At 46.0% G+C, this 72,089-nt stretch overlaps 3 non-coding genes across 3 annotated transcripts; 1 reads left to right on the top strand and 2 right to left on the bottom strand.

Annotated features, from left to right (window-relative positions):
• Positions 1-24,899: 24,899 nt before the first annotated feature.
• Positions 24,900-24,972, bottom strand: Trnav-aac (transfer RNA valine (anticodon AAC)). The gene has a single exon. It is a non-coding gene; the product is annotated as a tRNA-Val (tRNA).
• A 7,845-nt stretch (positions 24,973-32,817) lies between these two features.
• On the bottom strand, positions 32,818-32,890 carry Trnav-aac (transfer RNA valine (anticodon AAC)). Its single transcript has one exon. It is a non-coding gene; the product is annotated as a tRNA-Val (tRNA).
• Positions 32,891-51,300: 18,410 nt separating this feature from the next.
• Positions 51,301-51,373, top strand: Trnav-aac (transfer RNA valine (anticodon AAC)). The gene has a single exon. It is a non-coding gene; the product is annotated as a tRNA-Val (tRNA).
• The last annotated feature ends 20,716 nt before the right edge of the window (positions 51,374-72,089 follow it).

Below are 72,089 nucleotides of genomic sequence, written 5' to 3' on the forward strand. Positions count from 1 at the left end.
CGTATGCATACTAAAACTAAAGATAAATGTGCATGGCCACCTATGTCGTGTTTCTTTATCCTTGCAATGGTAAATATTTCCTACACAGAGACAAGACTTATATTCGGGCAACTATGACGTGGAGTAGTAAAAGGATAACCGCTATCACTATACAGGTACAGGGACCGGACGTGATTGTACTAGCAAGAGTAAGTTGTATTTCTTGTGAATATTTTATGCCATTATAGCGAGGGAATGTATCAGCAAGACATTTTATTGAAACAAAAGAGCGATGGTCTAAAAGGGAGAAAAAAAGGCAGGCAAGGGTTAAACCAGTGGGTCAATGAAACAGTTCTTGTATTTTATTAACTGCGCCATTTCTAGTCAACGCTGATCAGGGTTCAGTTTTGTTCAGCCCCACTCTTGACATGAGTTCATCGTAACCGGTGGCACAGGCCCGTAGGAAGGACAAGCGTAGTTCCCGCTCAAGCAACTCGTGCCAGACCACTCGTGAGAGAACAAAATCCGCTTTGATGGAGTAATCTGTGTCAAGTTGATGCAAGTCAAGGTGCAGTTGTGTTGCCGTGAATGTTGGGCGTTTGGCAAAAGTTGGACATGACCACACCAAATGATTGAGGCCTGCTGGGGTACCCTGGTGGCAATCGACCTGATTTCGGGGAATCCCTAAGGTGGAGTAAGTTTCTGCGAAGGAAAGTTTGACATCTATCTCAGCGCAGCCATACGGCTAGCGAGGAAAGGTGTACAGCTTTCTGAGAATCTTCCAAATTGAAGAAAAATATGTCCTAGCCCAGGATTCGAACCCGGGAGCACCGCTTAACCGCAGCAGTCGCTCTACCAACTGAGCTAACCAGGAGTCTAGAAGTTTCTAGAGCGAAAGTGAATTGATCAACAACTCGACCGGTCGATTAACGCTTGCCCTTCACTTCGAGGCTCACTTCACTTCACCTCGGAGCTCAAACAACACGTTATGGAAGCAACAGCGTTTGCAGTCTTCCTAGTCTGCAGATATTAAAACAAACCTTCTGCTTGTGTGTGAAGGAAACTGTGGTTTAGTTCGCACTAAGCTTGAGCTCCCACGAAAGAAAACAAGCTGACCGACAGCTGTGAACATCTCCTTAATATGACTTAGCTCAACATCACATGTGTCCATACATTGTGCACATTTCCGTAACTGCGAAGTAACACACTTTCAGCCGTAGTCTCATCACGACGTTCCGTTGTATGCGGCTTCAATCGTAGCGCTACTCCTCGTTGTGGCGCGGCAAAGCTCTGCTGTAAGACACTTTGCAAAGTGAAAGAAAACTGTCGGACCATGGCGTTTCCCCTAACGCACGTTCATCCGTAACGGGACGGTCCATCATAAGACAAATCGCATAGTTCAACCGTTCTTCCCGATACTTTCAATTTAACTAAAAAAACGACTAATGGTCCTGCCAGTAGACACCCATATAGTTCCGCTGTTATTTTCCCCAATACTTCTGCTTACGCACGAGAACATGTGATGCGCTTGTTTTTAGACAAAATTCCCAGTTAGCCTGTCAACACTTTAAAGCTGAATAATGAGCCTGAATAAGGACATTGACCCATCATATTATGGTTCAGCGTCATGTGTAAGTATATATGATTGTGCATATCCTCACTTTAGCATTTACTCATCTTTTATTCCACTTCTTCTGTTTAAGTAGAATTAACAAGAGGGTGTAGCGCCTGGTTTCTTCAGTGGTGCCTCCGAAGCCGCATTCTCAGCAACCTTTACAAAACGGTGGGCTCAACAGCGCCATTCTCACTAACATGAAAAATTGAAAAAATAAAAAAGCAATCATGTGCCCGCCAGGGATCGAACCTCGGACCTTCTGCGTGTTAGGCGGATGTGATAACCGCCACGACTGCAATAAAGCAACGATTGGTCTTCGTAGCGCGGATTTACATTTACAAGTGCTTGCGCACCCGTTGCCGCACGCTTTGTTCTCTGCTTCAAATATGGCCGGCTCCGTCCGAATGTAGCTGGCCCCTTCTGAAGACAAATATAAAAATGAGGTCTACTTAGCGGCGCTGGAACTTTATGGTAACTACTACCCAGAGAAGGGCTTGGAAATTACCAGTCTCTTCCTTTTGCATTTAGTCTCGCTGGCCTTCACTTATGGCTGACTTGCATTGCACAACGGGAAAGCGTTTGTGAGGCAAAACCAAACAAGTACGTGGAAATCATTAAAACGTACAATGTAACCGTAAGAAACCAAATTAAGAAAAATTAGAAACAGAGAAATTTGCTTGTTACCAACGCCAAGACTCAACTTTTCAGGGAATCTACTATGATAAAAAATGATGAGCTCTTTTGAAGGCCTTCGGTTGTTTTATGTTTGTGTGCGTCAGCATTACGGCATCAGCTACAGAAAATGTTTAAATTAGGAAATGTGAGGGTAGAATCCAGCCGAAGGATTCAATGCCAAAGGACAGGCGGATAATTTTTTGTATGGACCACTTGTCAGAGTAAAAACTGCGAACATGTAAGAGCAGGAGGAAAGAAGGCTTAAGAAACAGACAGGACCTCGAGATAGTAACAACTCGCCTATTTTTCTGCTTTAAGTGGCCCAATTTATACCTAAAGAAACCCAGTGAAAGGAAGAAAACGTGAAAGGGGGTGGAGCTCAAATAACACAAAAAAACTAGAAAGCGACGGGGCAAAGTACGCGAGAAGGAATATTCCAGGCGTAAAAAGCTACCCGTGCATGGTGTAGCTGAATGTTTTGATAAAACTTGCAGCAATTTTTTTCGGAACAGCCTGACATCATTGCTAACTCATTTGTCATTCAAAGTAACTCTTCTGGGTAATTCGATAGTCTCAGAGTCCCCGGAATGTATGCCTATTTTTATGAACGTTCCAGTTTTCCTACAAACTGCGTGTAATAAAATCGGGTACATATGGTGCGTTCACAATAATTACCAAAGTCGGTGCGGGGATAATTTTTATACAACGTTTTTTTTTGTTCATCTCTTCGGTTTGTCTGATCTGGCTTACTAGTTCCAACAGTTTCTAGGGAACGGAGAACCCTACGTGGGCATTGTCGCGTAGTCCCATGTTCTTCATATTTCGCAAAATCCCATAGCGGGTGAGGTAAATGACGCACTTCAATTTTCCTTTTTTTCCTTTCCGCTTGGAACAACGCCTGCCTTTTCTTTAAGCTGCTTACAAAATGTATCAATGGCAGACACAAGAAGGAATGTGATGCAACAAGCAGCTTTCTTCTGCGTTTGAAATCCGTAGTCCACGGCATGCAAACAAGATTTTGTCACAGCATTGCTGAAAAGCATTGCCTGGTGATCCTTGTTTCCTTATCTTCGAGGGCGGCGACCGCAAGGGCAAAATCAGCTTCTGGCTACCCAGATCATATATCCAACAAACATCCCAGACTAAGGAAGAAAGCCTGAGTATCCATTGAGCGTTCACTCTTGGTCTCATGTGCCAACACAAAGGCGCGAGAATTCTGGAAATATAACAAGAGGCTCCCTACTGTTCACGCGAAACTATCTGAGCTGCAATCAAAAAGAACAAAAAATTCACCGACATACCGGAACATACGTTGTCCTGTGATAGAAAGCTCGGTTTTCCGGATGTTTTCCTCTGTCTTCCTTTCTTGTCGGTTGTGTCAGTCCCGCAAGGTACCTTTTCTGTTCAGTCGGGCAACATTTATTTTCCTACACTCTCGCACAGACCTTCTCTTCTTAGGTACCTCGCCGATACCAAATAAACGTCGGTGATTTTAACGTTTAAAGTTTACCTTCTAAATTTTTCTTGGCAGTCATGTTTGACAATTACTCTCGAAAACACGAATACTCTGCCATTCACCATTGAGATCCCGGTGGCGTGGCCTTATAACGCGTCCCACGGGCCATTACGGTCCTGTAAATAAATAAATAAATAAATAAATAAATAAATAAATAAATAAATAAATAAATAAATAAATAAATAAATAAAGAGGGCCGTCACTTGGACAACTGTCGCTGCCCGTGCGCGTGCCGGCCAAAATAAACAGGTAAAGATTACCATCTATCCCGCAGCCACACAAGGACGAGTTCCCAAAATGAGACGGAGGTCCCGCACGCAACTATCCTTTCAGTCTCACTGTGACCATGCAATCACCGTCTGAATGAAGTGCTGCGTGTGCATGCACAGCTAGCGCTGCACGGGGGAACAGTTGATATTTTTATTATCTCCCGGTAGCGCTTCAGGTTTTTAACCTCATTTTGATAAGAAAACTAGACAGAAATAATAAAATTCCACTCTATACGGCAGGCGCCAGCCGGGGCAATGCCGGCGAGAAAGGAGTTGGTAGCGCGTGGTTGTTTCTTATACGCGACTAGATAGTAAAAGCCGTACTGTGGGCTTTTGGGAAGGGTTAGGAGAAATAGAACAGGACGTTCAAGCTGAAAAGTACCCCGGGTACTTCCTGACCTGCTCGTAGAGCTCGGCACTCCCATTTCAGGAAAGTTCACACCCCCGAATGCACATCAAGGCAGTAGTCTAGGACAACGCTCCGGTTTCCAAAAAAAAATATTAGCTGTGGCTTAGCTCGGCTATGCCTGGATATAGGTAGCGTGACCTAAGGTTGAGCTGGTTATTCTTAGGTTTCCTGGTTGTCCAGGATTCGCTGATTATCATGCTTACTGCTGTAAAACGATTTCCGATCTAATCCATTTCAATCCAATCGAGTTCAGCGGCGGCGGCTCCGGCGCGCCAGCAGTGCACCATGAGGCGTCACTGCTCCTCGCGCATGCGCAGGACGGCTCTCCAGGAGCCATGCGAAATTGCTCAACCTCGGCCAATGTAGTTCACGCTACAAAACTGCGTAGACTGAAGGCGTCTCCATCACTTTCTTCTCGAACACCAGCAAAAGGCAGTGTGCGTTGCAGCGTACAGCTCGCTCGCATAGTACGACGGGCTCCATACCATTTTTAGGTACGGCGGCTCCGTTCTGCCACTGAACCATTTTTACGAAGTAGATAAACAGCGGAGGTGCAACGCGGCAAATGGAGAGTAAAGTATTTTAAATTTTGTTCCCGTTAGATTTCCTGTTCATCGGCTAAAATCCATTAACCTGAGATCCCTTTATAGCTGGAACGGCTTACCTTACTGCGTAAGAGCGACACTGAAAAGCTAAATGAGTATTGGCGCTTAGATTAGCAGGATGACATAATCAAGCAGCCGAGTCTAGAGTTACCTAAGCGGCAGTAAACCACAGTTGTGACGAAATTCACTCATTCGCTTTATCGCTTTAGTACGAAGTTTTTCACGGCCCAAACTGCGCTGCAAGGAAAAAAGTCACCCCTGCTTTTAATGAAGTACCGCTTGTAACGAAGTCAGTTCCTGGCCCAAGGGCTTTGTTATAACTGGGGTTGTTTGCTTTCTGACAAAACCCCATTTTACCCGATTCATACACCCCGAACATGTTTTTCGGAAGATTCGGGTTAATCCCGATTCCTCACCGAATGGACCTTTTCAATGGAGCGATCTGCACAATTGTGGTCTGACGTTCCGCCGTTCTCAAGCAGTACTTGCTGGAAACGAGCGCAGAAACGCCCTTTCCGAACTCACTAAGTATTAGAATGATTCTACCACCCGCAACCTAAGGCTGAAAAATGCTACCCTGACATTTTTGTGCATAGCTAAGGGGAGCTGTGTTGTCGAGAGAAGCTTCTCCCAGTTGAGATCAGCGATCAGACAGGCCTCGAATAGAGACCGAGAAGTTGCGGAAGCAGATCACTATAATGTATGTTAACAAGGGTGAGGGAACAATCCATGACCCGCTTTTTGTGAATAAAATGCGAAATTTTCTAGAAGGTATCAATGCTATTTACTGTCACTATTTATTCATTATCAAACAAATGCCGAAATTCGGAAAGCGTTTTAAAGAGAACCCTGAAGTCCCCCCGATTACCAGCTTCAGATATACGCCAATTTTAACGCGTTAGAGTTAAAATTATTGGGATACTCTCTAAGATAAACTGAGTGTATTAAAATAAACTTACTACACCCGGAGATTTAACTTGAAAGAAACAGCATTCGGGAATGGTTTCCCAAAAACACCCGATTTCTCCCGAATATTAGTTCGAAAAATAGCACCCGATTTTTAACCATGACTTTTACCCCCCAATTTCGAAAAAAATATAAAACCCAAAAGCGAACAGCCCTAGTTAAAACTAAGGTCTGCTGTTTATAAAATACCACAATTTCTACCTGCTCGCCTACACGACGCCAATCATTTTAACGCAATATTTTTTAGCGCAGTATTCTTTCACGAAGCATTCGTTCCTGGTTGTACTCCTACAGAGTACACTTCATACCAGCTGACTGTTTAAAAAACAAAATATAATGCCAGCAACCCAAGTTTGCTATCTCAATTTATTATATTACATCAGTGGCAGCAAATTATACGTTAGCGACACTTGTGCCCTAAGTCCGCATTATACTTTCCGTAAACCGCAAGTAAAGAGACCCCTCCTTAGAACTAACTATGGCAAGCAACGCGTAAACTACCAAGTTCCTACCCTTCTAAATAAAGTGGGCCACCTCATCGACCTTAGTAATATCATATCAAAGTAGAAATATAAAACACTTATTATAAAAAATGACACAATTGACGTAATGTTTCAGATTGTGTATGTAAATAGCATTCTCGAATTTCGGTTTTTTTTTTCAGCTGCTTCACTTTCGGCCATTTTTTGTTTGCCTACAAGTACCATGCTAACATGGTATGTTTTGATTTACTACGGGATGTATGCTTTTTCAGGGACTTTGTTTTTCGTACATGCGTCCAATTCTGAAATAGTGTTTTGGTGTATATCAAAGATGAGTGCTGTCTAACTTTTCTTATGATGTTCTTCATGTAAACGCATAGCCCGGCAAGACTGCTGCCGGGGCAAAAGCTCTGTCAGGCATCTAGCCTTTTGCTTTTCCCCCGGTCTTTCCGTCATTTCGCCCAGTATGCAAAAAGAAAAAAAAAACTTCAACTTCAACTTCAACTTCAACTTATTTTAAACAGTATTGGAAATCGGGCTCCATGTGGTATCTTTTAAGACACCAAAACCTGGTAGAGCCGATTTCAAAAAGCGCGCTCCGATTTCGAGACACGTAATATAGGAAAACCGCACAAGCGCCGCTCCTCGGCAGCGCTTCGAACTTTTTGCTTTCTTTCCGCCAAAGTAGTTCACTAGATGGCGATACGGGTATCAGGCGAAGAACAAGCAGAGCGCTTACAGGATACAGCTCCATTCTCCTGAGCGGTGGGTGTTTTGAAAGCACAACTGCGGAAGTAACTGCTAGAAAAGAAAACAATGAGGGTGGCTACCACAATTTTTGAGATGCATGGTGCATGAAGCGCTGGTATTGTCAAACAATGTGACTACAGTGGTCGCGTGGGTCTTCTTCCTGTACGACAGGAGGAGTCTCACGCAAGGGATAGGTGGACTTGACCCCAGTCCCCGTGATTTATAACTCCAATAACAATTTTAAATATCATTTATGACCATATGATTTCCGCCTTTCCCCGGTTCTAGAAGGGGAGTTTTTAAAACGTCGGCCTTCGCAGGAGCCGACTGTAGCTGACCCATTAGTTGTCCTGAACGTCACTTTTATTCATAACCGCGTTAGCCAGGACTGGTTCTAAACCAGTGTGTCAAACCGGAACCCACAACGAACTAGCGATCGAAAAAAAAAAACCGCTGTTCTTGTCGGAACAAAACACGAGCAAATATTTCTTCACTGCGCCAAAACAAAGACAATGAACGAAAAAAAAAAAATTGACTGCTTTGTATACTGGTCACGTGAGGCCACTAACGTCGGTAACGCGCTCTTCATTCGGCTTATTCCTTTCCTAGTTTGCGTAGTTTTACACATCGGAAGGCGAAACTAATGAACGAAGCTTAACTGCTCAAAACATCGTAATTTACGATCGAAAACACATTTCCCTGTATCTTGTTGCCATCTTCGCTCTGTAAGAGTAGGAATGTTCAATTATTCAAGGGCCAGTTCACACTCCAAGCGAGAGGAAACCACTTGGGATTGCTTTTTGCTAAATGAACGGCTGTAAAATGCCCTCACCTGTCATTATGTTGGACCTAAAGAGGGCGGGGGGGAACAATAATGATGCCACAATCTGCGTCGCAGGCTACAACCACCGCACCACTTCCACCACAATTGGGGCCAGTCTCGTAAACGCAGGAAGTGCTCTACGTTATGGTTGCCACCTTTCCCTGCAAAGAAAACTGAAAGTGGAGGGGGCAGCTACTTTTGAGCTGGCAGTGTGGAAATTAAAAAACGAAATGAAAAATGGTGGGGAAGCCTAACAAGTGATGGCGAAACAACGACTATTGTTGAGTTGATTTTCGTTTGCGCGAACGCCTTCCGGCAAGGGTTGCCACTTTTCTGCAAGCAGAAAACCTGCATGCGGCGGGAAGGGAAGAAAATGAGTAAATGTCGACACCCTATAGGAGAGGCCAGCGGTACAGGGCGTGCGGTTTAGACATGAGACGTGCCGAACTTGCGCCTTATGCTGTTTCTTTTGTTCTTGTACTAGCGTATGTAGGGTTTTCTACAAGCCATAGGGAGTGCCAATAGAAGGCGACCACCAAGAGCTGGCAAAGAAAAATACAAACAGAAAAATTTCTAAAAATCGCAAATGTGAACTGCCCGAATAAAAAAATATGAATCTTACACACTTCCCCAAACAAACGAAGACGAAAATAAAAAATTGCCTTCAATCCACGCTGTCAAGGTGGTTGGAAAGCAAAGCTGTGAACGACCGCCACAAGAATTCCACATGCGACGTCACTAGAATTCACACACGTGGCTCTACAAAGAGTGAAACCAGAGATTCTGCTAGCCTGCCTAGACTCTGCCAGATTCTAACTGGATTCACGGGGGCGCCATCCCGATCGCAGCAGCGTCGGCCACGGCCGGGCGGCGGACCCCGCCGCTGTATCCCGGCCGTACGTCGGAAGAAAGAAAACAGAGAGGAGCGTGTTTCGGAGGGTGAGACAGCGGAACCTAGCTCGGGATACATCACCGCGCGACACAAGCGCAGACATCGAGACAACTCGGCATGTGAGCTTAGTGATTCCCAGTTTGAGAATTGCGAGAAAGCTGACGGAACTTTTATAATATCTATTTATAAAAACAAGTTGCTCCATTCGTCTTTTGTAATATCTGTTAAAACACAACCCAATAGACCCTATGCAAAATGCGCCCCGCCATCTCACGTCGACTCCGGTAACGAGGTCCGCCATTTTAGTACGTCGTTTGAAACCGAAACCAATTAGCAAAACATAGCAGGCGGGCATTGACGGCTGTTGGTGATGGACTACAATGCCGGAGCATTTATTCATGCCGCAGTGCACGAAATGCGGAAATACCGGTCCAAATGGAGAAAAGGTACGTGAAATTCTACGCTTTTGAACGAACTTTCTGACGCGAACTATGCCGGCGCGAGCAACCTTTGTGACACGCTGGGTGCGGTGCGCTGGGAGCGAATATTTGTCGTTGGTTCGGATTCCCTAGTCGCTGTCCGGATGAAAAATACAGCTGCGTTGGAGTTCTGTGGTCCGGCCTTTGTATTATAAATGAAGCCTGAGCGTGTGCCAACTATTCATGCGACTGACAGCGGCGCTCGACCGGAAAAACAGTACCACACGTTGCCAAAATTAGGCTGTTTCTTTACTCGTCCCTGTGGCTCTGCGCCCGCTTCATTTCATTGTTAAATGGTACCGCTTAGCACCTACACGAGCCTCTATCTTACCTAGGGCTGTAAACAAACTTTTCTTGCCGCACTACGCCGTTACGGGGGGTTTGAAAATTTCCTCTGTGGCGGGCGCGCACGGTATGGGAGCGTGTTGTTGGTTTCTTTTACGTTGCATTTAGCCGCGTGTCGTTGCAGAAGTGGCGTGCACTGTTTTATGATGATCTAACGTTGAAACATTTGAGCTTTTGCACTTGGTTCCCGATTTGCCGGGCTGAAAGGTTTGTTGTTACGTCAAGTTAACTAGGTGCCCATTGTCATTTTAGCCATGATGTATTTACTGTCGAATATTTTGCGACTAATATACACACTCACTCCTCTAGTTTGTCACATGCTGCATGCATGCCTCCGACGTAATGATAGTGGCCATTAATGTAGGTTGCTGAGACAATTTTCAAGCTTTATTCAAAAAAAAAAGAAAAAAGAAAACGGCCAGAGTTGCATCAGGCCGCCGCGCATCAGCTTGATTGCTTTTGCATTTTTTGTATCCACAGTGAAAATCCCAGTAAATTAAACTACTTCGCTGATATATAGCGCGTGCAGTATAGCAAACTGTGGATATAAATGGAACAAAGGGAAGAATTCGCGCATCCCTGGATGCCGCGGTCTAGTAAACACGACGTTGCCCAGCCTCTGCGTGCACGCGAGATGACCACGGTGAAATGTCGCATGAACGCTTGCTGGTAGCTCATAGGTGATCCTTCAGGTGCCATGTCAGTTCTTGTTTTTGTCACTGTGGGGGGTGAGGCCAGCACAAGCGGGGCAAAAAACCCATTCCCAAGGCTCCTAAATTTTCTCCCAAGCACCTACACGGAACTTTGTTGCTGCTCGCATTGCTCCTGTACTCGGCGTGCATCGAACAGACGCATTGGCAAGGGAAGGGAGGGGCCATTTCCTCGCGGGCTTCTCCAGTCAATGTCTTGGACACTCGCTGGCTTGATGCCCTGCTGTCTCGGACGTCCCCACTGTTGTGGCAGCTCAGTGCACGCAAGCTCCGGTGGCGCCTCTTAAAACCTTCGGCTTGCAAGAGGGCGAGTGGGTGCACCGCAGCCAGGATGTGACTCCATGCTCCACTGCAACCCGCCGGGCACTCGCACGTTGCCTCCACAATCGCCCCACTGTCCGTCTCAAAGGTGAGGCACACAACATAGGGCCGGCCACTTGTCTTCTGGGAGCGAAAGCAGCTGCTGAGCACATGGATGAGGCCCAACCTGCAAGAACAGATAAAGTAACAGTAAATAGCACTCAGGGAAGAACAGGACTAGTCCGCTACAGTTTATGGTAAAGGGACAGAGCAGAAAGAAGTGGCCGCAAGGAACAGACTCAAAATGACCAGATTTTGTGTCTTGCTTAACACTGTTGCAAGGGCAATAACCTACACCCCAAACAGCAATGATGTCAAAATTGTTTGTCAAGTTCGAGCATGCAAGTATCTGTGCATGCTTTTTTAATGCATTTTCAAGAGAAGGAAGTTTAACATTTAAAAACCTCACCGTAGGTAAATGATACCAGTACCCGCCTAATCGTGGTCGTCATAACTTAAGCAAGCAATAATATGATTATCTGGAACTCACTTCCAGAACCTTTCGAGATAAATAGGTAAACATTCGGGCTATACCGATGACCCATCTAATTTAAAAAAATCTTTAGTTCAGTGAGTTCGAGCTAACGAGGTTTTACTGTGTTATCTATACGTGCACACCAAAAACATGCGCTTTAGAAACAAACACAACCACCCCACAGCCAAAAAACGAAAAGAAAGACACACAAACAGATTTTTGCGGCAGAACATGAGCAATAAATAATGAAAACACACAAAAAAAGAAAATTCAAGGCGTATGTGCGCTTTTGTAGTTGCCTTCGCCGCAAAGCGCGATTGCTTTGCGGCAAACGCGCGGGCGGACGACCGTCACGGAAAACGGCCGCAACCTTTCCGTAAACATCTTCGCCAAAAATCATCCCGTAAATTCGATGTACAGCATTTGAAAATACCTAATCCACCCACTAGCGGTACGGCCTGGCGATTGTCGCTTTCCCCTTTCAGGGTTACTGCAACAGGGTCGCCGCTACGGATATGCATGGTAAACAACGGTGAACAAAGTGCTATACAAATGCACATACCGGTTAACTCGCGTCAAGTAAAAAACAAAGAAGGATTTACTTACTGTCAGTCGCACGTGATTGTCCGCACCGATGAAGGCGAGGAATGCGCCTCGGTGGCTCGGCGGCATGCCCTGCTCCGCTGCCGCTCGGATGGGTCTTTGGCGCGGCACCCCGAGTGGTATGAGTCTTCAGACACAGTCAGCAGCGCAGACAAGTCCTTCATCCACAATCCGCGGTCGGGAGCCGGAAAACGCCGTCCAGTTCAGTGAGCCACACCGCGTTACCGTCACCTACTCTTCCACAGTAAACAATACGAGACTTCCCGATCGGCGCCCGTACCAATACGGCCGACGGTCTCGTTTACATCAGTGTTGCTAGATCACCAAGCAATTTCGCATAAGGTCTATTGGTATTCAGCAATTTAGAAAGCGCATGCCCTTCGTGACAAGCAGTGCACAAAAGGTGGCGTTTCTCTAGCGGCCAGATGTCTGTAAGTGGCCTCTACATTTTGTTTTCCCGCCCTGCAAACCAATTCTTAAGGTATGTTTGCCGTACGACCACTTAATTCCGTCGGGCCGGGGTTGCCCAGGAGGTGCTGCCAAACATCGTAACCAAGCCGCGCGAAGTAAGCGCGCAATTGACGTGAAGCTGCGCCAAAACAAGCCCACCACTGTCGCTAAAGCAGACAACCTTACGGAAGGGTCCCGCGGACGCGCTTTCGGCGGATCAAGCAGGGAAAGCAGGACCCAGACGTCCGGTTCTCGTGGTGGTCACGGAACACTCGAGCTTGAGCATGCGAGTGCGGCGATCTTCTGCTTTCATTGATCGTGCCACGCCCCTGCCTTCGCGTGTGTCACCCTCCCATTCCATCTTTATTTTCTATAGCGCTCACCGGGGTGAGCACTGGGAACGCTGGGTAATAGCGCCCTATCGCCGCGCCATCTACACTGTGGTTCGTGAGTGAAAAGCGCCCTCCAGGGCACAATGGCTGTGAAGTCACTAACTGGCCTTTTTACTGCGCTGTCCATCATCTGTGATGCTCAGTCAATATTTCATGTGGTTTTATGTTAATGTGTCGATTGTGAGTATACATGTATACTAGTCATTGCACCGCCACGGAAGAGACCGTGCAGAAGTGTTTTAAGAATGTTATGTTAAAACTTAACCTTGCGATAGTATACTTGAGGACGATGATGATGATGATAATGGATATGGTTTATAGTAGCTTATTTTCTGCTCCCCCAGTGAAAAAATAGCTACGATTCCACGGCCTCAAATGGTTTCTGAACAGGTTCCACCTGCCTCAGAGTGGGCCCTGAAGTGGTCCCACTTGTCTCAAAATGGGAGCTGAGGTGGTCCCATTTGCTGCAAGTAGTCCGCGAACAGGTTCCACTTGCTTCAAAGTGGCGCCTGAAAAGGTCCCATCTGCGGTGTAATATTGACGAAGTACTCACTTGTACACCACTTGGTCTTGCGTCATAACCTCCTTGCCATACTACCTGCTATAGTATCCCGAAGTGGCCAATGTGAATGTCGATCAAATTGGTAGTACTGGACGCCTGAACTTGATATTTATATAACAATTTCCGATTGTCTTGTCTGATAATGTGGAAGAAATAATTTTTGAAAATCTTCGCAGCAAGATTTATAGTTTTTAGCTCGTTTTTTCTCCAAGTTCCCTACAGGAAATCTCGTCGTGCAATTCACTCAAGGACATCAAATTTCTTATCTAGCGTGACAGAGAAAATTTAGATGACCACAACGTTGCCCACGGGGTGATGCAGTAAGTTGATTAAAATGAACCGGGAAGAACGAGTTGCAAACGCCGGCACACTCGCGATTGCGCCTTTAGTCTCATTCCACGCTGATCGGCAGCAGTTCACGACTTTGTGTTTGCACACGTACTTGAGGTATGAGCGATTGAATAGTGCTATAGCGGGCGGCTTCTCCTAAATTATGTGGCTATAAAATCTACTCCCGCTGAGCCAGCGCCTCTCATTTGCACAAAAAAAACAAGCGAGAGGGATTTGTGTCGTGGTTGTTAGGGTTGGCGTCGTTTTCGATTGTGTGAAAGAGTTGCAGCTGTAAAGCTTGAAATGAGAACGAAAAACATTAAACCGACTTCAACAATTGGTCTTTTTTTTCTTGCAAATGATATACTATATAAAACATCTTATTAGCGTTTTTCACACGATTGGTGAACCTTGGCGGCACTTTTGTACACATGCAAACACGTCACAGCATATGGTATGTCGGGGTTGAGCGCGGTTAGCACGGTCGTCCGATTTAGTTGTATTAGCGGGCAACCGCCGTGTTTTGTTACCTAGCAATGTATGCCGCGCACCGTGTTTATTAGCAAGTGCCATCACCTGTGGTAAACGCGAGGACTTCTGCGCCGGCACATGTTCAAAGCTTTCATATTGTCACGTTGCCAAAGACGACGCAGTTGTCTTCAAGAAAAAATCCCCCGCATTTTCCTGAGGGGGAGAATGTGAAAGTGCGAATGCACGGTTGTCGGCCCGCTTGCGGCGCTTGCGCTCGGCCCCCGCAGCCCACCGCCTCGCCGCCTTCTCTTCCATCTCTTCCATCGGGTTTGTAGTATCACGTGTACACCACGCAGTTATCAAGCCGCTATAACGCCGCTGAGTCGCCAGCGCACGCCGCTGACGACGTAGTTTGAATGCGTTAAAGATATAAGGCGCGTCACTAACACTGATATCAGCGTCACGTCCGTGGCTGCCATATGACGTTTTCGTTCTCCTAGGATTGTTTAGCTTGTGGAAGTGCCGTATGACTGATCGGCATGCGGAACCCCCTAGGCCGACCAAGTGCATTTTTCGGGAACAGGCGGCGTTGGTGCGGAGCGTTTATGCTGCGCAGAGTGATCCACCAGAGTGCCTGCCTCTTTTGGATGCGTGCGTTTGCTTGCCTGAGTTTTGATCTTTGTTCGACTGTCTGTTAGTGCTTAAATTGTGTGTTAAGTGTCTCGTCTTTTGAAGTTTTCTAACATTTCCATGCATTAAAGAAAAAAAAAAAAGTCGCGTCCGTGGCTTGGTCGGTAGAGCGTCGCGCTGCGGCCGCAAAGTCCTCGGATCGAAACCTGGCGCCGGATGCTGTTTCTTTTTTAAATATAGAGGAGCACTGCGGACGCCGCCGCCGCCGCCGCCGCCGGCGGTGGATGGTTTGGGGTCGCTTATAAAGTGCATTCGCACTTAGAACAAGTTTATTGGAGCGAACTTGTGCTCCCCTAACAACTCAAATAATGCACGGGCGGCGAAGCAGCAGTCAGCAAAGTGACGTACGCAAGCGAGCGTCGGAGATCGAATGCCGCGGCGTCTGCTCTGCAGGCTTTTATCTTTCGGCACAAGTGATTCTGGAACCGTCGATTCGCATCCAGAACATTGTAGATCACAGAAGATGATTCTGGGCTAGTGACGTTAGGGCGAAACAGTCTGCGTATCTGAATGTGATAGCCTGTGCGGCATAAAAGTAAAGAATGGAAGACGCGCTTCGTTTGGAACGTAGATAACACAGCCGGGCGTGACCCGGCAGTAAAAACAAACAATAAATAAACACACCCTTACATCGTTCACGGCAATATCTTCACAGAAGACGAAGTGATAAGCGTGCGGGTTATACTGGTCGTATTGGGAGGTAGGTACCTTTATTTTCTCCTTGAAACTGCGACGCCTGGTGCCTGATGCCTCTTGGTGATTTTTGACATTGTAGGCTTTAAAAAAGGAGATCTCCCGCTTGGTGGTTTTACATTGTAGGGTTTAAAAACGTGATCAATGTGCTGCGCTTTTATTAGTGAAGCCACATTTGAACAAACTTGAAGTGAAGCATATGCATGCGGGCGCTGTTGGCTTTGGGTTGCTTGTTGCATTTGTATTGCTACTAATTGTTAATGATTTAAGCTTCTTGAACTAGCGCCATACTGAGCAATGTATATCATTACTGGGTCTCGCAATTGGGAAGGTAAGGAGTATGCGAGAAATTTGATAGCCCCGTGGGATGTTTTTGTTCTTTTCTATAAAACCGTTCAACGAGCATTCACGCCTCTGCGGTTTTGAGTGACCGTGTCACCACGTTGTCTCGGAAACTCACCGGCCGATTGTAATGTGGCCCAATGAATGCGATAGGCCAACACTCGTTGCGTCCTAGAAATGATGTAATTCCACCTAGATATTGGAATGATTCCAGGTAGTCAATGTCCAGCTGAAAATGACTATGGAAAGGGGAATTTACTAGCATGAAATAAAGAATTCCTGCTGGTAATGATTATTCTCCTGCAGAGAAAGACCATTTTCGTACATAGACATGCAGCTAGAAATTTCAGGAATACAGCTTGAGTTGCAAATTGTTCTATCTAGAAATAACTACTACCTCAGCCAGAAGCTTGTAGTTGGAAATGCTTCTAGCCCAATAAACTTTCTGGTTCTATATTCAAGCTAAAAATAGTATTATTTTGAACTGGGTGCAAACACATTGATGCAGTATTTACACCGGTGAGGCCTTAAACGCACTTGCTTTTAACATGCTACCTTTAGCAAAACTAGAAAGCAGCTCGGCCCCAAAAGAGTAGATGCAAGCATTGGTAAGCAGCCGCCTTTTTTTTCTGTGCAAACATGCGCGTAATGATGCGTTTCTATTCTTTTTTGGAGAACAGTTACCCGCTGAGCAGCAGGAGTCAGAGTGTTCGTGAAGTACACCATGGACACACTCTCTAAAGTATTGGAAGGAAATGCTTTGACAGCGGGACGAACTGCAATGTCTGCTGTGCCATTTCGTTCTGTTGGTCCTGTTAGTGCACTCCCTCCTAATCATGTGAGGTAGCTCGTCAGATCGCTTTGATCTCGTGTCCCGAAAAATTCAGGGCCTGCAAGAAACCATGAAGTACAAGTTGGGATTTCAAATCGGGTGCCTAAAAAAAATCCTCGAAACCTGTAAGCAAAACTATGCCTTTCTTCCCACCGAAGGCCTGCAGTGTGTTAATACCAAATGGTACAACTTCCAAAGTGGTTACCCCTCCCACGTGGTTGCACTTTCGAAGTGGTCCCACATCGCAAGCGGTTCCACTTCCAAAGTGGTCCCGCTTCACAAGGGGTCCCACTTCACAAGTGGTGCCTGTTCGATAACCCCCTTCAAAGTGGTTCCACTTCAAATTTTCGTCTGTGGTGTAACAATGCTGCGCATTCGTAGAAAATTATCTGCATTTCCGAACAATTTTTTTTACATTTTTGGTCAGTCGTTGACGAAAAACCTGCAAACAGATCCCAGTATCGGGTTTCAGTTGGCCGCCGGGAGTATGTGCGCAAAAACGAACGTGCCGGTCCGATTCCGGCTACTTTAACTGAGTCCATTTCCCTCACACATATGTTTACGCTGCCATTTTCGAAGCGGGGTCGATTTGGGAAGCCGATAGTTAGTAAAACCTGGATATACCCCGTGTGCGCACTTTTAGAAAAAGTGGCTGATGGGTTAAGCTGTTGCTACGGAAAAGCTTGACTCCAGGGTCGAATGTATGCCACAGAGGAGGGGAGGGGGGGGGGGGGCAGGGGGTGTCCAGGAGCATGTTTCAGCAGCATGGGGCTCAGCGTTTCACACCTACTTCCTTTTCTAGGTTGGAGGAGCCCGCTTGCGCCGAAGCGATGCCGCGGTCTGTTCCGGACCGAAGGCTCTGTTCTGTGCGTACACGCGGCGAAGCACGACGACCCGGCATCGAGTGGAACCTGTACAGAATAAACATCACTGGCTCCATGTCTGCTGTGTGCACGGTCGTAAATAATGTTGTCTCGACAGTTTCCTCTGTGCTGCTCTCGTTTTCCTCTCCTCGCAGGTGCGTGAGTGCAACCTCGTGATGAGAAAGGTTCGTCGTAAGGAAGAAGTTTAGCCTGAGTTTGTCCTTCTACGTGCGTTCATAGGTCTCGTAAACTCCAATGACGTGACAAGCTGAGCACGGAAACCAGGCAAGACACTGATTCTTTCAAAGAAGGGTTTTCCACATGTGCAAGCAGTAAAACAGGAGAAAAAAACTGCGTGTGTTAGTGTGCATATATCTATATATATATATATATATATATATATATATATATATATATGTATGTAGGGTTTGGAAATGAGGGGCTCGTTAGCAAATACAGAAATAAATGCCGGCAGTCTACAACGCCAAAGAAGGCATAGGGGAATGGTTAGACTATTTTTTACCGTTAGTGACGTTACATTAATTTTTTTTTAATTTTTAGGTGAGAAAGAAAGAAAGAAAAACACGCGCCCAGAGTGGGAACCGAAATCGAAAGGCGTGGGTTCGGTCCCCACCATGGGCGCGTGTTTTTCATTCTTTCTTTCTCACGTAATAACTAAAAAAATAATGTAACGTCACTACCGGTAAAAAATAGTCTAACCATTCCCCTATGCCTTCCTTGGCGTGGTAGACTGCCGGCATTTCTTTCTGTATATATATATGTATATACATGTCTATATATATATATATATATATATATATATATTATATATATATATATATATATATATATATATATATATATATATATATATATATATATATATATATATATGTATGTATGTATGTATATATATATATATAAAGCAAGTTCTCTTTGCTGAAACGTAGGCCACAATCGTGCTTTTACCTTGTTCGAAGTTTTTCTTCTCTCATATATATATATATATATATATATATATATATATATATATATATATATATATATATATATATGTTTTTTCGGGACCAATATAAATTTCCGGACCATTTCACTCAGACGGACCCGTACGAGCCTCCGCGCATTGGGGAATCACTGCCCCCCCCCCCTTTCTTCAAGGTTGTCCACGAATGTTTCGTTTTCCGATAAGTGCCATGTGGCACTTGCCTCTCTCTAACGACGGTCTGAAACCGACATTAACAATTTTTTTTATTTCGTTTTTTTTTTACCATTGATCACCAGTAGGCAGAGGTTGGCATGCCTCTCTGCCATCCAGAGCATTTTCGTTCAGGCTTTCGAGCTTCGACTCTCCAAATTTTTGTATCTTTTTCTCTCTCTACGCAGCACGCCGTTTTTTCTGATGACGCACATTGGTTGAACCTTATATGTCTGGGTTCTGTCTATCAATGCCGCAACGGTGCCTCCTTCCCATTTACAACCTTCCTCTCTCCCTTCCTCTTTTCCCACCTTCTGTAGTATAGTTACATGTTTTTGGTACTCTCTCGTTCTTTTACTCTTTACGAGAGTTCTCATTTTCGAGGGTGAGGAGAAAGGGAAGCCCTCGGGTCCAAAATGTGTATAAGCGTTTTTCTGTCTATTGTAAGACAACCCCCGAAGAAGAAAGGTCCTCCTTTCGAAACTGCTGGGTATTGAATAATCTAAGAAACTGTACAAACGCTATCGTCTCCCTCACTATATATATATATATATATATATATATAATGAAGAAAATGAAACACGTCGAAAGAGGATAGGTTTTAACGTTTCGACCGGGGACCGGCCTTCTTCAGAATAACAGTACCAAGAGTAGTTGTACAGTATATAAAGGCGTTCGTTGCGGTGACAAAAACCACGTGGCAGCATAAATCACAAGAAAAACAAAAACAAGAATAACAAAATCAGCAAGGAACATAATCAAAGTGCAATGCACTGTCGGGGCCCCGTTTTACAGATATCTAACCAGTAGCAGTCTAATCATATGTTCGACACGTGCGATACGGAGCGTCACAAATATCAGCACACGCAAAAAATAAAAAAATAAAAAATAATAATAACAACAACAACAACAAAAAAAGAGGATTGACATCACAGGTGCAAGCAACTCAGTTTTCCGGAACTTTCATTCAAACCACGTGCGATTGTGTTAAATTTGAAGATTAAAAATGACTCGCGAACTTCCCTATCATGGTGCGTTCGAAAGCCAGATTCGAGGATCGTGACTTTGATATTGTCAAAAGTGTGACCAGCGATATTGGCATGCTTTGATAATGGAAGATGAGGTAGTGCAGAAATATGAGCCTTGTGATTGTTAAAGCGAAGACTGAAGGATGTTTGAGTCTCCCCAACGTACTGCATTTTACAAAGATTGCATTCAAGTAGATAAACTACGTTACTGGTATCCCAAGTATAGTTACCATTTATTTTTCAGCTAAAATCAGAAGCTGTGCTATTCCCAGTTGATGCGGTAGTCATATGGTGGCAAACCTTGCAGCGCGGTTTGTTGCAAGGGCGGCAGCCTGTAGTCAATGTAGATTCGCCTTTTGAAGATGTAAGAAAGTCCCGCAAATTCCGGGATCTTCTGTATGTCACACGAGGTGTTTCTCTGAAAATTTATTTCAGTCGTTCGCTGTGTAAAAGTATGTTATGGTGTTTTCTTAAAACGGCGTTTACACTTTGTACAGGTGCGGAATAGGTTAGAACAAGGTTAGTATGCGATGAAAGTGACTGTTTCTTCTTAGTGCCTAAAAGTGCTTCTCGGTCGTGGCTATCAGCACGCTTGATGGCGTCATCAATTATCTGGGAAGGGTATTTTTGCCTGACTAAAGCGTTTCGAAGATGGGCACAGTTTGAATTAAAATCAGATTGTTGGGAGCATATTCTTTTAAAAGGAAAGGCCTGACCGTAGGGTATGCTAGTTTTACAGTGCTTGACATGATAACTGTTGAAATGGAGATATTGCTGGCGGTCAATAGGCTTTCTATAGACTGTTGTAGCGAGCTGGCCATCACACATCGTCAATGTTACATCTAGAAAATTAATAGTTTGTTCCGAGTACGCGTGGGAAAAAGGAATGGACGGATGCGCGTTGTTAAAATCATGGATGAAGGATGAAAGGTGAGCTTCCCCGTGTTGCCAAATCATAAAGATATCGTCGATGAATCGCTTGTAGCAGAGTGGCTTCAGCGCGCGACTTGCAAGAAATTTGTTTTCGAGTAAGACCATGAAAATATTTGCATAAGTAGGGCCGATGGGCGTGCCCATCGATGTGCCATTAACTTTTAGGTAATGAACCCCATTGAATTCAAAATTATTAAATTCAAGTATCAATTTTAAGAGTGTTACCAAGGTGGAGCTGTCAATTATTTTGTCACAAACGGACTATATACTATATAGACATATATACTATATAGTATATAGTATATATGCATATATTATATATATATATATATATATATATATATATAGAGAGAGAGAGAGAGAGAGAGAAAGAGAGAGACGAGATCTACCGATCTACCGATGCGGCGTTTCGTAGGCTGCTAAGTCCGCATGTTTCGAGGAGTGCAAGCCCAACGATGATCATGTTGTTTATTATTCACAGATGACAATGGCCACGGAGAAGGCGTTCAAGAGGACGGGAAGCGCAATTTTCAGTGCTCATACTCGCTGCGATGTCGTTGATATCACTTACCCGAATTATCACCCTGGAAGCTCGCCGCGAATACTCACACATTTCGCCGGCCGCCTGGCCGCCGGTGGTAATTAGAGTTGGCGACGGTTCAGTGGTTTCGAGCGGGAGGCGTGCACAATTTCTGTTCCACGACCCCGACGGTCCCTTGGGATTTTCCTTGGAGATACACGATAATTTACAGGAGAAACTTGTTCTAGGACAACATAGGGACCAATGTACCTGCGAAGAAACTTTTCACAGAGGCCTGGTGTGCGAATAAGAGTCCAAAGTAGCCCCTCATCCCCTTTGGAGCAGTGAATGGAGCGATGTGTTGGCATCGTATCTTGCTTTCCGTTCTTGCTCGCTCGGGTTCGTGTGAAGTTTCGCAATGCGTCCACAGTGAAGGATCCGAGTGGCAAACTGTTCGTGAAACGCTGGGGTTGCAGAGACGGGAGCGGAGAAAAAGATGGTGTCGAGGGCAAAAAAAGGTTCGCGGCCGTAAACAAGAAAGAGCGGGGAGTAACCAGGGGTGCGCTAAACAAGTGTATGATAGGTAAACGTAAAGAAGGGTACAATTACGTCCCAGTTTCTGAGGTATGGCTTGGTGTACATAGAGAGTATACGGGACAGAGAAGCGTGGGTTTTTGTGGTCCGTGTCTGGCTGTTTTTTTTTGTTCTGTTTCAGTATTACAAAATTGGTTCCCTGCGTCTGCATCTCCTGCAGGGCGAACACTACAGTGGTCGATTGTTCATATCATTAAATTCTATTTCGCGGCTTGACTGCATCCCTTCTAATATCTCCTCAAGAACTTGCAACTCTTTCTCTTCAGTTGCTACGTTTTTACACTTCGCGCAAGTCGTAAAGTGCATGTATACATTCTGCATGCAAGAAACATTGAATTACAGCAATCCGTACGACTTCCACAGCATTCCGGGATGTGAAAACCTCCACATACCGAAGGCGACGGTGGAAAATGTCGCCCTTCCCGTCAAAGGACTGTCAATTTTTGTACGATTGAGAAGATCGTTGGCTGCTTTGGACCTTGCTTGCACGCTTAATGCGCACCTCCTGTGTATTTGTGTATTGACTTGGGTGTGAAGTTGATTAATCCTGTAAGCTGGGCTCCTTAGGGATACGCGTACTGCGGTATCAACACAGTTATCATGCGATGATCAAGCGCATTAGATAAACGGCAATGACACGCGCAGGTATCATTTGACCACACCTGACGAGTAGATAACTGCTTCCTCAACTATCTTGGGTATTGTTGCCTAGAAATGGGCCTTTCGTCTAAACCACGTTGATTGTGAAACTGCCCTGACGAGGTGTACAGCGCGCGCGCTAGCATCCAGTTATTATGCGACTTCCCCGGGCCGGGTGCAGGTATACGACGTAGGTTGAACAATCATAAATTCCTCCGGATACCTTAACAAGTTCTTACGATAGCTGTACCCAAGCAGTGTGTTAGGAAAATAGTCTAAACACTCCCATTTGCTTCCCTTCCAATACGCGATGCACGAGTCTACTCGCTACTGAATAAATTGATTAATTCATTAGCGAATACTGCAGCGCCGAGGCTATTCTGGTCAGAATCTGCGCAGGAGTTCTTAAAGGCTTTTAAGCTTTTAATTTATTTTCTTTTATGTGGGAGCAAAACGAACGCATATCTAAACCAAATTTCTGGCCAAGGTAAAGATCTCCAGGCGGTCCAAGTTGATCCGCAGCCCTCTACTACGGGGCATCTCATATTCTGGGTGCAGCTGCGGCGCATAATGACTTTATTTTGGACTCCTGAGGCCGTTTCCTATCTTTCATAGCGCCGGGTTGCTTTATAAAGCGCACCTACACCGTATAGCATAAGAAGAGAGAATGGCGAAGAACTGCTCTGTGCAAGGCTAAACACTCAACAGGTCTCTTGTGCTACAAGGACAGTGAGAGGCCACGGCGGGGAAAGCATTTTGAACGCACTGACGTCTACGTCTGTACACACTACTCTACACAGGTAACACAGGTGCAAGGATTGAGAACGTACAGTGAGATTACGCGGAGACGGTCTTCGCTGGAAGAACTTCGGGGACGCCGGTTTTTCCGAAAGCGCGCACGAGCGCGCTAAGTTGCCACGTGTGTTCACGCTACCGTTTCGCCGCTGCTGACCACATTGTTCATTCTTGGCACGCGCAGCGCATTGTGACGCGCTCACATTTCATAACCCAGAGAGTGAAACGCTATCGTGCGTGATTGCGGTCCTTGTGTACTACTTACGTGAGACATGTCCTTTGAATATCTCGCAGGTTATGCCTTCGAATGGTGGGAAATAGACAGCGCATGTCATTTGGAAAATGAAACCGCCCAATTACGCCTCCTCAGCGTATCTTGTAGTTTTCGTGGTTGAAATAATTAGATGATCCGGGCCCTGAAGGCGTCATGGCTACACATATTTCCTGTTGTTGAAGGCGACACGTGTGATGTGGAGGAATGAGTCACCTCCGACGATTCATATCTGAGAAACGTCATCTTCCCAGCGACCTTAGCCGGTTCGGTAATCGACCGGACACCACTGACAGATTTTAGGACACGGGCATCTTGGCTGTGGATCTCATAAAATGCAAGAAAAGCATCCTACCGAACTGCGTGAACGTGTGAACGTGTGTGTATGTACGCGCGGGTGTGCGTGGGTCCGTGCGTACGGGCATTCGTGTGTATGTATGCTTGTGTAAGCAAGTGCGCAATCGCACACATCGTCTGATCAGCCTATACCCATATCTTTACGTATAATCGCCAACAGTGCTCAGATCTCTGTAAACTTCGTCGCACCACCTCTCGCGTCCCTCCATCTATCCGTAAGGGGGAGTGTGAGTGCTTTATTGATATAAAACTGGAAAAAGTGGAGTGGGGATATTTCGAACTCATTTGGAAGTTCACCAGCGTACAATCCAGTCCGGGGGAAGGGGAGATGGGAATGAAATGGGATAGGTGAGAATAAATGGGGACAGAGAAAGAAGGAGGGAAAGAAAGAGAGAAGGAGTGCGTAAGGCTGGCCGGCAGCCATTGTGGCCGTCCTATCAGCAAGGAGTGGCTCAGGTGCCGCACAGGGCACAACATTCACAAAACGGTCTGTGTAGCTACGTTATCTCTACTAGAAAATACGTAGCTCGCACAGGTGGTGCAAGGCTGGAAACAGCAGAGCTGGCGGCCCCTCTTTCTTCGTCGGGTACCCGGCTGTTGCTACTCGCATGGATTTGCGAACTTGCCGCTGAAAGTTATCCATGATTGGCAGGCCCGGATCGATTTGTCCGCAGCCTTTCACATCTACCGCGGGTCGACCGCGGAGTACCGGCTAGAATCTGCGGCAACCGGTCTCGCGATCACGGCGGTTGTGCTCCCCGCTTCAGGCCCGAACGCACGTCAACTGTTCTCTTAGAATTTTTTTGCGAGGTCCTCACGTGGCGCAAGCCGACCCCAAGTCAGGACGACGCCTGACGCGCCCCACGAGGCGCACGTTCACGGGCGCTCGGCTGGGCTGAGTCGGCTGAGTCTTCTGGTGAGGCTCCACAGCGCAACTTAAAGCTTGCACAGTTGTGTTGCTAAAATTGCGAGAAAATAAAAAGTAATCGTGTGCCTGCCAGGGATCGAACCTGGGACCTTCCGCGTGTTAGGCGGATGTGATAACCACTACACCACAAGCACGGCTGATCCGCTGTGGCTATAATAAAGGAACGACTGAACTTCGCAGCGCTGACCTACATTAAGAACCGGTTGCGCATTCCGCGCCGCGCGCCGTGTTTTCTCTCCCGAAAGCGCTCTTTCTCCGAAATAAACTGGCTTCTTGGTAGCTGACTCCCTCTGGAGACGAATATGGGAATGAGACTCCATCAGCGGCCGCGCTCTGCAGAAACCTGAGCCGAGCCATTCAGCCCTGTAGCGCTGCCCCAAAAATGGCGTCCTGCGCTTACCCCTTTAGGCCACTTCCCCCGAAACATGTCTGTCTGTCTGTCTGTCTGTCTGTCTGTCAGTGTGCGTCACTTGACTGACTGACAAGAACTCAGTCGGTCGGTCAATCAGTCAGTCAGTCAGTCGGTTACGCATGACAACGTACAGCTGCATAGTCGTACACAAGGCCATATGCGGCATCAATTAAAATCCGTGAGGGTCGTTATGCATTTATATCAGTGCTTGTATTGCTCATAAAATTTATATATTCCCTGCGCTGCATTTGTGTGCAAAAAAAAGGCTCCGAAAAAATATATGGGATGTATACCTCGTTTTGTTTACTAATAGAGCTTATTTTATTGATTTGATAACTTGAGGCTATGTTATCATGATCATTACGAGCAACTATGCATGGCTATCACATATAACTGCGTACTCTGCTTTAGGATGAGCGGCTGGGAAGGATGTTTAGGCAGGATCACAGAATTTCCGCTCGCAAATTTCTGCAAGGTACAATCCTTTTTTTTTCTCTCTGCTTGTCAGTCCACCTGCCCTTGTCAAGCATTCTGAACTGCATTTGCCAACCTTGCGGGGTGTTGCGGTGCTGCAAAGTCGGTTGAGCTGCCTGTGACGCAACGCACGTAGTCGCGTGCGCAATGGAGGCAGTCAGCGGTGAGAGAACTTCTACTGGAGACCTCGTCCTCCAGACGAGTGACCTTAGCAGCCTACCCCACAAGGTCGCGTTAAAAAAGAAAAAAAAAACTTCTCAAAGCCCGCTGCTCTTGCAATGTAGAATGAGACGTGCTCTTGAGCTGTTTTGTAACTGCTCCCCTTTGAGGAAAAGTGAAATCTACTGGTAAACATACGGCGTGCACGCCCCACAGCGTCCGTGTTGATCCGTCTGATGTCACCGGAGCGCCTCGCATTCTTGGAACTGCGCACATGTGGTTACTGCCAATGCCTTGCTCGCTGCCTCCTTGGGACCCGAGTGCGGGACAATATCTATTACTTTGATTTTATTGATTGATTGCAGGGGTTAACACGCCGACGCAACGCAGGCGTTGCGGCGCGCAGTAGTGGACGGCTACGAACTAATTTTGACCACCTGGGGATCTTTAACGTGAGCCGAAATTTCGCATGCACAGGCGTTTCTGCTTTTCGCCTCCATCAGAAAAGCGGCCGCTGCGGCCGGGAATTGAACCCGCGACCTCGTGCTCAGCAGCGCAACGCCTTAGTCACTGAGCCACCGCGGCGGGTGATATCAATTTCTTTGGCAGCGGAATTTGGAGATGTTTAATGCAACATAAGCCTAAAACTCCGTGAATTTCTGTTCACAATACACCTTTTACCTCACCATTCATGTGACTCAGCAAAATTTGCTTGAGCTCGAAAATTAATGTGCTTCAATTTTTACTGCATTCGAATCATAACACTGGCCCCACGATACAAACACAACATTGTGTTCCGTTTCCTTCGCAGATCTGAGCTTCGATTTTTATGGCCCATGACTACGTCTGTCACGCACAAGCTCCCTTCTGCCCTAATGTTAAGAATTCCTCCGCGAATAAGTATAAAACCGCCTTTCCGATTAGCTTATGGGGGCGTCTTAGTGGGCTGAAATAAATATGTAGCTACTCATTTCACATATTGTGACCATGTTACTTTTGTGCAACAGGAAATACAAATTCATACAAGTTGTGGTCACGCTCGGCCATGTTATGTAAGAAAAATTCCTGTAGGAGCTTTCATCAACTTACAAGCTACGACAGTGGGCGGAATGCGTGAAGGCAATCTCAAAGGAGAACGAACCATTGGGAGATGTTTTAAGGTAAAGGGAGGAATTGAATTACGTACAGAAGTGTTTGTTGCAATTAAAAACATAATTTCACTTCTTTTACGCCATATTTTATTGTCCACCAATGTTTTTGTCGGACTAGTTTCATCAAGAAGCACCATTTTTTCGTACCTAAACGCGGTTATAGCGAAAGAAACGCTGCCTTCACTGTGTTATTCACGCTTATATCAACAGCTGCACTGTTCTCTAGAACGTATTTTAGCTGCTTGTATGCAGAAAGTGCTCTCTTGTGAACGTTAAGCTGATTGAAATACTGAAGTGTATTTATATGAACAGTGAACGAGAGGGTGAAATAACCTGCGAGGTTGTCTTAAGTGGCTTCAGTATTGTTCAGCATCCAGGAGATACAACGGGTAAGTTCCGAACAGGTACATCTGTGATCTTTGCTTGTGCTGTTTGGGTGATTTTTGAAATCCCCAAAGGTTGCCGGTGGTCTAGTTGTGCGCGCATGATTTCTTCAAAAAACAGCACGGAAAAGTCAGAAGAAACAGGACATGTAAGCAGGCTCTGTGATTTCAAAATCTATAAATTCGCCCTCAAAGCGCAGACAATTCTTTGTTATAGCAAGGTTGAGACTGGCAACCGGAAAAGCCTACAGTAAAATATACTCAAAGTCACTTGGGCGGGCCTGTCTTTGAGGTAATTATGAACAAGCAAGGAGTCAAAATGATCGGGTTTTCATCCGAGAAGGTTGGTAGTTTGTGTTGACATACCCACGAGTTCCGGTTCATTGCCACTGCGATGGATTGTCACCTCATCATGAGCCTGGAAGCGGGATTACAAGAAAGGTCGCGCATTGCGCCTGGTGACTCGGTACGGTAGAATGTGAACAGTCGCGGAGAATCCCAACACGACTACGCATGATTCAGCGCAGAAGCTCGTTGCGGTTATATGCGCTTGTTAGATACGCTCGATGCGGTTAGATGAGGTTAGAGAAGCTCGTTGCGCTCCCCGTCACAGCAAACTATTAGCCACACACCTTGATGTGGGTAATAGTTGCATCACGAAGTGCTTGGCAGCGAGACTTATACAGGGGAACGACATAATATCACAGCCATTAAAGAGTGCATGGTGGGCCCTATCACCTCACATACCAGCCCTGCCCAACCAATCAGAACAAGTGTAACTTCGCTGCGTGAAAACCTTGTATGCTCGTTATCCATGCACAATTTAAATCAATTTGAAGAATCAGATTCAGCTTACCTCCAATACTGTAATTGCCTCAACATTTGTTTCAAATCAGGAGTTTACGTTAATTACATTGCGAGTTCACGGCAAGCAGCGCTGATATTTCCAACCTGTAGTGTTGCTGACACAACGTATTCATACCATATTGCACAGAAAGGTCGGCCTATACTACCATCAGGCCGACCTTTCTGTGTTTTTTCATGTCAATAAAATGCCTCTCTCTCTCCCTCTTGGGCGATAGGGTAGAGTGAAAGATTTATTGGCTCAGACTAGTTCAGACGGACAACGACATACACAAATACAGCTTACTTGTAATGTATATGGAATAATTAAAAACGCAATAAAAATGTGAAGCGAATACTGGAACTATCATTGCAAATCGCAGGTAGCATTGTTTACACTGGACGTAAAAATATTTACGGGAAAAAAGAACTCTCGTACGCTTGCTAAAAGAAAATATAAAAGTGTATGGCGTCCATTATAGTGTTACTTTATCCATGCAATGGTAAGCAATTCGTACATAGGGACAAGAAGAATGTTCGGGTATACTTATGGCGTGCAGTAGTAAAAGGATAACTGCAAGCACTATACAGGACTGGGGGAAGGGGACTTGTACGCGAGAGTAATTTTTATTTCTTATGAATATTTTATGTCCCTACAAAGAGATGAAGTAGCAGCAAAACGTTTTATTGTAACGAAAAACGGATGGTCTAAAAGAGAGAAGAGAAACGAGAGATTAAAGCCACGGGACAAAGGGACAATTCTCGGATTTCCCTGAGCCACTTCTTGTCCACGTTGATGAAAGTTCAGTACTGTTCAGCCCCACTATTGGCATGAAGGCATCATAATTGTAGGCCATACAAAATAGTCCATCGCGAGTTGGAAAAGCGAGGCCCCCGCTCGGACTACTCGTGCCAGACAACTCCTGAGGGAATTAAGTACTGTTTGGTGTAGTAAATCTGTGTTAGCTTGTGCGGGTCAGGGGGACGTTTTGGAGCCGTGAATATCTGGCGTTTGTCAAAAGTCGGAAATGACCACACCAGATGAGTGACGCTTGCTGGAGCACCTGTGTGACAGCATGGGCATCTTATGGTCAAATGGGGAGTGTAAATATACAATGCATTTCAGGTGTGCAGGCCGTGTCGGTGAGAAATTTCTTGATAAAGATTTCACTCGAGCGTGAAAGCGGTGGTTAAGCGCTGAATCAGCCTGCTAGAGTCTCCATCTTCAACCGGTCTTGTCAGCCCTTCCTATACAAGGCCAGTCGCATCACTGGTGTGGACTGATTATCAGGCGCCAGTAGAGATTTGTAATGTAACAGACTCAGTCGATGTCTATTAAAACAGGCAAAACTTACTGACAAACGATATTCGTTCTCGCGCGTGCGACGTTCCCACTAGCCGGGAAACTTCGTAGAGAAAGAAGGAAAGCTTGTATGAGCAGCTAGCGCGCTCACATGGGAATGGTGAACTTCTGCCATGAGCTTAGCTCATGTACGCCCAATGCCTGTGGAGCTCTTTTTTTTTGTAGAGAGAGAGAGAGAGAGCTCTTTATTAGATGAAAGCAGAGAGGTTTGCCGGCATGTTACCGCCTGCATGCTACTCTGCGGGGATGGGGAGAAGGGAGTAAAGGCCCTAAAAGAAGTAGGGCAGAAGAAAGATGGGAAAAGAAGAGATTAAAAGAAAAGTGAACACGAAGCTTTGCGTGGTGACTTAAAAGTCCACACGATCTGACACGTAAAGTTCTAAATTGTCTCTGCGAGGCCGATTCCGTGTAAATAGTCAAATAAAGCAACCAACACTTTTCTCTGGGACGATGGAGAGGGCCAGGGTCCAAGGAGACCTTTCAAAGATATAGATGCGTTGTTGAGGCACTCAATCTTTTCTGCGAGGTGAGTTCTTTCTTGGATGTATGCCGGGCACTCTAGAAGGACGTGCTCTACTGTTTCGGGCAATCCACAATTATCGCAATAGGGGTTTGCAGTTAGACTGAGGCGATGGCGGTAAGAGTTCGTGAGCGCTGCGTTGAGACGCAACCGGTGGTAAAGGGTTTCAAGCTTACGTGGAATCCGCTCTGGTAGCCTCATTCTGAGTCCAGGGTCTATATGGTGCAGGAAAGGGTGCCGAGTTTCAGGACAAGACCAGAGGCGGTTTCGCTCCGCTAAGGCAAGCTCCTTCGCTAGCGCCGCGGCCTCGTGTTTTGTGAAAAAAATCTTTCTTACATTTCGCAGCTGTAGGCCTCTGCGAGCTGTCTCATCCGCTTTCTCGTTGCCGAGAATGCCGCAATGTGCAGGAATCCATTGTAGGGTCACTCGGTGACCGGCGACGTAGGCGAGATGGTGCAGGTACGTGACGTCACGGGATACATGCTCGTGAAGGCTGAAGCAGCTGGCACGCCGTAAGGTTTGCAACGCCGCCTTCGAGTCCGTGAATATAGCCCATTCGGCTGGTGGCTGCCGAAGAATGTAGCGCAGGGCTTGTTTAAGTGCATGGAGCTCGGCAGACGTGGATGAGGTTGTTCGTTCCAGGCGGTAGGACAAGGCTTTGCCGGTCGACGAAATGAAGACGCCAGAAGAACTACCGTGAGGCGTAGTTGAGCCGTCAGTAAAAATGTGGGCCATATGTGAATATCGGGCATTGATGTGGGCAAGCGCGAGTTGTAGGAGGCAAAATTGTGGCAGAGTTTTCTTGGAGTTAAGACCAGGTATGCTAATGTTTATGCAAAGGGGTGAGAGAGTCCAGGGAGGGAAATCAGACGTTCACCATGGACACATTGTTTTCCGCGCAATTCAAGTGCCACGCGTTCTATTTGGCTTATGACAAACGTCAGAGAAAGGGGCGCTATTGTGGCAGACAGAATGAATAAAAAATCTTCTGTTATAAGCCACGGCTTGTTTTAGGGACATGACAATGATATAAAGGCTGCCTTTTGTAATGAGTATTCGCGTGGGGTATGGTAAATTGGCCCCTTAACATCAAGCAGCTTTTGCATGAGATGAAAACTACATGTTTGTTTATGCCGAAATCCTGCACCTCTACAGCGCATGAACATGTCTAGAGCAGAATATCTGAAATCATTGACACAAGTGCATTCAATGGTACGCGCACTACACTTCCGAACTATTATGATTTCGTTTAGAACCAAGCAGATTTATTAAAATTTAACACCCTAATAGTACCCTTGTTAGGCAAATTATGACGGAATTGTTTGCATAGTTTACTGCTCAGAACGAGAGCAATCATCTCAGCTTATTTTTGGAATCTTACGTCTGCCTTCAAATACGCACCTCGTTCGTATCAAGAGTGCAGCGTGGAATGAACCTTTCTTTATAACTGCAATTGCAATTTTTTTCAAGACCAAAATTTGCCAGAAATAAATGATGAGAGAACTCGTCGATTAACACATTCGTCTAGCTGAATAATTATTTTCTAGTTCGTCGAATAAGCAATTAGTCGTCATAATCATCATCACAAGTATGAGCCTGCTCAGGTCCTTGTTTATAGGAAATATCTGCCCATGATTTCGCGTACGTGTGTCAACAATGTTGCTTCTAAGAACTTAGGAATGTTATTAGCTATACTCACTTATCGACGTGCAGATTCCAAGAACGTCTATATTGTGTAGCAGACAGATGAAACTAGTCCGAGTCCCACCCGAAGCAGCAGCAACAGCGTTGGCAATCTCTCAAGTCTTTGCAGATATTAAAACAAACCTTCTGCTTGTAAGTAAAGGAAACAGTGCCCCAGTTCGCAATAAGCTTGAGCCCCACGAAAGAAAACAAGCTGACCGACAGCTGTGAACATAACCTTAATATGTCTCAGCGCAACATAACAAGTGTCCATACATTGTGCACATTTCCGTAACTGCGAAATAACACACTTTTAGCCGTAGTCTCATCACGACGCTCCGTTGTAATGCGCCTTCACTCATAGCGCTACTCCTCGTTGTGGCGCGGCAAAGCTCCGCTGTAAGACAGTTTTCAAAGTGAAGGAAAATTGTCGGACCGCGGCGTTTCCCCATAACACACGTTGAGCCGTAACGCGACGGCCCATCATAAAAACATTAATCCTATAGTTCCACTGTTTTCCCTGTACTGCCAATTTAACGGAAAAAACGATTAATGGTCCTGCCAGTAGACATACATATAGTTCCACTGTTATTTTCCACAATACTTCTGCTTATGGACGAATACATGTGATGCGGTTGCCTTTAGACGAAACTCACAGATAGCCTGTCCCCATTTTAAAGCTGAACGCTGAGTCGTACTGAGGCCATTGACCCATGATGTTATGCCTCATCGTCCAGTGTACGTGTATATATATGCCTGTGCATATCCTCCCTTTAGCTTTTATTCATCTCTTATTCCACTTCCTCTGTTCAGGTAGGATTAGCAAGAGCCTAGAGGGCGTAGCTTCTGGTTAGCTTCTTCTCATTACATGCCGCTTTCCTCCACCTATTCCTAAGTGACGCCTCCGAAACCGCATTCTTAGCAACCTTCACAAAATGGTAGGCGCAGATGCGCCATTCTCACTAACAAGGAAAATAAAAAAAAACAGTCGTGTGCCTGCCAGGGATCGAACCTGGGACCTTCCGCGTGTTAGGCGGATGTGATAACCACTACACCACAAGCACAGCTGTTCTGCCGCGGCTGGAATGAAGCAACGATTGATCTTCGTAGCGCTGACCTACATTTACAAGCGGTTTCGCATTCGTGGCCGTACGCCGTGTTCTCTGCTTAAAAAACGGGTGCCCTCGTCCGCGTGTATCTGGCTCCTTGTTAAGACTAATATAAAAATGAGGTCTGCTCAGCGGCGCTGGAACTTCACAAGGAAACTACTACCACGCGAACGCCTTGGAAACTAGGAGGCTCTTCCTTTTGTATTCTGTCTCGCTTTCCTTCATTTACGGCTGCCTTGCATTGCACAACGGGAAAGTGTTGGTGCGGCAAAACCAAAACAAGTACGTAGAAATCATTAAACGTACAATGTAACTCTAGGAAACCAAATTAGGACAAGTTAGAAACAAATATAAATTGGCTTGTTAACTACGCGAAGACTCAACTTTTCAGGGAATCTACGGTGATAAAAACACAATGATTGGCTCATCTGAAGGCCTTCAATTGTTTTATGTTTGTGCGCGTCATCATCACGGCAGCTGCCACAGAAAATTTTTAAACTAAGAAATGTAAGGGTAGAATCCATCTGTAGGATTCAATGCCAAGGGACAGGCGGATAATGTTTGTATGGACCACTTGTCAGAGTAAAAAAATGAACATATATAACAGGAGGAAAGAAGCCCATAAGAAAGAGACAGGACCTGGCGCTGGTAACAACTCGTTTATTTTTTGCTTTTAGTTGCCCTATTTCACTTCGGAAGAAACCCAGTGAAAGGAAGAAAACGTGAAAGGGGACGGAGCTAAAAAACACTAAAAACCAGAAAGCGATGGGCAAAGTACGCGAGAAGGAATATTGCCGGCGCAAAAAGCTGCCTGTGCATGGTGTAGTTGAATGTTTTGATAAAACTTGCACCAATCGTTTTTGGAACGGCCTGGTATCATTGCTAACTCATTTGTCATTCAAAGTAATTCTTGTGGCTGATTCGATAATCTCACAGTCCCCAGAATGAATGCCTATTTTTTTATGGAACACTCGAATTTTCCTACAAACTGCCTGTAATGAAATCGGGTACATATGGTGCGTTCAGAATAATTACCAAAGTCGGGGCGGGGATAATTATAATATAACGTTTTTTTGTTCCTGTCTTCGGCTTGTCTGACCTGGTTTATTTGTCCCAACAGTTTGTTGGGAACGAAGAACACTACGTGAACATTGTCGTGTAGTCCCATGTTCTTCAAATTTCGCGAAATGCCCTAACGAGTAAAGCAGGATGACGCGCTTAAATTTTCCTTTTTTCTTTCCGCTTGGAACAACTCCTGCCCTTTCTTTAAGCTACTTACGAAATGTATCAATGGTAGACGCAAGAAGGAATGTGATGCAACAAGCAGCTTTCTTCTGCGTTTGAAATCCCTAGTCCACGGCATACAAACAAGTCTTCGCAAGAGCATTGCTGAAAAGCATTGCCTGGTGATCCTTGTTTTGTTACCTTCGAGGGCGGCGACCGAAAAGGCAAAATCAGCTTCTGGCTACCCCGATCATACATCCAACAAACATCACAGACTAAGGAGGAAAGACTGAGTTAGAGTGTAGTCATAGAACGTTCCCTCGAGTCTCATGTGATAACACAAAGGGGCGGGAATGCTGGAAATATAAAGGGCACTCCCTACTGTATACGCGAAACTATCTGAGCTACATTCAAAGAGAACAAAAAAAATTCACCAAAACATACCGGTCCGCGGCCGGTCTTTGTAAACGATAGACACGTTGCCTAATTGGGGTCTATGCAAACCATATATGAATGAATTTTCTGGATATAAATCGAATCCTCCTGCACATCGACACTAGGTAATAGGCTAGATGTCCGGGGACGCACCTTGTCGAGATCCTACGCACATTCTGAAAGCCTAGGTGTCAAAGCGGTCAATTCATTTTTAAAGATGCTAAGGTCAACGCTTCAACGTCTTCTAAGTGTTCTGTTCCATTTCCGGCACACTCTTGTCTCCTTTCAGTTGGCGCATGAAACTGCGAGTGAATAGCAAAGTAACTTCCTCAACCTCATACTCTCCTTTTCTATAAATCATGTTTGGCGGGATTGATTGCCGGATTATGCACGTCCCCAGAAGACTATATTGCTTTTGCTGTCACCCCAAGCGACACCAACACAACAGGGGATCGGCAGGCACTGCCTTACTTATGCTCTGACGAAATCTAGCGGGCACGTCACGCACGATTGTTTCCCAAAACAGACGGATCTCGTAAAATCTGTTTGATGCTCTTCATTCCCTCTAGCTTTTCTCGCTGATGAACTTCGTAAGCAATTACAAGGGGGACCAAGCGAGAAATAAAAGGAAAAGTTGAATGCCCCATCGTGCCGTTCCTGCGCGCCATTTGGCACAATCTGTAGAAAATGAGACAAGACGGCCATGTCGACGCAGGCTTCTCCACTCCCGAAAAATTGTTTGAGTTGATGAAACATGTCAAACGAAGCGAAAATTGTTCGTATTTGTCCCGAAGGTGCCATGTAGGCGATTTTTTTGCTATGTGGCCGGGGCACGCAATTATGGGACAATCCGGGTGGTTCATAAAACACAGGCTAAGGGAACACAGGAACAGCGTCAAAAAAATCACTAACGGGTATCTGGGCACCCATTGCAGGCACTCTGCGTTCAGGCCACATTTCAATAAGGTCAGCTGTACCGCGACTCTCTGATTAGTTAATTAGAGAGGTTGTCGAAGCCCGCAGAAGATCTATAGATCGAATGACAAATGCGTTAACGCAGCAATGTTTAGGCAGCCATCTAAAAAGAAATAACTGCAGTTTTAAAGCGTAGCTTTCTTTGCCTTACTGATGGTGACTTTACGCGAAAACGCACTGCAAGGAAGCCAACTTTCTCCGACTGCTACGATGACCGTGGGCGAAGTGAAAGGGTTAAAACGCGAACTATTCTCTGCTCGACAGCCAATGTCTTCAATTCCAAAATCCAAATTGTTGCGCCCAAACAGCACTGCAAGAGAGCAAACTTGAACAATGGGTTTCCACAAATACACATCGAGCGCGGGTGCATAGTCAACACAACTTCCCTGTTCAATCCACCCGAGTGGGTACGGGCCACACACTTCAAGGCCACCATCATCATCTTCATTAGGGAAAGTTGGCTTTGGCGCATTTCATTTTGGCGTTAGACGAAGGTGCACAGAGTGGATGCATCGTGACCACCAGTCAGCGCATTGCTGGTTGTCGTCATGGGCACACGGCAACGAACGAATCCCTCACTAGAATCTCTCACCATCCGTCTTGTCCAGGCCTTTGTTCTATCGAGGCTAACATACGCAATGCCCTACATGACTCTAACGAAGACAGATACGGAAAAACTTAACACCCTCATCCGTAAAGCTACGAAGCAAGCCCTTGGGATCCCCATGAGCACGTCAACCGATAGGGTCCTACGCATGGGTCTGCACAACGCGGTGGACGAGCTCATAGAGGGCCACCTCTCCAGCCAGAAAGCGCGGCTTGCAATGACAAAAACCGACCAAAAACTGTTGAAAAGAATCAAATGGAGCTCCCCAGACGTGAAGCCGAACAAGCAGCTTCCTGAGCGGTGGTGGCATAATATCTTATCCAAACTACTGCCAAAGAACATGCACCCAGTTCACCACTCCGGTCGTCGAAAAGCTAGAGCGAAAGCCTTAGACAAGAAATACGGCACCCTCCCGGAAGCGGTATACACGGATGCAGCCACAATCCGTGGTAGAAGATCAAAGACAGTGGTACTCACCACAAAGACAGAGCTCCTTGTCAGTGCCACCCTAATAACCGTATCAACCAAAGAAGCGGAGGAGCTAGCTGTGGCACTGGCCCTCACACAGATGGAAGCCACGGTGGCCGTAACAGACTCCCAGGAAGCTTGCAGGAGCTTCAGGTCGGGTTGGGGGGCACCAGCAACGCACCGCATGCTCTCAAGCAAATTCCCTGACAGAAAAGTAAGGATTGTATGGACGCCTGCACATGCTTCCATGAAGGGCAACGAATTTTCCCGCCAAAAGGCCCGAGAACTTGCTGACCAGGCCTGGGAGGATGTGGAGAAACCTGTACCTCTTCTAACATACCACGAAATAATACAACATTACAAGCTTAATCGACGGACTTTCCCGCTACTTACCCAAACATCATGAAATCTCAAGAAACAACACTTAGACTCCTACAAACTAACACCTTCCCGCATCCAATTAGGCTTCACCGGATATCCCCCACCCAGTACCCAAGAGAATGCAAATACTGCCAAGAACCTTGTACACTACGACATATTATGCTAGTGTCGAAAAAAAATTACATCATCTTCCGGTGGGGAACCATGAGGAGGATGCGAAGCATCATGGGGGTTCCGTGTAGGTTCCATTGTGATGCCGTTATGTTGTTTCATTTATCAGAGCACGAATGGGAACGTAGTGTGAACCCCCATGTAGAGACAGAGAAATGTATAGAAATGTAGAGAAATGTAGAAACAGCGAAGAGACGGACACCCGTGTTACCTGATCAAACACTTCCGGATCCAACCAACCAACCTCATGGTTCTCGTCTTTCTTTATTGTGTGCTCACGCCCCTACCCCGCTGCCCGCCCTCTTCGTTTTTTTCTCTGGTTGAGCTTCAAGGCGCGTGGCGCTTCCCGCCACAGCTTTCCCACGGGAAATTCAACATCCTCCTCTATAGTTTTCAGTTCGTCGTTTCCGTTGATATTCAGCTTCGTATGCCTTTGTTGTATCAGTATATAGCTTCCTGACGCAGTTTGAATGACTGAAGGACATAAGGCGCGTTCGTGGCACATGCTCCTGTCTCGGTTTGTAGCGCAGCGGGAAGAGCGCCACGTACCTCCCGTTGCGGCCAGAGAGTCGTGGTTTCGAAACCGGGCGCCGCCTAACTATTTCTTTTATTTATAGTGGACTGCGCTGACATCAGGCGAAACGCTGACAGGGCTGAAGAGACGCGCATGCGCGGTAGAGTGCGGACGGCGGACAACAACAAGGGAGGGAGTGACACCGCCCCGAGCATGAGATGCTTCGCATCTAAAACATGCACCCACCACCCCTTCTACGCATTTCAAATCCTCAAGAGCAGTGGGAGACACTGCTGTCCAGCCCCTGCCTCTCGGACCAGCTCCTGCTCACCGAGAGGGGGCTGGTGCTAAGACAGCTCATGGATTCCTGTGAAGTGGGGCCCACTCCTACAAGAACACCGTAAATGCTCTCACAATAAACGTTTTTTATCTCCCCCCCCCCTCACTAGATTGGTCTTTAATTCGACTCGGTTTCCCGCGGCAAAAAGCTTGGCATTTCGACCATCTTCACCGTTAGACGAAGGAGCTTTGATTTTGTATGATAACATTCAGCCGCATCATGCACGTGCGCTTTTTTACCGCGGGCATTTAACATGTCGCTCTCTTTCACCTCCTTGCCATCTTTTTTTCTTTCGCTTTCTTTGTTCGCGTAAAACCGTGCTCGTTACAGTGAAAATGAATCAGTTAGTAGCGCCGCGTGGCATTAGTCTATGTGTCCTCTTTTCCTTGTGTGCCCATTTCCTTCATGAGTGACAAACTCCCCTATAACGCCGCACTTACGACGCATTAATGACGTGTATCCCACTTAGCCCAGGCATACTTACCGCCATGGCTTCATTGCGTGCTTCGCGGTACTTATATGCGTCCGCCGTTTAATCGAGGGATAACAATTTGCGCCCGTACTCTGCGTGTTCTGTGTCGTGGTAATAGGAATTGGCTTCGCTGAGCAGTTTACACACATCGACCACGTGAACTGAGGTCAAGAGACACCGTGGGAACGAAGTTGCCACACAAGCGCACTCACTCTCTTCCTCCTCTATCTTTGGCAGCGGCTCCAGGCTCCCAGCCCACCATCGTTATCGGAGGCAACAACAAATAGCTCCCATCTAATAAAGCGGGAATTTGCCGCAAATGATGCGATACGTGAACTGATAGCTTAAATTTCCGCGTTGCGGTGCCATTGACTTGCACAACACTAAACGCTGTCAAGGTTGAGAACAGCTGTGATCGGTCTAAATGCCGGACATTCTCTCACGCGCGGAATGGCTCAGGCGGTTCCCAAACGCTAAATAATGAAGTAGCCGTTGAAGAAGAACTGTAAATACGAGACACTCACGGCCTGGGTTCTTGCCCTCAGCTGTCGTGGGCGGTTTGCGGTGGATCGGTGAGGGAGTGGTTCCTGAAAACTTGACAGAAACGTGGCCGGCATCGCTTGGTTTTCCCTTGTCTACTTGCACGGGCGCAGTTTAGTAACTTTGTAGACTTGTGGATGGGGTTTGTTTATTTATTTTTATTTATTTGTTTGATTACTCTCGGCCGCCCGGAGGGCGTTACAGAGAGGATGGGGTAAGTTATACAAGGCAAGCTATGGCCGTTTTAAATGAAACAGGATCAGGCGTGCTGGCAATGGAGACCGGGAGGCGTGCGTCGACACGCTTCGCTGCACAGAGCAACCACGTGACATATGTGATGTCACTGCGCGCCCTGTTCTTTCGAGCGCCTGCTAAAGCGAACCCACTGTTCGTTTTTTTTTTCTTAATTTATTATGTTTCTTAACTCAAATCTACGCGTCGTTTCGGTTAATAATAGTAATTTGGTATGTTTTAGGTCCCTTTAGGATAGGGGCACAACCAATGACCACGTTCAATTACCGTTGTCCATAGCGCGAACAGACATATCCCGTGGGTGCTCTGTGCAGCGAAGCGTTTGGAATACGCGGCATGGAGGATGTTCTAATCGGATGCTGTCTTCAGCGAAAATGAATTCAGACGTAAATTTGCTCGGCGATCGGGGAATGCAACATTTAATGAGTGTTCGAAGCACGGATAAACGTTAGTGGTTGTGGAAAAAGTTCGATTTTAATGTCGTGGTTAGTTTATTATATTCTGGGAGGGGTCTCTCACTTATTTCTTATTGGTGATACTAGTGGGTAACAAAAACGCGTCGCGCATATTGAATTTCATCACATGCTCAAAAGCGAGGCTGAATTTGTCCTGGTGTAAACAATTTAAATTGTAACAGTTTATCTTGTAACTGTTTAAATCTCTAGCTGTCCGTAGGTTCTGTTCTTTTGGCTTTCTGTCGCGCACTCGCAAGTTTCTAATACACCGTCAGTTTTACACACTCACGTAGAAATACTAATTTCTGTGAGTAAATGACAGCGTTTGTGTTATGTCGTTTCGTAAACTCTGATACGGCGCTCGTTCATCTTCAAACATTGACGTATTTCCCTATACTGCATTTCTTTCCCACAAACCCAGCCGGCTATTTTTTCTGACGCTGCAATTGCCCCCCCCCCCCCCTCCCCCTCCAAGGTGGCTGTGTTGGTGTTTAGCACGTAATCACTCTCTGTACTCACCGGCGACCTCTCTCACTCGTACCGGCCTTTCAGTGGCGCACAGTGTCATCTCTGTGGGTACCCGACAAAATGAAAAAAAAAAGAAGTACCCGACAAGACAATCAGCCCATTTAGCGCCATTCGCTGCCTCTTTCGTAACGCATAAGTGCACCTTAACACGCATCCGCTCTGTGTACACCGTAATAGCGGAGACGGGGACAGAATGGACTTACCCGCCGCGGTGGCTCAGTGGCTAAGGCGTTGCGCTGCTGAGCACGAGGTCGCGGGTTCGATTCCCGGCCGCGTGCCGCTTTTATGATGGAGGCGAAAAGCAAAAACGCCCGTGTGTACGAGATTTCGGCGCACGTTAAAGATCCCCAGGTGGTCAAAATTAATCCGGAGCCCTCCACTACGGTGCGCCTCATCGCCTGCGTTGCATCGGCGCGTTAAACCCTACAATTAATTAATTAAAGAATGGACTTGACTAAACCCGCTTCTGTGTACTAGAGGGGTAGCCAGTGCGCGTGGCTACGGTAACGGCGGGGGTACAATGTTTCGAGTCATCTGAGGGCAGCGAGGTTCGGGAACCACTTCTGTACTGGGCCAGGAAAAACTCAGTGGAAAAACGGCCAGATTGACTTCGGTGGAAAAGCGACGGGGATGCAGGGTTTCCCGAAAGCCTCTATAGGTGTAAAGGTGCGACGGGCGGGCTCGCATACGCATGGTCATTTAATCGCGGCACACATTGTCCATTCTTGGCACGCGCGCTCCGTCGGGGACCGGAGCATTGCGACAGAGGCAATTATAAACGCCGAGGCGCTCGCATTTGCCTTGCCGTGGCCTTAGTGTTATTTAAGGGCGAACACTTGTTATCTGTGTGTCATAAGCTGTTCCGTTGAATCAGGGGAAATGCAGCGTGTCATGGGAAAAAACGGAGGCGTAAGCGAGGAACAAACATGAGGGAAGTACACATAAACAAGCTTGTTTACGGTTGTTTGCGACCGGGGCATTTGACGAGTGGGTCGAAGCATGGGACGCGTAGGCATTATTCACCGGTAACCCCTAAGTGAAGGGGAAGATGCGTAATCGGCGATGTTCAGACATTTAATATCGAGAATTGTGTAACTGCGTATCATATGCAGAAGGAAACAAAGAAACACGAACCATGCAGGTCTAACCAGATGAAACCAAAAGCCATCCCATTTTGCTAATGCTAGCTTGATCTGTGTGTATTGTGATTCGAAAGAAACTAGAAACAGTGTAATTAAAAACCAGAAATTCTGTAAATAAACTGCGAAGGTCCACCTAATACATCTCGCTCTCCCGATTAATTTTTTTTATAAAAGACTTCGTCTCGGTTGCCAAGTTTCTTGAATGCCCCCCAGAGACCGTAATGGCGGTGAAACGGAAAAGCGACGTAGAAATGCTAACGTGTAACAATTTCAAGAATTTTTTTCTCCTAAAAGCTGTCGATATATAAGAGACTCCACTCATCAGTAATTTAAACACGACAACAACGCCCTACCAGTTTACCAAGATCATGGGTAAATCACGATTACTTTCAAAATTGTTCTAATGCTCATTGCAGCACTTCGCAGCAGTAATGCGTCCAGCCTATTTTTTAATACACATAACATAGTAGTGTCCTGACGGGAAGAAGAAAACGAAGTTTTTGTAAAATTAATCGTTGATTGGGCAAACTTGTGCTCTACAATAAACGTAAATACACGCAAGCGGTGTAGAAGCAGTCAACGAACTGACGTGCACAAGCGATCGTGGGCTAATGGAAGGCCACAGCGTTTGCCCTGAAAGCGTTTTTCTTGCTGCTTTATTAACGCGATAGCGTTATTAGGCTCCTTTTTTTTATTTTCCCGCGCTTCCTAGACGTCCGCTATCAGCCGTGTTCATCAGGTGTCCGCGGAAATGAGTCATCGTTGCCATCCGGAAGCTACGACTGAGACAGGCAGATGCGAAAGAGCGCCTGAATCAGGAATAAGTGCTGCACCAGCGGAAATCTGGGAGGAAGTACAATGATAGTACGGCGAGAAGAAAGAAAAGGCACTCGAATTCAGCAGCCTGCGCAGTCACGATAATTCTACGCTCGGTCGGTGATGGAATCCTCGGAAGGCCATCGTCAGCCGTGCCCGCAACTGACGCCATCACACCAAAGTGGCTATCCTATCGTATATAATGTCCGTAACAAAATTGTGTCACTTAACAGACACAGGGGCAGACGATTATCGGTAGCCTCTCAAAAACCAAGAAATGATTAGATTATGAGCAGAGACGACATAAAATGTGTCCTAGTAAAATATAAACCCCAGTGCATAGCGCTTAATTACACTACTTTAATTTACTTTTCGAATTTTTCGCGGGCATGTCACCGCTATGTTGCCTGTGACGCAACAAGCTAGGAAGAAAAAAAAAACCACCTAAAACTATTTAAGAACGTCTTCCCCGAGACATAGATGCAACAACCCACGGCATGGCTCTACTGTGAAGATTCAGAGCCGGTCTCACGGTCGCCAAAAATACAAAAAATCACAAATTAGGCCACATTGTAAAACGCATAATCAGGGGAACAGCAAGAGTGACAGAGGAAACGATAAGACTCAAACAGGCACTCATTATGAGCCGGATATTGCACATTCTAGTCTAAAATCACAACAGGAATACCACAAAAACCTGACAAGAATTCCTGTCGTACGAGAAAAATCATTGTTGTGACAAGAGAAGTGCTGTTGTTATGACAAAGCCATCGGTTGTTACGAAACACAATTCTGTCGTAACGACACGGTCAATTTTCTCAACGACATAAATTCCTGCAGTCATAACATAACTGCCAGTTACGCTACTCTTCACAATGGGCAATGATATTCAAACTGTGCAGCTACTGATGGAACTTCAGGATTACGACAAAACAAGAATTCGGCGCTACAGAACTGAAAACGAATACAACGCGTGACAGAACATCAGAAGCACGACACGACAAGAATAAGTCAAGATGACAGTACCACGCTCGAAAATACTGAAAACTACAGCAAGTTTTTGTCGCCTTTTTTTACTGGGATCCCGCCACACCGCAAACGTACCCTCACCAGAGAAAACCAAAAAAACGACTTCATCAGGACAGCATACACGACAGGAAGCGGCTGTACAAAACAAAATTCGGGAAGAACTGTCAAATTAAAGACACTGCCCCCCCCCCCTTGCCCCTTTGGACGCCATAATGTCCATGTTAGCGATCAAGTGAATCCTCAGAAGAACTTCCCAACCGAAATCACTGCATCCAAATCTAAACAAAGACAGATGAGAAAGCAGGATAAAATTACTTCCATTAAAATCCCAAGACAATGCACATACACCCACCTCGAACGCACCAACGTACTCAGGAAGCAATCTTCGCAGCAGACTACCCTGGAAATCTTGCTGACTGCATGACCATACCCCCCACACATGAACGGAAGAAGCGAAGATTGTAGCCATCCTCTTTGCAATCCAATTAACGAAATTATCAAATAGAAGTACAAATATCATCAGAGGCTGTCATTAAAGCATTTCAAACATAAACAGATTACCTAAGCTCTCCCGAAAAATTCTCCCATCTCCAATGAAAGATGTTGAAATTACATGGGCACCCGTACGGGAGGATCTCGAAGGAACCGAAGTTGCTGACCAAGAAGCACGCGTAATCACATACCACGCTCCTTGCGTCCACGTCTGCCACTCTCGCCTCCACGAAAAATGCGGATAATGTCTCCTGTTTCTATACCCTACGAACACGATTCTTCGCGTGCCACAAAGGGCTCTAAGGCTGAATAATCGTAAACGTGCGCTGGATGCAAACCAATCTATATATTCACAAATCTATTTGCATGAAGATGCTTGGTAGGAAACATCCGACGGGAAATGAGAACTGTGCTAAATGCGGTAAAGATGCACTAACTTCCACGCAACCCAGTCACTTCCAAGGGAATGCTCAGGGGAGAACAACTTAGACATTGCACATTCTATTTCTGTGGAGAAATGGGAGGCAGCCTGCACCAGCTCGTTACGTCAAGATTAACCTGAGGGGGCAGGGAACAAGTTGCTGCATCCGGGGCTCTGGACTTAAGGTCGCCCTCTGCACACACTCCCACTGTTTCTTACTGAACGAAGGTGTTTTTTCAATCTCCCTCAAAGCAAAATCCACGATGTTATCCCACTGTTTCTTACTGAACGAAAGTGTTTTTTCAACCTCCCTCTAAGCAAAATCCACAATGTTTATACCGGCCACGACATGAAAGAGCAAGCACAGTGAACCACTGACACGGTCGCTTTCTCCCTGAAATTCACCGCCACCAATCAGCCACAACATTTCACTCCCATATTGTAAGCCCCACAAGCATGGGTGCCGTCTGTCTGTCCTGTGGCACGGCGATTAAAAACTGTTGAAGCAATTACTGCACTCGTGTCTGACCTTAGTGCTTGGAAAGCACAAATCGTAAATGCAGCAACTCCATTCGAAAGCGCTCCTTCGGCGTCTATGTAACGCTATCGCGTCGAACATCTTAAGAACTAAACGTAGATGTCACCGCAACTTTTTTTTCTTTCTTGAGCCATCGGATTAGATCGAGAACACTGGAGATCAAAGAACAACGTTCTACCCTACTGGCCGCCGGGCAAAACAATCTCCCTGCCAAATAAGATAGCCTGCGCGGCCTACTTAGGAAAGGGGGAAAACCCGCGCTTCAACACAAATAAGGCAGCCGGGCGTGGCAAAATGCTGGAAACAAAACTAAAGTAAAGGAATGATAACGCAAGGTTCGCAACAGTATATAATCATTTGGCCGAATTTGGGAAGGATCAATAAAGAGACAGCAAGTGTTTGCATTTTAAACCGAAAGTGTTATGCACCTTCTAATGCGAGCAGATGGCCGCAAAATATTCCTTTCCTTAATTGAAAAGGTATACCGCAGCAGTCATGGGAATCCAACCTATGTACTCGCGGTGACAAGCAAGTACCTTAACCACAATTCTACACCAATTGTTCCGTAATCACGCATAAACACAGCCACAGTACGAGTACGGCACATGGTCAATCAGAACAAAATAATACATAAAGATTATGGTAGCCACAAAAACATAACATTCCGACTAAACACGCAGAAGCATTCAAAAGAGGAAACCAGTCAAATGGTTGGTCAGAGAAACTACGCCCACTGTGTACAAACATTGACCGCCTGGAGCATGCAAATACAGCGATCAGTTTTGTGCGCCTGAATTTCGACATGGTAAAAACCATGTCGAAATGTCTACTGTGGGTACGAAAAAAACAAAAAAAAAACGATGCCGTCGGCGAACCAACAAAAACAGCGCTTCAACATGTTTATGAGCGATGTTTAGAGACCCAGTAGCGCCTGAAGGTCGGCGCACAACATCTAGTCTTCCAATGGGTCTAAATTAACAGCAAAACTGTAAGATTAAATTCACACATCAAGTCGCGCCGGAACTCGACCACAGAGGAAGGGGAAAACTTTTATGGAGCTTATTTTTGCGTGGGTGCGGCTTCATCGTCCAGAAGTCCGAGCGTTGTCTTCACGCGTTCTGCCTTGTCAATCAGCATGACTTGGTCGGCCAGGTGTGCACTGAACTGCTCTGTTTTGCAATGCTTGGGTGTGATGTTATGGAAGCGGCAGGGACGGGTTTTGACTACGTTTTTAGACTATTTGGTGCAGGGAGCCGGAATTCTGCGGAGGTTCTATTGCGGTAAATATGATTATAGAACGGCATGTGGCGTCGGACCGGCTGAAAGAACTTCTTGGTTTGTAGTAAGCAAAATGAGGAGACTTGTTTGCACCTTATTGTTGTCGTGTGGCGGTGACCCTACCTTATTGTGGGGTTTGGTGTGGCCCTTCGTTCTAGCCTCTAATGTTGGCCAATGTTCCGCAAGGACAAAATTGTGGTTGGGTATGGCTGCGCCCAATTTACCATGCTTGGCGGGCCGTTTTGAAGGCGAACTGGTTGCCCGCGAGGGAGGAGTGGGACCCAGACTATCGTCACGTGCCGGTCTTGATGCTCTGGACTCAAGCGGGGGAACTCCGCTGGAATGACCGATCCCGAAGCTAATCTCCCTCGCATGGACCAAGATGGGTGCTATAACCTTCAAACAAAACGTGTGCAATGGCTTGCGTTTTGTTTTTACAGACCACATTTCGCGTTAATTTTGGTTGTACTTTCCTACAAAGCTCCTCCTTCTGAAAGAACTTTCTCTAAACCTGAAATGCCTGGCCCTGTTCTCAGTGTTATCGCAGCCATTTTAACAGCAAAGCTGTTCAGCAAATCGGTATTTTTGTGTTCGTCTTTAAAAATACCAAGAAAATACCGAGCGCACGTGAGCGCGTGCCTCGCGGCGACCGCCCGGCAGTTAAAAAACAACAAAAATGCGGAGCACTCGTAAATGCGTGGCTGGCGGCGACCGCCCAGCGTCTCCGGTGCACTTTTGTCAAGCCAAACCTACCCACTTAAGGCAATTGGCCAAGATTGGCCACAAAAAAAAAAAAAAAACTCCAGCGTTCTCCGTAATCATGGCAACTTTTGCTTGGAACGAGAAATAGACGTCATAGCGTACGCCCCTCCAAGGTAATGTTCAATGATTATCGCTGCCAAAAAAAAATGAAGGAAGCTCACACTTATAGCAAAAAAGATGCAGTAAGGGTGTTGCGGCAGCCAAAAATCAATTCGGCTGGAATCGTGGAATAAACCGTCATGATGGTCGTGAAGGTTGTGTACAGCTTCGCTACCTCCGTCGTACTCGCTAGTGCAGGCTTTCTTAATTTTTATTCTTTGTTATATTGCACTTCACAATGCCCGCTACATTCCCAACGGCGTTTTCGATTCCATTTTTTCCCTACGGGTATTCGTTTATTTATGATTGGTCTCCTCTTCCTCCCTCTAATACATCTTCGGCCCATTTTCCGTAGCGCTCCATTCTTTCACTCCTCTCTACATGTCCACAGTTTCACGCAGAAATGCCGGCTAACTAGGCCGTTATTGTTTAATGTTTGGCGGCTGGAAGGCCCTCCATGACGGGACTTAGTGCTTCCCAGCCCCGAGCTTTGCATCGGGAGCTGTGGTCGGCCATGTTGAAGCCAAGCGCGGCTGGTCACCTTGTGTGTGTCGTGTTTCTGATCTCACACGAACACTTCCAACAGGAGACTGTGGTGGTGTTCATTTCAATTTATTTCTCCACTTAAAACTATTGGAGGTCTCACAGCTGTGACAGTTTAAGGGTGACATCCTATTAATATATTAAACACATGAAGGGTTCAAATTTTCCCTGGTAGGAACAATGGGGTAAATAAAACACAATAAATTTAGGTATACGATCTTGCTTACACACTATGAATGACAAAATATGGCGAGAAAATAGAAATTTGCTTCATAGATATACTATGAAGAAAAAGAATCACACAAGGCAAAGGATAAGCAAAACATATTAACAACATTTATTTAATTAAAATAGAGGAACAACCGTAAACAATATACACAAATTTAAGGAGCGTTGATGGTGCTGACGATTAACCAAGTGTTATGCTAACGAGATGGCGTTTGATAAATGAAGGGGATGAGATAGAAGCTTTGACGTCGTAGGTAGTTGATTCCAAAATTTAATTCTCATGAACTAAAGCGCTCATTTTCCGTAATTAGTTTTTATCTTAAGAACAAATAGATTGTTATTTTTAAAGAACCCTGTGTGGTGGAGGTTGAGCAGGTTTGATTCCCTTGGGCTGTATATGAAACTCTATTTGTTAAGTTACAGTCAAAATTTTACGCAGTTTTTCTTGAAGAACGGGGTGTAAAGGTAGTACATTGTGAGACATCAAGATTGCATTTGCTTGCTAGAAATGGTCGTTGAAGGTAATTAGTCTTGCGGCTTGTCTCGATCAGGTGTTGTCACTGGGACATCGGGGTTAAGTACGCATTTTTCCATTACGAAAGACAGAATTTTTTAGCATCTGTGTATAAAGGAGCAATATAAGGGCATCATTATGTGACGTGAAAGTACCTCTTGAAGGTGGACGCGCTCCCACAACAGGGATGATAGTAAAAAAAAACAGAGCCGACACGGCGCCAACTCGCAACTATTTGTTTATTGAAAAGGAACAAAAATATATACTTCTTTTCAATAAACAAATAGTTATGAGTTAGCGCCGTGTCGTCTCTGTTTTTTCTACTTTCATCCGTGTTGTGGGAGCGCTTCCCCCTTCAACATGGACAGCTAGCAACTACCCTAATTATCCGTTCTACTGCAGTGAAAGTACCGTCACGTTTTGATGGTTACTTTTAATCGAAAACCGATTTTCTCCCATACCATAGTAATATGCTCATAAAATTTGAGATCAGGGCCTACTGGTGCACTTACGAATATATACTAGAATCGTCGGAGCGCTAGTATGGAATCTTCCGGGCACCTTCAATTGATAATTTGGGTTGTGAAAGGAAACCGTTAATTTCCATGACCTGGACTTATTTGCTAAGTAACTACGGATTAACGACAAAGGACGACCCCGAATTGCAAGTACATCCAGTTTTGTAAAGAAGAATGTTAGTTTGTCGTATCGAATGCTTTAGTAAAACCTACAAAGATAGCCCTGGAAAAATCGCCCGTTTCTAATGCAGGTTTTATGGTATCTGGAAAGAAATTTAGGGCAAGTTCTGTCAAAAATCCTGGAAGAGAACCAAACATATATGGGGAGAGAAGGCTAAATTTGGTGAAATTTATTTTTAAGCGCGATCGAATAACATTTCCACAGTTTTACTGAAACAGAAAAAAATTTAAATTGGCCTATAGTTTGGAACAACTTCAGCGTCACTACTCTTTAACACGGGAGTAATTTTGTTTACTCTTAAATTGTCAAGAAATGTACCTTCTTAAACATACAGTTTGCCGTATGACTTAAGGGAGGGTAAACGTGGTTCCCTAATATTTTAATCGATACGGGAGCACTCCGTCAAACCCTGGTCCTGTGTATTTGAGATTGGATATTACGCCGCTTCCGAAACTTCCAAAAGACAAAACTAAAATGATGTAAGGTACAAAATAGGGCAATAATTTCATCAAAGTTTTTACACAGGCTGCAGGTATTGACGTGAGTGAATGATATATGCGTTACCTTTTTCACTGAGCAAGCATTTATGTTGGTCAGGTGAAAATTCAGCCGGCCTCTCCTAAAGGAAAATGGCAAGTAAATAGCAAGAACAAGAAGGAAAAGATAAAAAAAAACAATTATTACACATAAGAGAAGTACAGCAGCATGGAAATCGCCACAGAGATTCAGTGCGTGAAAAGTATACACGAAAAGTTACATGCCGGCACGTTTACAGGCCCAATCAATATGTCTGATGCCCGGGTACTCTCAGGTGAGATTCTCTTGAACTTATGGGTTCATTTAACCCCTAAAATAGGCTTTCGAAGCCATGCTAAATATTCCACGCAATTGTATGTATCCTGTGAGACTTCTAGCCACTGCGTTGTTACTGGCCCGAATTCATTTCCTCCCAAGGTAATTATTTATACCATAACATTATTTGCCGAGTACCCAACACGAACAGTGGAACGACTTGAGTCTGCAGAGGGATGGGGAACATTTGAAGCGTAGGCATTTAATAGTTATAATAGCCTGAATGCACCTCATTATAAGAATCAGAAAGCAGAAAAAAAACAAAAATATAATCAACCCAAGTGAAAAGCCACGCCATTTGAGTATTGATGACCAAGTCAGGCGACCATCCCTTGTATCAGGAAGCTTTAAACAAAAATAAAATCGTTAAGCGATGTAACAAAACTGCAAAGGTCTCATTCAACGGCATCACGCTACTACTAAGCAACAACACAATAAAGGTAATAAATTCTGAAAATAAAAACGATAATAAACTAATGAAATCACAAAGTCTATCTAATCCAGCGTCCTTAAACGATTACCTGAAACGTGAAAAAAGACAAATGAAAGGACAGTACAACGTGTTGGGGGACTTGGTGTTACGCTGTGAGACGAAAAACTGCGCGTAACGAACCACACTGCAAAGCTCTCGCCGTTTCTTTTAGGGTCGAAGCCCCTTAGATGCTCGGGCTACCGGCGTCTCCTGTCGTCATCGTCTGAGTAGTCACGGTACTAAAACGCTGGGACCCTAGTTTTCCGACACCTCGCGCTAGAATGTAACGGGTACTAAAAGAACACCCCGGGAAACGCGTTTTTCAACTCCCCTCTCTAGAACGTTTCTTCACCGTGGGGAAACAGCGCACTAAAAGAATACACCGGGACACCCGTTTTCCAACGCCTCACACTAGAATACTTCGCGCTTCAAAGACATTACTTTTACAGCAATTCTGTATACATCTCCCCCCCCGGCGGTTTCATCTTTGTGGGCAAACACGCCAAGGCACCAAGAATACATTTATACACTGCATGCTTCGCCCCTCCCCAGATTTCACGTTAGTGGAGATGGCCTGGGAATATTTTTCATTGGACTGTCTTGACCTGTTCCTACAGTGCCACCAAGGAAACGTAACGTTGCTGAAACCGAGAAGAGGCATAAAAGTGGTGAGGCATTAGTTTACAATTTTTTGGATTTCTGTAGGTGTTTTGCTGGTAATATTTCACGGCTCTTTTTAATACAGTCATTTTCCTTTCATGTACTTCAAAATTCCGACTCAATCCTCTAACGTAATGCTGGGGCGCAATAAACAAAGTGACACCGAACGAATGGTATTAGAAAAGGGCGCAAATACTTTTCTTTGTCATGAGTGCTAGAGCTGCTTTGGACTTCATGGTACAAACCTGAGCACTGCTGAGCTGCTTCCATTTCCACAGTCGCCTCCAGAGGGAGTAAGCTACATGCGAACAAACGAGTTATGTTTCCGGGAGTCTACAGCGGCGACGGGCTTCCTCCGAGGGCAAAAAATACGGCGCCTCCCCTCGACCGGTCGCAAAAGTAGGCCAATGCTGCGAGCGTCGGCTCATGTTTTATTTAGCGAGGGAGGCGGAACGGCTGTGCTTGTGGTGTAGTGGTTATCACATCCGCCTAACACGCGGAAGGTCCCAGGTTCGATCCCTGGCAGGCACACTGCTCTTTTTTAAATTTTTGTTTCCGTTGTAACATTGTTTTTCCCCTATACAGAAGGCAGCTTACGTTCGGTCACGTTGAGAAGATTGTTTCCAGTGTGCTGTTTCTTACAAGTACAGCTTAGGACTAAGGAGCGAAACTAAAACTAAATTCCACGCCGCAGTACAGGCTAAAGGAGAAGACGTCATTTGGCCGTTTTTGTGGGCGTCATGGCCAGGTGCAGAATACGAAAATCTTGCGCCCCATGCAGTTACCTCGAACCGGCGGAGTGACCTCGACAGGCGCTGCTTCTCAGGTGCAAGAATTGCAGGTAATCGCCCAAGTAGTGTAGAAATGGTTTTCGATGTGCCCCACCTTTAACGCTCCTCTTGTAAATACTGCCTCCACCGGGGGACCCTATGCCATGTAGTATGGCAGCGTCAACTAACCCCAACGCTCACTCTTTATTCGTAAACCACTTGTGAACAGCGGGGATGACGCAACATGACCGCGCTGCGCAGATGTAGGCTTGTGATATTCATGCGAATGACGTTGCAGAAGGAGCCCGACACTATATGAGCGTAGTAACGTGCGCCGCTTGCCTGTTTATTCTAAATTCTTGTATGTGCTTTCCATGTCATCCTGAGCACTCACCGCCCGTTTAGGTGCGTCATAATATTTGTAGTCGCAAAGTATGCAGCTCGTTCCGGGACAATGAAATATCCAGGTTTTGTCACAGTGTACTGCAATGTCTGCTTACACCTACACTTCCCAGCAATCAATCGCTGGAATATCAAAATGTGGCGGACACGAAAGCTCGCAAGCGTATCTGGCTCGTCAGTGAGTGAGTGATAACTCTTTATTAAGTAACCGCCAGGTGCAAATGTTAGGGCGCCAGCCTGTTAGAAGTCATCCATAGTCCAGTATAGCCTGGCTCAGGCTGGCTGTCCGAGCCCTCGTCACGAGGTCTCGCTGGATCCCACGGTCAGGACTGGACAGGCCAGCCATCCACTGATCTTAGTTTGGGGTGGGATTGGGAGTATGTATGGTGTGCTGATACTCCCAGACCTGATGGTACAGGGGGACCGGTAGAAGGATAAAAATTACAGGTGACGGGGAAATGAGTGGGTTTTCTGGCGTTAACAAGGGTGCTTTGGGAATATGTACTCATTTGCAATGTTCAAATGGTCAAAATGGGCGTGTATTCCGGTGTGATAATGTGCGAACATACGAAAAATTTCTCGTGGCTCTTAGGTCTGCTTACGTGCTGCGAATGCGTAAGCAGCATGGTTTCCCCTCGTGACGTTTAAGCAGACTGCAGTTGAGCAAGTAATTCTGTATTGTGTTTTGTTTTATTCTATTTTATTTCGTGTTATATAACTGCATTCGCTGCAACTGCATTTTATTGCTTGTGTTTGACATCTGTCACTTGCAGTCGTGTTTGCCTTTTACGCATCGTACCTGTTGGTGTTACGAACTGTACCGCACGGCGTTTGCCACTCGGGGGGCGGGACAGCCCCTCTCGGTGCCTGTGGAGTCCTGCTTGTTGCTTACATTGGCACCAGTATATGGATTATCACTTGTTCTCTTACGAGTTGTACTCGCTGGTCATGCCATGTATCGCAGATTACTTCTATATACATGTTTGTTTGAATAAACATCACCCCCCTAATTCTCCCAAAAACAGCGTTGTCCGCCGCTGGGGGGGGGCCTCGTTTTCTACACGTGCCGTCACCTCTTCTCCCCTCGTGGCCTCTCCGCTTTGGATGGTCAACAACGTCAAAATTTTTTACTCATGATGCTTCTGGCGGCTGAGGATAACACTGAGTACTGACGCTCGAATAAAGTGCGGGCTGCGACGTTCGTTTTAATATAAACGCAGTTTAGCCGACTGGCGTAGACGCGCACTTAAGTTCAGACCGCAGGTGGTGGTGGTGGAAAAACGTTTTTATTTGAGCAGACAAAAAAGAAAAGAAAGAAAGGTGGGTGGCCCCTTCTGAGTTCAGAGAGCCGAGAGTGATTGCTGCTGCTCTATCCCGGGAGATCAGGTGTTCCTGAGTTCCGTGATGAGAGCTGGTCAGCCCGCACTCCCACTGCTCCGGAGTGGGGAAAGGGAGGAAATGCAAAAAATAAAATCGCGAATGTTTAACTTCACACAACAAGAAGCGGTCGGGCACGAGGTCAACCAGAAATTTGCTGCTAATGCAATTAACACAAAACATAAGAACATGCACATTCGCAGGGCCGTAATATAGCAAAGGGCCACTTTGGCCGAAGCTTGGGTGACAAGTGCGCCAACATCGTCACGGCCGGCGGTTAGTACTATGTAGGCAGACGGGGCGATGGAATAGATAGCGAGGGTGTTGTCGCCAAGAACGACGCCACAGTCGTGGCACTTGCGCGAAAGCGGCGCACTAATTTAACGGGGATACATTGTAGACTCGGCACACACCCGTGAACCACCAAAACTGCAAAGAAAGACGACTCACGTGAAAGAAAAATATAAATAAAAAACAGTACGAAAATAAACATAAATTGGAAGCTCTAACAAAAATATTGTTCAGACCCTTTCAAAGCAGTATGGGGTATAGCTGGACTCAGCCAATACCTCCCTCACAGCATCTCCCCTTACAGTGCGTGCGTCCCCTTCTACTCTTCCTACTGAGTGGCGTTTCACTATGTGCAATGATGGAGGTCATCACCGGCCCAAGACATGAACGCAGAGTCTTCCGATTCGGTACATAGTTCTACAGACCCCCTCTTCAACGCGACCATGCCCTCCGCCCCCAGCACATTTAGTCACTTGTGCACATGCACGATCTTAACGGTAAGTACATCTTCGCCTTCAGTACGTACCGCAGAAGACGATGGTCGCGGATAAATGTGATTCGGATTCAACTACAAGGGAAACAGGCCCCACATAGATTTGGCACCATCCACACTCATCAGCCACAATTAAGAGCTGAAGCATACTCGTGACCTCGTGTAAAAGAGCAGAACGGCCGTTCCCATCTGCAAGTCACTCTGGTTGGGATGCTGAGAGGCACTGCATCACTGTGCCAAGAGATTCCATCGCCCGGGAAGGACTTCCGATCGCGCTCAGATACTGATCTCCATCCCGCGCCAGATTGGCTTCCTCTGGAGCCTACATCGATAAGGATCGTCGTCTTGTTGCGAGAAACACTGCGGCAACCCTTTACTTGACTAAAACTGAGCGACCGCCTAGGCATTCAAGGTAACACGGATAAGCAAATCGTCCCATTTTGGAAAACAGTTGTGCCAAGTCGGCTGAAACAAACATCCGCCAGGCTGGGCAGAAAAAAAATCGGTTTTTGGCATCACATCACGGGAGACAACTTTAAGGGTGAAGCTCCCGTTCCTTGTCGGTGTCGAATAACATTCTTGCTTACTATTTACAGGCATTGCCAAATAGCTGCGACCAACGGCACACCATGAATGTCTTTTTCTGAAATGTGATTTTAAGTCAGTAATGATCCTGGGGGACCTCCTTTAGGAATGTACGGAGCATACATATAGCTAAGTACCAACTCTAAAAGTGCAGCAACAAACAAGTAAATAACTGACAACTGGATGCAAGAAGCGCCGTACTTCACAGCAGAACAGGGGTCTCACCCGGAGCCTAAATAAATGATTTGCTCCTGTAGCCACACCACCTTAACCACTAATACAAGAGCATAAGAAGCCATTCTTGTTGTTGTCCATTGTAAACCTATAACATAAGTGTACCTCCCGCCAGTATATTTTTTAATTGATCTCTACATATTCCGGCGACATCTGCGCAGGAAGAGCCTCAATAAACTATGTAACTTCCGTCTAACTTAGCACATAACAAAGTAAATCGGCAATTGGCAATTTTTGGGAATTATGTATTGAATGACCTACAGAAAATGGTATTCACATCTTGTTGCGGTTTTTTGTGTGCTTTTGTGCAATACTGGGTTTCGAAAGTGTGTAAACCATTTCATTGTTTAATTGTTGCAATGCTATTTTGCTATGTTCAAGTGTAAACTTGTATTTTTGTTATGATGCTCGCCGCTGAGCCCTGCAGTGGCTTCTTGTGCTCCGTCAGGATGGTTATGCAGCTTTTGTACAGAAAACCACAGGCTTCAATCTGGAAATAAAAATTGATTTGATTTGATTAAATAAAGTGAATGATCATAACCCTATACACCAAGGCCCAGTATTATACATCACTCGTTTATTTCTTTAAAAGATTCGTCTTGAATATAACGGCACTACATCGGCAGGTATTTTAGACTGTGGCGGTGAAAATTTATTTAAATTATTAGCCTCGAAGGTCAAGCTTACGAAATCGACTATAAGAACAATACCGTGCTGCCTACTCTTACCAACAACATTATAGGTGGTAAATATACTTAACTTCAATGAATAACTACAGATTTTCCTTTTTTCCCAACATAAATATATAACCTCGTGGAGGACCTTTTATCTTACAATTATAAAAGAGACATTACCCTTGCTTCCTAATTTCGTAAGATAATATGCAAATAGTTTCTTATGCTTTTCTGACTTTCGCATGCTGGAAACAGCCTAAAAGTACGCTATTTCTGAAGTTTGTAGTCATCCAGTTTGTAGCAGGTAGTATTATCTTATTGAGTGTTTATTGACTGATTGGTTGTAGGGTTTAACGCGCCGACGCAACGCAGGCGATGAGGCGCACCGTAGGGGAGGGCTCCGGATTAATTTTGACCATTTGGGCTCTTTAACCTGCACCGAAATCTCGTACACGCAGGCGTTTTCGCTTTTCGCCTCCACCAGAAACGCGGCCGCCGCGGCCCGGAAACGAACCCGCGTCCTCGTGCGCAGCAGTGCAACGCCTTATCCACTGAGCCACCGCGCCGTGTTAATAAATTTTTTATCAATGCATGTGATATAATATTGTCACGAAGCCAAAGACGACGCAGTTGTCTTCAGAGAAAACAGGTTTATTGGAGCGAACTTGTGCTCCCCTAACAACTCAAAGAATACACAGGCGGCAAAGCAGCAGTCAACAAAGTGACGAGTACAAGCCAGCGTCCACAAGGTAAATGCCGCGGTGTCTGCTCTGCGGGAATTTGTCTTTGGGCGGGAGTGTTTCTCGAACCGTCGATTTACATCCAGAACATTGTAGATCAAACAAGATTATTCTAGGCTAGTGACTTTAGGGCGAAACAATCTCTTTATCAAAATGAGATAGGCCATGCGGCATAAAAATAAAGAATGGAACACGCGCTTCGCTTGGGACACAGATATCAGAGCCGGGTGCAGCCGGACAGTAAAAACAAACCATAAACAAACAAAGCCATTCACGGTTCGCGGCAATATGACATGATAATTATAAGATATGATGTCATAATGCTACATTTGACGTAATCACACATTTTACGTCATCCATGTTTCATCTAAATCAGCCACAAGTAATTGTTGTTCAAAAACAAAAGCAGGAAAGTAAGACAGTGCTGCTTAACTGCGCGCAGAAATATCCCATTCGAAGCGAAGGACAGAAAAAACAGGGTAAACTGATAAAGAAAGAACACGAATGAAGTGTTGCAGTGAAGTGTAGCGCAATGGCTCTATGCTCGGTGCCGAGCCGTAATCTATACGATATTGTAATGATCAACAAAATCTTCCACGAGGTGTACGCACACAGGTGACAGTATTCGACGTAATTGTACCTCTATCCGCTGTAATTTAGACAGCGGCCTAAAGCACGGGGCCACAGTGAAAGACAACGTCGGGATCTAGACTAGTTGGGCTTAAGAACCTTTCGCATCATATACGACTTAAGACCATTTGGTAGGCACGATTCCACCTCCTTTCTAATACTGCTCACGAAAGGGCCCTACGGAAATGTATGCAATATATACATCGCTATTCACCTTTGAAGATTACACAAACATGAGCTTCTACCACACTGTTGTGGTAAAAGTATTTGGCTATTGACGGCCGCATTGGTTCCGGCTTTTACCACAGTGTTGTGGTAGAAATATTTGGGTATTGACGACCACATTGGTTTCTGGTAAGAGAGGGACTTCTAAGGCACGCAATTTAAATCATGTCACATATCTAACCTGGAGTGGTCTTAATGTAGTGACAAGATTCTCTATAAAACAAATCATATCCAACCGTTAAGCAGTCTGTAACTTGCGATATATTAACCCTAAATTAGCGTCACGGCTAATAGGCAACACAACTTCTTAAACTTATGATGAGGCACCGTGTGTTCCACGGCCGAATACAGTAAAATAAAACGACTTGAAAGGCAATGTGTCGGCGGTTTATAACCAGTAAAATACAATGGTAAGTTTACCGTGTTCTTTTCCGCTCAAAGCGTCCCGTGCATACTAGGACGCAAAACAGAAGGTGTTATGATTTTGTATTTCACACACGTTTGGCTACCTTTGCCGCTGCGACGAAACCTAGCTGATCTTGGCGGCGGTACTCACATCTAGTCTCACGTGGTCAAACAGTTGGCGCCTAAACGTTGCGCCTTCATTTCTATTCCCTTCTGCCGTAACATTGGGCGCTCTGTTATTGCGGTCCGCTCCTGTAATCGAACCTTACGCGATTAGTATGTCGACGGGGTACTAGCCGACTCGGGTAACCTGCTTCTCTCGTGCCTACTCCACGAGCGAGGCCGGCGGCGGCAATTGGTTCCCCTGTGTCGCCTACTCCAGCGTACAAGGCTGGACTTTCGAACAGTAGGTAAGGCCAACAGTTCCACATTTCCGTTGGTGGTTCCCCACCATGGTATGTTGCTGTCAGATCGCCAGCTCACAGAACGCTCCAGAATGTGGGAACCTCACCTAGTGCATCGCAACCAGACCCCAGCTCATTCCCTCCTTCAGCCTCCGAAGATCTGAACACCAGCACAGAGGAGGCCGAAACTGGCGCCCTTCTATTGGCCGTAAGGTACGGAGAATTCTAAGGAAAAAGCCTCCAATAATTACGGACACTAATAAAGCCGTACAAAACATTTAAATGGCTGAATCCACAAAAGGCCCACAAAAATGTTACCTCCTAATATCACCAGGTTCCAAAATATCATTTGGACACCGGGACATGAGGAGCTTGGAGGTAATGAGAGAGCAGACCAAGCTGCGCGAGAACTTACTAACCGCTCAACCAGTAGTCCTAGCTTACTCACCCCCCTCCCCAATACCTTCGGTGAGCGACTCAACATTCAAAGAAAAGGCAGAGCTCTCTTTCCTCCCCCAGATAAAAGCTTAACAGCTGCAGAGCATCAGCCTCTCACACAAATACAGACGAACACCTATCTCAACATCCTCAGGCTAGCGAAGATGTTCCCCGAGAAATTCTCAAACACATTTAATAAGTGCGGTGAAATATCCAGCCTATTCCATGCATCCTGGGGTTGTCGTACTATATGACCCTCAGTAAACACCAACACCAAGTTATATGAGCTATTGGAGGCATCTCTGGCCAGCTCTGCTAGTTCAATCAAGACCTTGCATTTCAAATCAACGTTTCATCTCTCTCTCTCGGAAGTCGAATTGTGAGAGATCGACTGAACGCCCCTCAAAACTGAATAGAACGTTTTACTGCCCAACCAACCTCATATGTCCTTCACGTTTATTCGGCATTCCTCTTTGTAATATATTACAATCATAGCCAGATATGTGTAATCCCTCCTCATTCTTTTTGTTCTCAGACAAGTGCGTTTTCCGCATTGAGAAATGAATGTAGTGGTAGGAGCCACACTGTGTAAATAGGGTGTGTCGTGTATGAATCGTTTCAGTTAATGCCTCAGAGGGAAATAATGGACGAGAGAGAAATAGCGTTCCTGAGAAACAAATACGAGCGTCGGTGTGCGGCGCTGCATGCGGGAGCGTTCCAAGCACGTTCTCGGCTACCGTGCTTGAGTCTAGGGTTGCCACTTGCCCAGGAGGAGGAGAAAGATAAACATCTGTATGGTGTACCAAATTTGTATGGTGTTTTCAGGAGCTGGATTCCTTAGTGCAGGACTGAGCCCGCCCGCTACAGCCCGCTCCACCAGTCGAAGCTTGTCGGACAGGCATGAACTGGACAGGGCGCGCCTTCAGAGCTTGGGAGAGTTGTACGAATTCCGTTTGGGAATAGGGTTGGAGGGGCATCCACCAACCATGTGCAACAGGTTGCCGTCCGCTCCACAGAGGGGGCAGATAGGGGAGGTAATTCGAGCGGAGTAGTGGCAGACCCTTTTCGGGTGGGGAAATGTGTGCGTTTGCAAGGCACGATAGTGTTGTGCCTTCCCAGTAAATAGGTGTCTGTGGGGTGGGGTAACGGTGTGTCGGGCCAGATGAAGATGTTGGGTCACTTATGTGTATGTCAGCAGGGGAGTAAATCTATCCGAGGCGGCGTCTTCACTCCTCATGCAGCGTGTCATTTCTCGCGTAAGTTCGTGGGCCCTCTCGTTCCCTCTCACTCCCAGATGTCCATCCGATCTGTATGTGGAGTAGTATTGCGCAGGTCGCTGCGTGCACCGTTTCTGCATGGAAGTGCGGCAGGCCTGTTGGCTGTCCGTCACTACAGTAGTAGCCTCAGTAGAGGAGATGGCAAGCGCGATGGCCGCCTGTTCAGCTTCAGCTGGTATGTGCCTTTTGATAGATGCAGTGATAGTCTGTCCTGGGGTGGTGCTTACTACCGAAACGAACGCTGCGTAGAAGGGTTATGTCGCCGCGAGTATGAAGACTACATCAGCATCTTGACTGTACTGCCGTGAGATGGCCTCCGCGCGAGCCTTACACCGTCCAATGTGGCATTCAGGGGGCATGTTACGCGGTAAGGGTCGGACTTGAATTAATTCTTTTGTAAGTTAGATGGGGAGCTCTCGAAGTGGGTCGTTGTAGCCCGGTGTATTTATTCCCAATTCTGAGAGGACACGGCGGCCAGCATTGGTGAGAGAGACTTCTTGGTATGTTGTAACAAATGTCCTTCAACTAGTTCAAACGACGTATTATGGATGCCGAGATGAAGGAGAAGCGAGGTGGATGTGTTTGGGTGAAGGCACAGGGCACAGTTCTTGACGGGCCGAGATGGTTTTTTAAACAGAGGGCCGCTTGCCGGTTTGTACTTAAAAGCGGCTGTCATTAACCGGTTTTGCTGCCATCCTACGGGACTATTTTTCTGCGTTTTGTAGCATGAATTCGAAAACTACGACGACACATATTTGTCGACTAAAAGATGCCCTAAAATATAAATGCCGTGCGAAGACACGAGAATAGCGAAAGTGCGCAAGCGAACGCGCAACATGAGACCGGGAAGAGAAGGGCAAAAAACAACACACAACGAGACGACCACCCGGTGTGCGCTAAAAAGCTAAAAGTAATCTCGTTTATCGCATCATGTATCTGTATATAAATATATCACCAATGTGGGGTATGCGTTTCTTGCTTTCTATTGTTCGTTTGTGTTATATGTTGTTATTGTTCTGGTATACGTTGTCATTGTCAGATGCCAAAAGAGCTTCTTGTGGACAGAGTGCGTGCGGTTACTCTGCGGTCATTTAATGAAATAACAAAAACAAGTCAGCTTTAGTACAAGCGTTATGCCATTCACTGGTATTTTTATGCAACCCAGTTTAAGTTTTCGTCAACTAAGTAGTCGTTTCATGTTTACATGTATATTATGTTCATTCCTCCCCAGGAAAACAAAGTTACAAAAAATTGCAATGCATGGCAAAACATATTAGAGGGTTTTTTTTTGGGCAGCAATTCAACCTTCCATAATAACCCGGCCCTCTCCTTCTCCCGAAGGGCCGGCTTTCCTAACGGGAGAAGGTGGTAACCCTATGGTTAACACTGGCGAGATACGAGACACACTCGCGTGTGTCTCGTGTGTCTCGCATCTCCTCTGCTATCTGTTGTGTCGGTCCGTCGGTGATGATTTCTGCTGTCAGAAACCGAAAAGCTTTGTCTTTCGTTGTAAAGCTCGCTGAAAAGCAGTAGGCGGAAATCACGCATTTTTTCACAGTGAAATAAATAGTTGAAGGGTGAGATCACCGTCACGGACCTCTAGCATTTAGGGTTTTGTATATGTGTCATTCATGCGAGCGTTAACTCGAAACCAGCACGCAACGAAAAATTTCAAATTTGTGTCAACTTCGTTAAATCCAGGTTGAACGGTGTGTGTGCCTATATATATATATATATATATATATATATATATATATATATATATATATATATATATATATATATAGTATTAGGAAGACATGAGGCACGAAAGATGTTGGTAATGGTCTTGAGAAGCAGACGAAGTGCACGGTGGATTGGCGACAATAGAAAGCCACTTGTCCATGTCTTCTCGAAGTTGCCACTAGCGCATCGTACCTATTGATGCTCGCAATATAAAAAATTACATTAGGACGCATGCACTCTCGCTTCTTGTTCACCCCTCCTCCACCCCCTCCCCCCATATATATTGATGGATAAGCCACTGCAAAAGTACATCCAGGAAAAACTAGTCTACTCCGGCCCGGGCGCAACCACTACCATTGACCGTGGAGCAACATACTTTTTTTGTTTTTTTTTCATCGCCCCCCACAGGTCTGCTTCCACACGTGGAGTCGGATTAGGATTCAATAAAAGTTTATTCATCCTCATCATCACGCGGAAACCAGCCGCTTATCGGTCTGTTAAATCGATAAGTGGAATGGTTTTTCCGCCTCAATGGTTATTCCCCGATCGCCATCGCCTCAGTACCTGGACTTGGCAAGCCCCTTTGCCAGAATGCACGCCGTAGGGCGTGCTTCAGCAATAAATAGTGTATACGTGCACTGTACAGGTCTGCATCGATAAACAACGCGATGCTCACCTTGAATTGTGCAACGCACGAGCAAAACGCGTATCGCTCCTTTACTGGCACCAGCGGGTCACGAGCCATCAAGACCGGGCCACGTTGCCAAAGCGTTACCCAGACTGGGCGGGAGAAGAAAATGCGACCGGAGTGAGGCGACATCAACACGACGCCTGGCTGCCAGCGCTGGCAGAGCGTCACATTCGTCGTCGCCTTCATCGGTGCGGCGCCGATACCATCTTCGTTCCGCAATCGCTCTTGGCTGAATGAGACCAAAACGAGCAAAGGAAAGAGCATGCACACAAACACAGAAAAAAGAGCAGCGATTTCGGGGCCGATTGCGAGACCCGTGTCTACGTGCAGCTGCCAAGAAGGCTAGAGGGCGGAACGCGGAGTACGAGTGCACACCCGTAAATGAATGAGTCAAGGTTCTGTGTTTCGCGTATCTCTTTTGTGTACTGCACTTTTGCGGGTCTGATCTGCGCCCGCATAGAGTTTATTGGCACCGGGTCTGGTCGAATGACTCACGTTATGTATAGCGCGGCACTGCATACCCCCCTGGTAAGCCTGATCGCCTTCTGCGTGCAGCTGGTGGTACGCTCCGCATTAGTGGGCCTCAAGTGCTTCTGAAAATAACAAGATCTTGGCTAGTTTATAAAGGCGATAGTTTTTGTTGGGCTACTGAAACATAAAAATTGCCTAAGGAGGGGAAGGGGGTGGTGTCGCAACAGAGAATTAACCGACAAATTCGGACCATGTAGAACGGGCTTTCTGTATACATGTACACTTTGTTGCAAGTGGCACATTTGCTGCTCCTGATAAAAATATAATCTGCTCACTTTTCTTCCCCACAAATGTATATTTTGACGTATCTTGCTGTGACTAATTTTGGTGCAATTACCCGCAGTACGCCACGGATGACAAACTTCCTCTGCGCAATATATTGGCAAAAAAGAAAGTGCCGTTGAGATTTGTTCCTAGGCGTCGCATGTGTGCAAAAATTGGGAAAAGATTCTTCAATGACTAAGGGACATTATAGTAAACCTTCCACCTACAAGTTGTATGTTCTGTGCTTTTAACGTTTATCATGCCCGCTGCATGCAATCCTTTGTGAGTTTTTGAGGAATGTAGTTATTTACCTTTATGTTTGTTCTCGTTCATGTTTATTAGGATATATGTTTATGCTCACATTTTGTCCATATTTCGACATTTCTTTCAGTGTTATGTGTTCGCATGTAGGCAAAACAGAAAATTGCAAGCAATGGCAGCAGTTCTTTACAATTCTCCGAACGTACGAATAATTTTTTTATGATTAAAGATTTTATTTTCCTCGTTCTTGACAGGACGCAGGGTTCAAGAATCCGCCCGTAACGTGTAACGCACATTGGTGTCAGTTAATATGTTAATGAAATATAATATATATCATATAATATGCTAATTTTAAATTATAAAGTATTATTACTTAGCGAGATATTTATATAACATTATAAATATTATTACTTAGCGAGATATTTATATAACATTATAAATATATAACTGAAGTTAGGTATTTATTGTACATAATTTAATCGTTTGAAAAATCATATGAAGGAGGTAGGAGGTCAAAGTGCTATGTCAGCCCCTTCCCCCACCCTCCTCCGAGCCAAATTTCTGTCTGCGCCCCTGGTATGCATGTACCTGTGTCTGTCCCTCGATTGCCCCACCCGGCACGGTGAAAATTATTGGGTGAGATGTTTATATAGGTAAAACATTTTCACCTAAAAAATGTAGAAAAATGCTCCAGGTTTGTCAATTTTGTTCCCCAAAAAAGATAATATAAGGCTTATTTGACGAAGCATGTCGATTCATGGCTGGTGTGTGCAGTGTTCTTTTAACTAGATTGATCTGTGGGCATCTTTGCGACGTTACTGGTGTCCATTACAACCTAGTGTCTATTACTTTCGTCATAAAATGACGTTCTAAGTTAAGTATGGGGATGGGTTTATTAAAATGTAGGTAGTCAGCATGCCTTTTCTTTATTTTAGAATTCCGAGCTTGCCCGCACGACTACACGTACGCTCACGTCTTTTTCGAAATCGTAACGCTATATACAACGCAGGTTACCTACCTTGTTTGCAGACTATCGCCAACTACTTGCACGCTTTTTGGGTAGTTCTAGCGGTGAAAGACCCGCACTTTTTACCTAGCAAAAACCCAGAAAAGTGCGAAAGCATCGCGTGGGAAAAGTGAACAACTACACCTCTGTTGCGTAACTGCTTTAAGGGTAAATGAGCTGTTTTCGCGGCAAATATATCCTCATGCACCATACGCCCGTTTTCGCCGTAAACTAACCGTGTGTATCTCGCATAGGGTACGCTATGAAGACACGCTGCTACATTATCCAGTGTCTGTCGAGCTTTCCGTGTACGGAGTTCGTCACGCTATAACAGTAATTTATGCTGCTCAAAGTTCCGTAGAATATATTGTATTCGCAGTCGCCATAAGCAGTTCATTTTTACGAAATACAGTGGTGCGCAGTGAGAGTGAAGGGAAAGTGCGGGATGCTCCCGTGATGAAGCACGTAAGGAAAGGTCAGGATTCTTTCTTTCGTACCAACTCACGGGGACATAACGAAAGAAAATTCTAGCCGGCACTGAATTATTCACCGCGGCCGCTTTGAAAGTCGAGCAGTAAAAACATGACGTTTAAGGGAATGTCCCGAGAACAAAACATTGGTGTTGCCAGCAGTGAGTTATGCCCTCAAATTCTCCCGCAACGCTCCACTCGAGCAACTAATGCCAAAAAAAAAACTCAAGAAACAAAATCAGGGGAGTTTTTCCGCTTTTTAACCACAATGCTGTTTTTTTGTGCTAAATTGTGTCCTGTCTGCCAGCCTGACCCCCGACTCAACCACCTGGCCAAACAATGAGTGAAAAAATGCTTTAAAAACGAAGTGTATGTTGGCGAGGTCCTTCTAAAAACCTTGCATTGTTGGCATAATTTATATATATATACACTTTATTCAGAGCATAAGAAACTACAGGCATATTGGATGTAAAATTTAAGTGTATAGCCGAGAGTATCACTGTCCTTTTGATAACGAATACATGCTGGATTGGTTTTTACGATAGCAACTGGAAAATTACGCCCATCTTCCCGCGAGGGAACCCTGGTGTGATGCGACGTTCAATTGGTGTTTCCGTTGGGTTGATTCTCTAAATCGGGTGAAACGTGTTGTGAACGCGCATGATGCATTTCCATCACATGCGAGTGTTCTCATACGCGGGAAGATGAGCGTAATTTTACTTTTCATGCACATGCATACGCAAAATGAAAGAGTACACGTGTTTTACCGGCACTGGCCACCACCGAGTCGAACGAGAGCGAGCGCTTGACTGAACCGCCGCAGCGCGACACCCGCTTTATATTCACACCGCTTGAAGGAGAGGAGACAACGGAGGAGAGTCGCGCATGCGCGCACTTGCGCACACCGCGCGTCGCCGCGCGACGGGAACGGAGCGAAGCGAGAGAGGCACGCGCACGCAGCTGTTGTTTATGATAATCAGACGGAGTGAGAGTGTTGCGCACAGCTGTTGCGCACAACTGTCGGAGAGAAGAACGGATGAGGGATGCGGACAAACGGCGCGACAACGACGACGCAGGAGGGACATGCCTCAAAGCAAGAGATGCGTCGCATCTAAAATGCTTTAAAATCGGTGTTGAACAGGGGTGAGAGAAAAGTAAAAAGTAAAACAAAAGATGTCAGCTCGAGCTTCTCAGAGCACGACAGAAACGAAAGGTTCCAGCATATTGGGCGCTAGCCGTGCTTATCGGGGTAAATACGATTGAATTGGACAAACTTCTATTGCATCAATATCACGGGGTTGAGGGAGAGGGAATGGCTAGACTTCAAAGGGTGGGAAGGGCAGTCATGATTGAGTGTGACGTGGCAGGGGCGCCAAAACGCTATCGTCTGTAGCAAAATAGGCTGATACGCAACCCATCTTGTTCTTCTTGTTTTTTGCAACTCGACGCAGGTCTGAAAAGATTACGGTATAACCGAAGCTCCTGAGCCCATGCGGAATATACATTGCTCTAGTTTTAACAGCGGAAGCGTTGTAGCTGGCCGTAATGCGGGGCGCGGAATGCGTTAAAAAACTCAATAAAATGCCGAGCGCTCATGAGCGCGTGCCTCGCGGCGACCGCCGAGGATCCCCGGCTTGCGCAGTGGCCGGGAACCGCGCAGCTGTCGATGGGGATGGATGGAGTGTTGACCGCGGAACAGCTCCTCTGGAACTCCTACTACCGAACCACCCAATGGCCACAATGTATACATCCCGGGAACAGCCTGTCTGGTCCCGGCATGTCGAAAACAGAGGCATGGGGTTGGGGTCGTGCTCATAGTTGTATTCTGGCGAATTTCTTTCCAACTTACTCACTTGCCAACAAATTCCGGCAACATTTCAAAATATCCGTTTCTTTGCAATGGTTTTCGTACCATGTTAGGTTTAAATACTTGATTGTTTCATGCTGTTTACCAGCGTGGTTGAACCCGCCGCGTTGGCTCAGTGGCTATGGCGTTGTGCTGGTGAGCGCAAGGACACAGGTTCAATTCCACACCAAAGCGGCCCCTGTCCTATGGAGGTGAATAGCGTGTATTTCCATGTGTTCGAAATTTCGGCAAACGTTAAAGATCCCCAGGTTGTCCAAATTAATGCGAGGCCCTTATCGCCCGTGTATCGTGGGCGCGTTAAACCCCATAATCAATGAAAGCAATAAATCAACGACCGTGTTTGAGCTAGAGAGAGAGAGAGAGAGAGAGAAAACTTTTTTTGCAGCCAGGGATAATTCGGGGGAGGGGTGGTGACCGAGGTTGGAAGGTCCCCGGTGACTTTGGCAGCCCGAGCGACGATGGCTTCTTGCACCGCCGAATCCAAGCTGCCCGACACTCTCGCCCACTGCTCACGGTCTCGATATGGGGGGAATAGGTTGTTGGGGCATTGCCAGAGGAAATGATCCATGATTTGGACCACACCACAAGCGGGGCAGTGGGGTGCAGAGTACGGAGAGGGGTACATGCGGTGCAGGCCTCTGGGAGAGGCAAGGAAGGGTGTACGTTTGCACTGAGCGCCATAGGCGTTTTTCGGCATGAGAGAGCGCCGGGCGTGCAGGGAAGAGTAGAGAGCTTGAGAGGCGGTCATGAGACGTAATCTCATGAAATGAAAGGAGCCCATCTCGAGCTGGCAGGGCTCCGTAGAAGGGATCAATGCTAACACCTGCTCGGAAGGTGAGGTCTCGAGCGGGCCGAGCGTATGCTGCCACGTTCCCTCCAACACCCGTGTGGGCTGGGGTCCACACCAGCTAGGTGGGGTAGTCAGGAGGATCTTGAAGAAGGATTTTGAGTGCCAGGGGAGAAATGCGGCCCCGGGCGAAATTTCGAATGGCCGTTTTGAGTTTGAGATTATGATCGAATTGGAAGCCCATAATGTTAATGCAGGAGCAATAGCCGCCTCTTCCGCAGTCGCGGGGAACAAGTGCGAAGAGTGAGGGGGGTAAGAGGGGGACTGTTGGGACCGTTGATGATTGTGACCGCGTAGGCGTCGTGGTGCCTGTACCTAGCCGCGTCAACATTAACAGTTGCCGTATGTACTGGGTATCGCTTCGTAAGGGCCCGCGCACGCTGCTCTCGGCGGGCTCGATTGTGCGTCGGGTGCATGTTACGGGGAATGGGCCGAACGATGAATAAGTCATGGATATTGCTAGGGTGGCAAGAGAGGATTCCGTAGCGAAAGCGAAGTTGAGTGCAAGTCGCCGGAGGAGAGATTGACCCGTTGAGATTGTTGCAAAGCGGGCGTACTGACTAACAAGATGGCATCGCGACTACTTCGAACGCGCAACAATCCTACCTCGTCTGTATATCATCACAGCTGCATATGTTCATTCATGTTATAAAGCTATTGAATTAGGAAAATATCAAGGCCCTCATCAGTTACGAAGTGCCATGCTTGGAGAATAAATCTACGGATCAGATTCCGTTCCGCTTTGATGGGTGTCATGTGTGGTTTATGCTCGTACAGAAAGTACATAAAACAACCAGCATTGCCGCAGGTATCCTAGCATTTTTTTGGCGGCCGCCATTTTGACGACACGCATTCGCTATGCGGACGCATTGGCCTGGATGCATAGGCTTCTGCAGTTGCCGCAGCTTTGACGACAGCGGATACCGATTACAGCGCCAAAGCACGTTCTTGGCGTCATGCAATGAGGTAGGACATTGCATACGAGAGATGCTAAGTGCTTCCATTGACGTTTGCACTCCCTTTGCTCGAACCTTCGGTTTACGCGAGGAGCTGCCGCCACCGAGAAACGATAAAAAAGCGCCCGCAGCGTTCCACAGCTACGCGCACTTCCTTGTACACGTCCGGGGGCCACAAATAACTCGGATTCAGTCTTGCAACCTAATGCGCTTCAACGCGACTCAAATTAGTTTCCCTTCGGTCATTTGATTGCTTAATAAGCGTTATCGCGAAACCGCTCATGCACGCAACTACCACTTTCTCTGATTTAAACACCTCAACCGCACAAGGTGACTTAATTAGCTAACCCACACCTAGTTCCGAACGTAGCATCTGACAAGCTTTTTCTGGCACAAACTCAATACTTTGGGCTGCGTTCTTAATCGCTCCGCACACCGAGCCAGTCTTCTTTGAGCAGACATCAAAACTCGCACAGCGGCTTTCTTGAAATTCGAGATCTTTTTTCGTAATTTGTGTGAAGCACGGCAAATCGCCGCACTGCTTTTTTTGCGTTTAGGCGCCGCGCGTTCGAACTTCGTCCAGTAGGCGCTCCTTGGATTATGTAATATTAAGCCGTATTTATGACACAGAGTTCGTCAGGAGTCATCATTATGTTGCCACATGACAGTGCTACGTGTATTCCGTAGTCACGCCAGCATAATAACCAATTCATCGTAAATGTCACCCGCCGTGGTGGATCAGGGACTAAGGCAATGTGCTGCTGAGCACGAGGCCGGGGCGTCTCCTCCCGGCCGAAGCGGCCGCTTTTCTGATGGAGGCGAAAAGCAAAAACGCCCGTGTGTACGAAATTTCGGCGCACGTAAAAGATTCCCAGGTGGTCAAAATTAATCCGGAGTCCTCCAGAATGGCGCGCCTCGTCGCTGGCGTTGCGTCGGCGCATTGAACCATAAATCAATCAATCCATCAATCAATCAATCGACCAATCAATCAATCAATCAATCAATCAATCAATCAATCAATCAATCAATCAATCAATCAATCAATCAATCAATCATGGTAAATCTCCATCGTCGTTCGGGCAGATGACGCAAGAGAGAAAAGCAGTTTCCGGAACATCCGGTGTTCTGCAGGACGAAATTATTTCTAAGAAGGACGAACTTTTGTAATCAGCTTTCTTGTGGTATAACGGAAAGATTAAGCATGCCTTGCGTAGGTCCCAGTTCACTGCGTTAAGCTGGCTGAAGTTTTCACCGATGTAAGCACGCGTTTCATAAAGCCAACTAAAATAGCCGTGCTGGAGTGGCCCGGGCCCGTATAAACTTATAGGGATTTAAAATATTTTCAATTTGTACTTTAGCTGTAACAAGGACAAATTCATTTTTTATTTATGCAGACCTAAGAATGTACATTGATCTCTTGCTTTTTACATCTCTTCAGAAGTCGATTTTAGCACAGGTACTCCTACAGCAATTTTCAACCACGCAGAAAACTTTCGAGCAATGATTCGGTTGTTAAATAAAGTGTCAAGTTTTGGGGCAAAAATGTGCACCAAAAGCTCTCAAAATGGCTGTCAGAAATCCGCCTGGGCCATCCGCAGACAAAGGCTACCGTCAATATTGTTTTCATGATAGTCTTGCCCAACATATACCTTGCTCGGCTTCTTACTGCAAGAGGAAGTCGAGGCCAGGAAAGTGCCACATGTATTTCTAAATGCCGCTTTACGCTGGTGAACAAGCTCTTCCGGTACGGCGCCAATGATTACACCGTATTTTAAGACTGATGTGTTCACGCTCAAGTTTGATTACCCCTAGTGAATCAAAAGCTATTGTAATTGAACATCGTGACATATCAGAAATAATGAAAGAACTTTGAGGGCCTTCCAGCACAGACCTGCATTTAAATTCTGCTAATTTTTACGAAACACTGTCGTTCTCCTGTTGCATTACCTAAAATGCTCCAGCAGACCCTGAACAGCCATGAAATACCCACCGATTTTAGGGTCTGTGAGGCGGCCAGAATTCTGTTGGACAGTCGCCTACTAATTATGAACATCACAAACAAGCAGCGCGTGCAGACCGAGACACATAAGGAAGAAACGGCACTTCGAGGTACTGATATTTTTCTCAGTTGAAAGAAGCCAAACAAGTTGAAATGAAGTTCACGAGGATGGCTTGGTGGGCTAGTTAAGGGGACATAGAAGAAGAAAACGAAGAACCGGGGACACAGAATGCAGAAACGACAGGACGAGGCGCTGAAATTCGTCCTGTCGTTTCTTCCTTCCGTGTCCCCGTCTGCGTGCGCTGTAACCCTGTTAATGTGCATCACCAACTAGCCCACCAAGCCATTTTCGTGATCACGAAGAAGTGTTTTTCCTTGTGTGGTCAATTTTCATGATTCTAACTCATTTTTCACCTCTGCTCAACACGGCTTCCCCAAGGCGTTCTCGTGCAAGACTCGACTGTCATCTTTCACTCGCAAACTTCGCTTCAGCTAGGACAGCCGCTCATGTGCACAGTGCGTTTTTTTACTTCATGAAAGCCGTACAAAGTCTCTTACAATTTACCTTTTCTAAAACTAGCTATAACAGCATGCGCTCCCCCCTTTGCGCTCCAGCCATTGCGCGCCCCCCAATGGGTGGAGCGCAAACCCTGACTCGGGATGCTACTTGCATGGTGTCATCGTGTGCGGTGTTCAATTCTGTGCATGTATTGGCCATGACCCGGGTTCAAACCACAAGGGGAAGCTAAATAAACGCAAAAAACTGTTGCCCCGGCGGACAACGGTTAGTTAAGAGAGCCCAAAGAAGTTCAGTTAAAATGAAGTTCACGAGGATGAAGTGGTGGGCTAGTTAAGGGGACGCAGAAGAAAGAATGGCCTGAGTTATTTCTTCTTTATCGGTCACAGTATGTAGTATCGGAAGATCACGAATCATCACACAGCGCCGTTTGTTCTGCATTTCTCAAGGCACCGCTCTATGTCCTACGTTATTTTTAATTTACGGTAATAACTTACCCAACTGAGTTTAATCTTGTTGAGCAATGCCCCGAATTCTTTCAATGCCAAAATTTGTCACTGTCCTCTCGACTCATACACTTTAGACACGAACACATTCACCCTCATCGCAAATTGTTTCGTAGATATATCGCAATTGTATTATTTCGGCAGCCATTAACGTAGCCTCCGTCGACTCTTTGAGCCCCTTTTCCAAGTCTCCACGATAGAATCCAGCGCTCTCAAACGTGAATACAGGCCGCAATGTCCAATACCGCCTTTCTGTGGCCTACAGCCATCCTGGCCAATAAACGTTGTAGCAACTTCTCTCTTCCGCGCAGATCGTTGCACTCTTTTCCGTTAAAATAGTGATGATAGCAATATTAAACTCCTGCAAGTGGCTATTCACGCAATCATATCCTGGTGCAACACGTGGATGATGCAGCTCAACACTAATAACTGCAAAGTATTATGGGTTTCAAGAATTAAAACTTCTGCTGCACCTTCTTATCACTTGAACAGTTATATTCTCGAGTGAGCGCCATATTACCGTTATTGAGGATCACACATATCCTCAGACCTTACATAGTCAATTCATAATAATAATACACTTGACAGTGCTAACCGAACGCTAGGCTTCACCCACCATTTCATATATACCGTCTCTGTCGCCCTAAAATCTGCTGTTTCAA

Source organism: Haemaphysalis longicornis, unplaced genomic scaffold, assembly GCF_048455015.1.
Source record: "Haemaphysalis longicornis isolate Haplotype H1 unplaced genomic scaffold, Haemaphysalis longicornis Haplotype H1 scaffold_3, whole genome shotgun sequence".
NCBI lineage: Eukaryota > Metazoa > Arthropoda > Arachnida > Ixodida > Ixodidae > Haemaphysalis > Haemaphysalis longicornis.